At 37.5% G+C, this 72,089-nt stretch overlaps 1 protein-coding gene across 1 annotated transcript; it reads left to right on the forward strand.

Annotated features, from left to right (window-relative positions):
* Nucleotides 1–16,894: 16,894 nt before the first annotated feature.
* On the forward strand, nucleotides 16,895–49,053 carry LOC143673260 (uncharacterized). The gene is given in 10 exon segments (XM_077147562.1): nucleotides 16,895–17,417; nucleotides 19,163–19,248; nucleotides 30,169–30,295; nucleotides 36,323–36,418; nucleotides 36,919–37,001; nucleotides 37,442–38,445; nucleotides 38,447–38,739; nucleotides 38,742–38,971; nucleotides 38,973–39,103; nucleotides 39,105–49,053. Coding segments are annotated over 9 exon segments (2,439 nt in total). The 5' UTR covers nucleotides 16,895–17,417; nucleotides 19,163–19,236; the 3' UTR covers nucleotides 39,568–49,053.
* Nucleotides 49,054–72,089: the final 23,036 nt, after the last annotated feature.

The following is a 72,089-nucleotide window of genomic DNA, read 5'->3' on the forward strand; positions in this document are numbered from 1 at the left end:
TCTGAAAGGTGAGTAAAATTAAACCAATACTATAGGATAATTTTTGCCTCATTTTGTGGAAAATAGCTGTTAAACAATATGCATACTTACCTTATGAAGTGAGAACAAATACAATGAAAATATCATTTGAAGAAAGACATAGAGGGCAATTAAGAGAGAAGGAGAAAATAAATTATTTATATACAAAAATAGAAGAAATACTAATATGCAGACAACTTGCCAAAATAGTGCTGTCTGCAGTAAAGATAGTATTCTATCCCTGCATATATCTCTGCACAGTCCATTACAGAAACCACTGCCCACATGTACATAATGAGATCTTAAAATTTGACTGGCACTATTGAGGAGCTTAAATTTTAGTTTTAATTGATTGTGTTAACATCAATGTAAATTTAACAGCAATTTGAGGCTATTACTTATGATATTGCACAGCTCAGATCTAGAATCTTGGAAGAGACTGTTAAAACTGGTGATACTGAGGAGCTGAACTTTTAGTTTTGTTTGATTTTTTTAAAGTTAATGTCAATTTAACACTAATTCAAATCCAGGGCTTACAGTATTACAGAGTATAGGCATAGAATCTTGGAGGGGGCAGTTCAAATTACTGAAAAATTCAAAACCCAAATGGTAAAAGGACTCATTAAAATAGGAAATGTAGATAATGAGGTAAAAGTGGCTTTGATACAACACATGTCTGAATATAAGCAGGACTTCTGAAAGTATAAGTGAATGTGGTATGCTCACGGCTTACTGCTTGGAGAACTCAGATGGTCTTCCAAATTTTAAGACACAGGTCAACCAATTTCTCAAAAAGATTTCAGAGGAAAGCACTTTGCTCTTCTCTGTAGTTTCCACACTTTCCAGCTTATTTTCATCATACATAAACCTGTATTTTGCATTCTATTTAAAAACAGTTACTAAATCTGAGAATGGCTATATTCCAGGGGTCACACCCTGATTACAAGCATAATAAACCCAGCTAGGTTTCATTCTGTGGATGCACAGTCTTCATCTTGATAGGCTTTTCCAGAAAATTACAAAATAAGAACCCCTATATGATGTTGGATAATATAGATGTAAGGCCATTTTGAAGGGCAGGAAAGAGATTCATACATTCCTTAATTCCTTCATAAGTGCTTCTGAATTGATTATCATGTAAGGAATCATTTTAGTCTTGGAGATAGAGAAAGGAGACAAAGACGCTAACTAGGTACCCTGTAGACAACACAGCCAGAATTCCCTCAAATAAATTTGGAAATATTAATAATTGGAAGATTGTGTTAGTTTGCAAGCTGCTGGAATGCAATATACCAAAAGTGGAACAGCTTTTCAAAAGGGAAATTTAATAAGTTACAAGCTTACAGTTCTAAGTCTATGAAAATGCCCAAATTAAGGTGCTAACAAGAGGGTAGCTTCACTTAAGAAGGGTCAAATTGTCCTGAACACCTGCTGGCTAGGACATCATGTGACTGGCATCTGCTGGTCCCTTGCTCCTGGGCTCTGTTGTTTTCAGTCAATACATGCATGGGTCCCTCACTGCTGCTCTGGGGCTGGTTTTAATCTCTTGGCTTCTCTGGGCCATATCAGTAATAAGGTTGCTTTGCAGATTCAATTTTCCCTCTGCCCAGGATTTCTTTCTCTCCTCTCCTTTCCACCACATTTATCCCAACAGCACTTCCAAATAAATATCCTACATATTAGGTTCTGGGAATTTAACCTGTGAGAACAGTCAAAATTGTCTGGAGAAAAAAGATTTCATAAGCAGTAATTACTCAAATTCTGCTGAGGATGAAATAAGATGAGGGCTGAAAAATCTCATGAGACTGCTATATTGATGAAAATATTACTATCATCAAAACTGATGTCCATGAATTAATGGGAATAAAGACTCAGATTGGAAAGGGTGAGAAGGGTCGGGTGAGGAGAGAATCTGATGTATGGACTCTGCTCTCACTTGCACTGAAAAGTACATGAGAGGTCAGCAGCTGTAAATAAAAGTTCAAAAGTGTATTCATGTCTCATCAAGTTTTGGAATGGAAGATTTTAGAACGTGTTGAAATTCAAAGAGCCTTGATATGATTTTAGATGGAGTAGATTCTAAGATAAAATATATTTATAAATAATGATATAAAATTCATGATACTTTTGCAAGGAATGGGAATCAAACACAAAGTTAGAAGTAAAGAAGTCAATCGGGATAAAGGATGATGCCTCAGCTTTTATGGAGAGATGCCAGCAGAAGAATATTTTCAAATTTAATGGCTCAAAATACTTACCTCATAAGTACCTATATTGTTTCTCAAATAGATTTCAAATGACTGCTGAATTTGAGTGGAAAGGGAAGAATGTGGAGATTCATAGACATGTCAAGGGTGTAAAAGAGTATTTATAAAGCCTGGGGAATGGAATTGACGTGGAAGACCTAATGGGATTGCCTGAAATTTTTGAGAAATGCCCCAGATAGCATGGTGTCACAGCCTCATATACAGGGGAATAATTACAATGCAACTTAGTAAAAGAGTTTCCTCCTGGGAACCAGAAACTTTAATGTATAAGGGCCTATATCTGCAGTAAAAATTGTTTCTGAGGGCCATTACAACTTGGAAACCTTCAGCATGCCACTTAGGGTCTTCAATAATTGGCTGTTGTTACAGGGGGTGGTAAACACTTAATGCTAAGATACACCAGAACTAGGCATGCTACTAACAGCAAAGGAATTTTAAGACTGAGTGTATCTGAAGGCCAGGACTGAATATAATGATCCCTGTGGGCAAATGCAACTCATGCTTGTACAGCCACAGGATAAATTCAAGCATCACTAAATATGACCTATTTGTGCCAAGGAAAACTAATTTGTTCATCTGAAAAACGAAGGTGGCATTTTAACCAACTTCTTATTCTGAATGGTAAAATAAATAGTTGATGCAGAGTGCTTTCAGGTAAGCTCAATAAAGATATTCAATTAATATGTTTATTTATAATAGCAATGAATTATTATTTAAGTTTTAGACAAATAATTTTTTCTGAGTTCAGGGAGTGATGTCAGGCCCTCTTTAGGAGAAGTATGAAGTTTGAGTCTAATATATTGTATCAAATTAGAAAACACTGAATTCAGTTTGAACAGAATTATGTGGAAATGTGTGAATCCTGATTAAAATATATGAATCATAGGCAACAGAACAATCCTTAAAGAGGAAAAGAAAATTCATAATTTTTCAAAACTTTGAAATAGTATCAAAGGTCTTCAAGTAAATGATATATTCCTTGAAAGAATAATTCTAACAAGATTAAAAACCTCATGGAATTCAGAAAATGTCAATATTATTCTGATAAATTCTACAATGTTGAAAAATCTGAACAGTTTATTAAAATAGCTAAAAAGGGATAATCACAATAGAAGTCTATAGTTTAAACTAAGTAATCAAACAATATTCTTAATTATTTTAGATATGAAACCTGGAAATAATTTTAATAAAATAGAAAATCTTTGAACTCATTTAATGGGTCCCCAAAGAGCATGAGACAAAAATATGCTTTGTATAATTGCTTATTTATGAAAATTCACTGTCATTGTTATGGCTTAAATTATGTCCTAAAAAATTTTTAACCTGAAAATAGTCTTAAACCCTAAAAAATTCAAATAGTTGTGATCAAACAATTCTTTTTTTTGTCCCATCCTTGGCTATACCAGTTCAGTTTGTGACAGTGAACATTGATGGCTTTTGTTTAATCACCAATGAAACTACTTCAGGAAGCTCCTAGCCACTGCCCAACTAATTGCTGGCATTTCTTGACTGGGAACTGACTTCTTCAGAGTTCTTCAAATACTTACAAGTGGTTTCCCTCAACATGATTTCCAAAACATGGGCATTAATAAAGAACAAATGCCTAAAACAAAATATCTGGCATTCTTTCAATAGAGTTTCTGAGACTTTTCACATGCCACACTGATATACAATGCTGAGATAAACAAAATTGATACCTGCTCATCTGGAGTACATTTGGGTCAAGAGAGTCAAGAAAAATGTATTACTAGTGGTGTGTACTTTGGTGGAAACACAGAGGTTTTGGCAGGATCTTGATAGGTAACAAGGCTGGGCTTCAGTATTCAAACTCCTAAAATCTAAGTGAGTATCTAAAAAGAGGCCATGCAAGATATTCTTGTCATAAGAAGTCCTAGGAATAGGTGACTGTGTGAACAAGTCACTAATGCAGTAGAGCCTATGGCCACCCCACAGAACAAGTGAGGTTATTCATGTGCTGCTGAGATCAGGTACACACAAACTGCCTGGGAATAAACATGGCTCCAATATCACCACATGACCCCTAAGGCCACCATTTCAGGTAAAGTAAAGAATCAAAATCTCTCTATGGGTAAACTGGCATAGTAGTAAAGCACTTATGGCCTAAATTCAGTAACTGCATGAGGTCATGGGTGGTTTTGAGACTGAAAATGTTTCATGACAATACCAATCTTACTGCTACTTTCCTGCCACATCACTACCCATCTGTGTCTCTGTTAAACAGTCTCAATGCTATGGATCCCTGCAGGAGTGAGACTACAAAAAACATAAACTCATGATCCTAATTTAAGCAACTGCATCATATGCTTATAAAGATTCTCATCCAATTCTTCAAGAACAACCAGAGACTGAAAACACTCTGCCCTCCTGAAGAGGCACTGAATCCTGGTCTGAACCCTGCTGTGAAGAAAATATACTAGGCAGACCCATGAGAAAAGGTTACAAAATCTTGACTAGTATCATAATGAAGATGTAGGAGAAGATTGTGAAAATGGATACAGTTTCAGTATTGCCCTATTCCAAAAATATTGGCATGTTCAAGGTTTACATGAAAAGAAATGCAGATAACAAATATAAACAGATAATAAATGTAAACACAGAAATTAGCATCCACACCTCATGAGAGAAAGCTTATAAAACTCTAAGTGGAAAATGAGTCTGTTAGTTTTCTGTCTTTCTAACATAGTCAAATTACCCAAATTTGATCAAAAGTGAGGATCAAATAAGAAAAGGCAGACATCCAGGGTCATAACCAAGTTTCTATCTATTTACAAATAACTGATGAGAAAGTTATTGTAAAAAAGTTACTATGAAGGAAAAAGTGTAAAAATGGTGAGACCACGGACTGCTCAATTTGGGCAACCAATTCAAAGAAGAACTAAAGGATATGCAAAAGCATGAGAAATTGTGCACTAGAATGTAGGTCCCAGCAGGTCCACAAAGCTCAGCAGTGAAGTAACAATAGAGAGGGCTACCAAAAGGAGGATTGTCAGGTGAAAAAATTTAGATGTAATAGATTATAGCTTGAAATTAAAGGATTGGGATTAATTTTACAATTATTTTGCATATGGGATGATAATTGATTAGATGCAATGAAAGTGAAGAAAATGACATATTAAAACAACAGCTGATTCCAGAATAATTTTTTAATGGAAAAAACCCTACAAAACAACAATAAAGTTTTAAACCTCTTCAAAAATAATATAAACACTAATTACATTTAACAAGATTCATGATATAATTATTTTGGGATATGGTTCAGGCTAGGAGGTGAGCAGGTAGAGTGTGTAAATGAAAATACTCATCATTTGATATATGGAGGTATCTAAAGATGAGTATAAATTTGGAAAGATAAAATTAAAAACAAAAAGATGGATAAAAACTGAAAAATACAAAGAAGTCTTAAAATAACTGAAAATACATACTTCTCAGAAATAAGGTTGAGGATGTGAAGAATTAAGGTCAGGGGAATTCTTGTGTATTGCAATATTGGTGATTGCATTATTCAGTATCTCAAGCTAAGACAATTCATTTTGGTCCAACATCCAAAAGAAGGGAAACAGTTTGGGACAGCAAAAGTTCACTACCAAATGTTTACTTTTCTTGGCAACCATCTGTACTTTCTCTTCTAAGCAGAGATGCTTTGGGACATAAACAGAAGGAGACAGTGACAGTATCCTCACTTTTCTGCATAGGTGTGGGAAGCTGAAGACAACTGAGAACCAGTGCTGCTCATGCTTCAACAATCACATAAATCTCTGCAATCTTGTAAAATTCAATTTCTGATTTAGTAGGTCCATGGAGGACCCTTTGAAATTGCTTTTCTAGCATGCTCTTAAGATGTGTGAAACAAAGGGCATATGTACCTCACACTGAAAGTTGCAAGGTCCTGTTTTGGTCTCCACTTCTTTATGGAAGTGGTTTTCAAACTTTAATGCATATTCAAATAATCTTGGGATCTTTTAAATTCTAAACATTAATTTCAAAACCAAGGACAATTAAATCAGAATTTCTGGCAATGGATTCTCGATATCATAATAAAAGGAAGACAAATAATGTCAACGTGCAGAGGCCTTAAAATCCATTGTCTTAGAAGCAATAATTTTTTTTTACATGAGCAGGCACTGGGAATTGATGTAACTTTGTGTTTGATTCTCATCCCTTGCTAAAGTATCATGAATTTTATATCATTATTTATAAATAATATATTTTATCTTAGAATCTACTTCATTTAAAATCTGATCCAGGCTCTTTGAATTTCAAGAGGTTCTAAAGTCTTCCATTCTGAAACTTGATGAGCAGTTAAAACATTTTTGAACTTTTATTTGCAGCTGCTGACCTCTAATGTACTTTTTTTTTATTAACGGAAAGAAAAAAAAAGAAATTAACACAACATTTAGAAATCATACCGTTCTACATATGCACTCAGTAATTCTTAACATCATCACATAGATGCATGATAATTGTTTCTTAGTACATTTGCGTTGGTTTAGAGGAACTAGCAACAGAACAGAAAAAGATATAAAATGTTAATATAAAGAAAAGAAATAAAAGTAGTAATAATAGTAAAAAACAACAACAACAAACAAACCAACAAGCAAACAAAAACAAAAAAAACCCCTATAGCTCAGATGCAGCTTCATTCAGTGTTTTAACATGATTACTTTACAATTAGGTATTATTGTGCTGTCCATTTTTGAGTTTTTGTATCTAGTCCTGTTGCACAGTCTGTATCCCTTCAGCTTCAATTACCCATTGTCTTACCCTGTTTCTAACTCCTGCTGAACTCTGTTACCAAAGACATATTTCAAGTTTATTCTCGAATGTCCGTTCACATCAGTGGGACCATACAGTATTTGTCCTTTAATTTTTGACTGGATTCACTCAGCATAATATTCTCTAGGTCCATCCATGTTATTACATGGTTCATAAGTTTATCTTGTCTTAAAGCTGCATAATATTCCATTGTATGTATATACCACAGTTTGTTTAGCCACTCTTCTGTTGATGGAGATTTTGGCTGTTTCCATCTCTTTGCAATTGTAAATAACGCTGCTATAAACATTGGTGTGCAAATGTCCGTTTGTGTCTTTGCCCTTAAGTCCTTTGAGTAGATACCCAGCAATGGTATTGCTGGGTCGTATGGCAATTCTATATTCAGCTTTTTGAGGAACCGCCAAACTGCCTTCCACAGTGGTTGCACCCTTTGACATTCCCACCAACAGTGGATAAGTGTGCCTCTTTCTCCGCATCCTCTCCAGCACTTGTCATTTTCTGTTTTGTTGATAATGGCCATTCTGGTGGGTGTGAGATGATATCTCATTGTGGTTTTGATTTGCATTTCTCTAATGGCCAGGGACATTGAGCATCTCTTCATGTGCCTCTTGGCCATCCGTATTTCTTCTTCTGGTAGGTGTCTGTTCAAGTCTTTTTCCCATTTTGTAATTGGGTTGGCTGTCTTTTTGTTGTTGAGTTGAACAATCTCTTTATAAATTCTGGATACTAGACCTTTATCTGATATGTCGTTTCCAAATATTGTCTCCCATTGTGTAGGCTGTCTTTCTACTTTCTTGATGAAGTTCTTTGATGCACAAAAGTGTTTAATTTTGAGCAGCTCCCATTTATTTATTTCTTTCTTCAGTGCTCTTGCTTTAGGTTTAAGGTCCATAAAACCGCCTCCAGTTGTAAGATTCGTAAGATATCTCCCTACATTTTCCTCTAACTGTCTTATGGTCTTAGACCTAATGTTTAGATCTTTGATCCATTTTGAGTTAATTTTTGTATAAGGTGTGAGATACGGGTCTTCTTTCATTCTTTTACTTATGGATATCCAGTTCTCTAGGCACCATTTATTGAAGAGACTGTTCTGTTCCAGGTGAGTTGGCTTGACTGCCTTATCAAAGATCAAATGTCCATAGATGAGAGGGTCTATATCTGAGCACTCTATTCGATTCCATTGGTCGATATATCTATCTTTATGCCAATACCATGCTGTTTTGACCACTGTGTCTTCATAATATGCCTTAAAGTCCGGCATCGCTAGACCTCCAGCTTCGTTTTTTTTCCTCAAGATGTTTTTAGCAATTCGGGGCAACCTGTTCTTCCAGATAAATTTGCTTATTGGTTTTTCTAATTCTGAAAAATAAGTTGTTGGGATTTTGATTGGTATTGCATTGAATCTGTAGATGAGTTTAGGTAGGATTGACATCTTAATTATATTTAGTCTTCCAATCCATGAACACGGTATGCCCTTCCATCTGTTTAGGTCTTCTGTGATTTCTTTTAGCAGTTTTTTGTAGTTTTCTTTATATAGATTTTTTGTCTCTTTGGTTAAATTTATTCCTAGGTATTTTATTCTTTTAGTTGTGATTGTAAATGGGATTCGTTTCTTGATTTCCACCTCAGCTTGTTCATTACTAGTGTATAGAAAAGCTACAGATTTTTGAATGTTGATCTTGTAGCCTGCTACTTTGCTGTACTCATTCATTAGCTCTAGTAATTTTGTTGTGGATTTTTCTGGGTTTTCTACGTATAGTATCATATTGTCTGCAAACAGTGATAGTTTTACTTCTTCCTTTCCAATTTTGATGCCTTGTATTTCTTTTTCTTGCCTAATTGCTCTGGCTAGAACTTCCAACACAATGTTGAATAATAGTGGTGATAGTGGACATCCTTGTCTTGTTCCTGATCTTAGGGGGAAAGTTTTCAATTTTTCCCCATTGAGGATGATATTAGCTGTGGGTTTTTCATATATTCCCTCTATCATTTTAAGGAAGTTCCCTTGTATTCCTATCTTTTGAAGTGTTTTCAGCAGGAAAGGATGTTGAATCTTGTCAAATGCCTTCTCTGCTCAATTGAGATGATCATGTGATTTTTCTGCTTTGATTTGTTGATATGGTGTATTACATTAATTGATTTTCTTATGTTGAACCATCCTTGCATACCTGGGATGAATCCTACTTGGTCATGATGTATAATTCTTTTAATGTGTTGTTGGATACGATTTGCTAGAATTTTATTGAGGATTTTTGCATCTGTATTCATTAGAGAGATTGGTCTGTAGTTTCCTTTTTTTGTAATATCTTTGCCTGGTTTTGGTATGAGGGTGATGTTGGCTTCATAGAATGAATTAGGTAGTTTTCCCTCCACTTCGATTATGTTGAAGAGTTTGAGGAGAGTAGGTACTAATTCTTTCTGGAATGTTTGATAGAATTCACATGTGAAGCTGTCTGGTCCTGGACTTTTCTTTTTAGGGAGCTTTTGAATAACTATTTCAATCTCTTTACTTGTGATTGGTTTGTTGAGGTCATCTATTTCTTCTTGAGTCAAAGTTGGTTGTTCATATCTTTCCAGGAACCTGTTCATTTCATCTAAATTGTTGTATTTATTAGCATAAAGTTGTTCATAGTATCCTGTTATTACCTCCTTTATTTCTGTGAGGTCAGTAGTTATGTCTCCTCTTCCATTTCTAATCTTATTTATTTGCATCCTCTCTCTTCTTCTTTTTGTCAATCTTGCTAAGGGCCCATCAATCTTGTTGATTTTCTCATAGAACCAACCTCTGGTCTTATTGATTTTCTCTATTGTTTTCATGTTTTCAATTTCATTTATTTCTGCTCTAATCTTTGTTATTTCTTTCCTTTTGCTTGCTTTGGGGTTCATTTGCTGTTCTTTCTCCAGTTCTTCCAAGTGGACAGTTAATTCCTGCATTTTTGCCTTTTCTTCTTTTCTGATAAAGGCATTTAGGGCAATAAATTTCCCTCTTAGCACTGCCTTTGCTGCGTCCCATAAGTTTTGATATGTTGTGTCTCTATTTTCATTTGCCTCTAGGTATTTACTAATTTCTCTTGCAATTTCTTCTTTGACCTACTTGTTGTTTGAGAGTGTGTTGTTGAGCCTCCATGTATTTATGAATTTTCTGGCACTGTGCCTATTATTGATTTCCAACTTCATTCCTTTATGATCTGAGAAAGTGTTGTGTATGATTTCAATCTTTTTAAATTTGTTAAGACTTGCTTTGTGACCCAGCATATGGTCTATCTTTGAGAATGATCCATGAGCACTTGAAAAAAAGGTGTATCCTGCTGTTGTGGGATGTAATGTCCTATAAATGTCTGTTAAGTCAAGCTCATTTATAGTAATATTCAGGTTCTCTATTTCTTTATTGATCCTCTGTCTAGATGTTCTGTCCATTGACGAGAGTGGTGAATTGATGTCTCCAACTATTATGGTATATGTGTCTATTTCCCTTTTCAGTGTTTTCAGTGTATTCCTCACGTATTTTGGGGCATTCTGGTTCAGTGCGTAAATATTTATGATTGTTATGTCTTCTTGCTTAATTGTTCCTTTTAATAGTATATAGTGTCCTTCTTTGTCTCTTTTAACTGTTTTACATTTGAAGTCTAATTTGTTGGATATTAGTATAGCCACTCCTGCTCTTTTTTGGTTGTTATTTGCATGAAATATCTTTTCCCAACCTTTCACTTTCAACTTATATTTATCTTTGGGTCTAAGATGTGTTTCCTGTAGACAGCATATAGAAGGATCCTGTTTTTTAATCCATTCTGCCAGTCTATGTCTTTTGATTGGGGAATTCAGTCCATTAACATTTAGAGTTATTACTGTTTGGATAATATTTTCCTCTACCATTTTGCCTTTTGTATTATATATATCATATCTGATTTTCCTTCTTTCTACACTCTTCTCCATGCCTCTCTCTTCTGTCTTTTTGTATCTGACTCTAGTGCTTCCTTTAGTATTTCTTGCAGAGCTGGTCTCTTGGTCACAAATTCTCTCAGTGACTTTTTGCCTATAAATGTTTTAATTTCTCCCTCATTTTTGAAGGACAATTTTGCTGGATATAGGAGTCTTGGCTGGCAGTTTTTCTCTTTTAGTAACTTAAATATATCATCCCACTGTCTTCTAGCTTCCATGGTTTCTGCTGAGAAATCTACACATAGTCTTATTGGGTTTCCCTTGTATGTGACAGATTGTTTTTCTCTCGCTGCTTTCAAGATCCTCTCTTTCTCTTTGACCTCTGACATTCTAACTAGTAAGTGTCTTGGGGAACGCCTATTTGTGTCTAATCTCTTTGGGGTGCGCTGCACTTCTTGGATCTGTAATTTTAGGTCTTTCAGAAGAGTTGGGAAATTTTCAGTGATAATTTCTTCCATTAGTTTTTCTCCTCCTTTTCCCTTCTCTTCTCCTTCTGGGACACCCACAACACATATATTTGTACAGTTCACATTGTCCTTTAGTTCCCTGATACCCTGTTCAAATTTTTCCATTCTTTTCCCGATAGTTTCTGTTGTTTTTGGAATTCAGATGTTCCATCCTCCAAATCACTAATTCTATCTTCTGTCTCTTTGAATCTATCATTGTAGGTATCCATTGTTTTTTCTATCTTTTCTACTTTGTCCTTCACTTCCATAAGTTCTGTGATTTGTTTTTTCAGTTTTTCTATTTCTTCTTTATGTTCAGCCCATGTCTTCTTCATGTCCTCCCTCAATTTATCGATTACGTTTTTGAAGAGGTTTTCCATTTCTGTTCGTATATTCAGCATTAGTTGTTTCAGCTCCTGTATCTCATTTGAACTATTGGTTTCTTCGTTTGACTGGGCCATATGTTCAATTTTCTGAGCGTGATCTGTTATCTTCTGCTGGCGTCTGGGCATTTAGTCAGATTTCCCTGGGTGTTCGACCCCACAGGTTGAAAGATTTTTCTGTGCAATCTCTGGGTTCTGTTTTTCTTATCCTGCCCAGTAGGTGGCGCTCATGGCACATGTTTGTCCACGGGTTCCACCAGTGAAAGTTGCTGTGGGTCCTTTAACTCTGGAAAACTCTCGCCGTAGGGGAGGTTCAGCAGCCGAAGCATCTTGGAAGAATGCCAGCCGGCCTGGGGTTCCGAATGCAGGGAGGGTCGCCGGCCGCTGCAGCATGGGAGAGCGTCCGGCCGAATTAGCTAGTTGGCCCGGGGTGCCAAGCGTGGCGGGAGGGCGCCAGCTGTCACAGCCCGGGAGAGTGCACTGTTCCCAGCCGGACGGGGGAGTCACGTGTTTGGAAGGGATCCCCCGGTCACTGTTCTCCGCAGTCTGGGGATTTCCGACCCAACTATTTCAGTTGGTCTGGGGCGCCTCGCGTGGTGGGGGCACCAGCCGCCGTGGCCTAAGGGGACTGCCTGTCCATTTCTACCAGCTGGCCTGGGAAGGTGGAAGGGAGGGACTCCGGTCGCTTGCCGTCCCACCCAGGAAAGCCCGTGCCCCTTGGTGATCTCACTGGAGCTGGTTCTCCCAGATAGTCAGCCGTTCCAGGATGGGGTACGCCATCCCTTTGATCTCCCTCGTGGCCCCGGGAGCTGCTCTGTATTATCTCCACTCCCCCAGTAGCTGCTCTGGAGGAGGGAAGGTGAGGGCGGCAAGGCTGTGGAGGCTGGCGGCGGAGGAGCCGGCGAAGGAGGGGGAAGAGGGCACCGTAGTGATTGGAGAGCTGCCGGAGCAGGAGGGGAAAGAGGGGGGAGAAGGAGGGCGGGTGGGTTGGCTGCTGCGGGGCGTGGGCACCGTGCGGCGGGCTGGCGGAGAAAGAGGGGGAGAAGTCTAATGTACTTTTAAGTGCAAGTTGAGAGCAGAGTCCATACATCAGATTCTCTCCTCATCCCACCCTTCTCACCCTCTCCAATCTGAGTCTTTATTCCCATTAATTCATGGACGTCAGTTTTGATGATAGTAATATTTTCATCAATATAGCAGTCTCATGAGATTTTTCAGCCCTCATCTTTATTTCATCCTCAGCAGAATTTGAGTAATTACTGCTTATGAAATCTTTTTTCTCCAGACAATTTTGACTATTCTCACAGGTTAGATCCCCAGAACTAATATGTAGGATATTTGTTTGGAAGTGCTGTTGTGATAAATGTGGTGGAAAGGAGAGGAGAGAAAGAAATCCTGGGCAGAGGGAAAATTGAATCTGCAAAGCAACCTTATTACTGATATGGCCCAGTATATAAGCCATAAACTAGAATGTCAATAACTACATACCCCCAGGCCTCTCTTCCTGAAGGAATCTGCAAGAGGAAGTATATTTACACATAATGCTACCATGTCTTCAGGTGTTCTTGGGGCCAATCAGTATCCTTCTACCTTGTACATTCTAGATTTCCCTCACCACTACATGGTACCTCTTTCAGTCTTAGGTCTTACCCTTGATGGGTCAGATCTCTTTGTCACAATGCCTTGCTCAGGCAGGGTTTGTTAAATTTTCCATTTATTAGCAAGTTTGACAGGTGAATATAGAAAGGTACCTAAGTAAATCATGTAGGTGCCAAACATATTCTTCTTTTTTCATGTAACATAACAGCATACCTTCAAATTAATCACACTTGCCAAAATAGGGATCCCGATTCTTGCCTATTAGGCCCTGATCATAAATAGCAAGAAGTGCCTAGGTGGAACCAAAGCAAAGAGATCAGTGGCAGCATTCTTGACCTTATGTCTTTCAAATAAATATTGGAATCAATTTATCAATGTTGTCAGTATATGTGGTGTGAATTTTGTGCAGAACTTAATCATATTAATTTGGCACACAACATATTAATATATTGAACCATATGCTTCATGTTTGTAGAACTATATAAATTTTATCACTCCTTTTTCAAATTGGCAAACAACAATGAATTGCCTCTTTGCCAGTTTTAAACTGTTGAGTGCCTCAGGAAAGAAAACTAGCAGACATCACCAAATGCCTTCCCAGCTGACAGAGAAACCCTAAACATCATCAGCCCTTTCTTGAGTCAAGGTATCTTTCTCTAGATGCCATAGTTTGGTCATTTTATGGCCTTGAACAGTAGTCTTCTAAATTAATAAATTATCTTTATGAAATCTAAACCATTTCTGGTATATTGCATTTCTAACACAATTAACAAACTAAAACAGTTATTGGTACAAGGGATGTAGACAGCAGTGGTTTGCAAATGCCAAATATTTTTGAAATGGCTTTTTAAATGGATAAGAGGGGATTCTGGAAGACTTTTAAGGACCTTTATAGAGAAGGCTCTATAAAGAGACTGTTGGCAAAAATGTGGACTCTAAAGATACTTCTGATTAAGGCCTTAGACAGAAATGGTATATGTATTATTCCAAACTGGAAGAAAGGTGATCCTTGCTTTAAAGTGGCAGATAATTTCACCAACTTGAGTTCTAGTTGTGAATGGAAGGCAAAATTTAAAAGCCACAAGCTAGGATACTTAGCTGAAGAGTTCAACAAATGTGGAAAGTATGGCCTGGTTTCTTCTTGCAGGTTATAGTGAAATGTGACAGGAAAGAGATAAGCCAAGATCTGAACTCTTGTGTACAAAGAAACTAGAACTTGATGGTCTGGAAAATTCTGTGCTTCCAGAAAGGGAGATCAAAGATAATAGTGCCTTATGTGAGGATTTAACCAAACATGGAACTTGTAAGCTACTACAGAAAAAGCAAGGATTGGAGATGGGATTATCCAGGGGGGATTTGTGGAAAGTCCTATCAACTGATAGGTATGATCCCACTATTCTGCCTAGAAAATCAACAAGAGTTGACTATTGATCAACAAGAGTTGTCTTTCCCTAGCCAGTCTGCACTTAAAGGAACAGAAAAGGGACAGATTGAAGGAAAAATAACTTCAAAGGCAGAACCATGGAAGCTAAGGTCTAAAACCAAGAAAACTCAGGCCAGGAAAACAGGCCTCCATGCATTTGGAGAGTGTAAGTTTGCCCTGAAATCAGAGGGCAGGTCTTCTGCCTCAATGTTCAGGAAGAGTTTTGGTGACTGGGCCTCAGAAAGGGTGGAGGTCATTCCTTGTGGTTTGGGGAGGGCCTTGCTGCTCCTCTATTTTTCTGAAGGGTTTTAGAGTGTGCTCCAGAGATGGCAGAGAACCCAGGTGCTCTCCCAATGCTTGTTGAGAGTGGAAACAAGAAAATGGCACTCTCTCAAGTGTCCCCCAAGGTTCTACCCTTCACCTCAGTGTTTGAAGAGGGCAGTGTTTCTACTCTCTTGGAAAGGGTGAGACTGCTGCTTTCTAAAGCCCTGAGGATAAATGGCTCTCAGACTTTGAAATCTAATGTAGTTTGCCCTGTAGGTTTTTGAAACTGCTTGGTCAGTGTACTTTATTTCCCTTGAATTCTTCCCAATGGAAATAATGTTGACCATATGACTGTGCCTCTTGTAAATGTTGACAACAGAAAACTTGTTCTGAGTTTTACAGGTCCAGAGCCAAGGGAGAATTTTGCCTTGGGACAGACTTCCTATAACTGAATATGATGAGATTTTTTTTAACTGGTTCTGACTTTGTATTCCATTTGTGTCGTTAGGAAAATGCTTTAAAGCTTTGTGATATTGTAATGGAATGAATATGTTTTATATATGGAAAGAATATTTGTTTTCCTTGGAGTCTAGAGGGTAGGATTTGCTGCTTTGAACTGTTGTGTACCCCCCAAAAAACCATGTTCTTTAATCCCAATTCAATATTTTTGGGTGAAATCACTTTTTATGCAATTTTATTGAGATGTATTCACAGCATGCAATCTATCCAGAGTATACAATTGAAGGCTCACTGTATCATCATATAAAACATCACTACATTAAATTTTTTAATCATCACATAGTTGTGTATTCATTACCATGGTTAGTTTTAGAATATCTGCATCACTTCAGAAAAAGAAATGAAAGAAAAAAATCATAAATTCCATACCCTTACCGCCCTCCTCATTTACCACTACTATTTCAGTCTATCCAAAATTTTTACCCCTCATCCCACCCATTATGTAATTATTTATGTCCTTAATTTTTACTCATCTGTTGGGTAGATTATTTTTTATTAGTGAATCCATGGTGATTTAAGCCACCCAGTTGTGGATGGCAACTTTAATTAGGTTGTTTCCATGGAGATGTGGCTCCATACATTCAAGCTGGGTCGCCTACTGGAGTCTTTTAAGAGAGAACCAATTTAGAAAATGCTTCAGAGCCAACACAGAGAGAAACACTTGTGCAGAAAGAAAATACCACCTGGGAAGCTCTCTGAAATCCAGAATCCATTTGAAAGGAGTACCAAGGAGAGAAAGCTAGCAGACATAACCATGTGCCTTCCCAGAAGAAAGGGAAACCTCAAACCTCCAGCATGGCAGGCAAAAATTCTGCCACTGAACCACAATTGCACTACTGTAGATTGGCTTTTAAAAAAATTTACAATGCCAAATTTTGGCTAAAGTGGAGAGCAACTGAAACTCTCATACATCACTGGTAAAAATGCAAAATTGTACAGAAACTTGGGATAAATCTGATAGCTGAAAAATTAAACATACATGTATCATATATATCATATGACCCAAATTTCCACACCTAGCCATTTATCTTAAAGAAATGAAAACCTAGGTTAACAAACAAATCTGTACAAATGTTTATAGCAACCTTATGCATAATTGCCCCAAATTGGGAAATAATTTAAAAATAACTGGTGAATGGTTAAACTGTGGTACACTCATACAATGAAACACCACATAGTAACATTATACATACAGCAAAGATGGATCTCAAATATATAATGCCAAGTGAAAGATAAGTCACATTCAAAATGCCTCATTCTGTATGATTCCATAATATGACATTTGCCTGCACATGCAAAAAAAGCAAATGAATTGATTTTTATTTGAGTATATATTTTTTTAGCAAAAATATTTATCTTAAATAGACTACACTAAAGTTCACATCCTTAGAAGTGGTGGTTGATTACAAGCCCTTCTATAGATGAAGAGTAGTAGAGCCCTTCTACCTGTAAATTCCCCAGACTACTTACACAGCATATAAAAATCACTAAAGAGTGAGTTCTCTGGGGAAAGATTTATAGGTTGGTTTTTGTATTTTAGGAGGAATTAAAGGATATCTGCATAATTTATGTAATTTGATGGTAATGGTGTCAAAGAAGGCATATGTTGATTATATGTATCTTTCATCTGAATTAATGAGAGTATGTTTTGGATTATAGATGATCACACTTTCAACTGCATTAAAGGAGAGTCCTCCATGAAAATTTTACCTTTTCCCAACTGATAAAGAACATCTGAGTGTAGAATTTGATGAAAGTATCATCAGTAAGTTTTGATTTGCTTGCATTTTTGGCCTGTTTGGGCTCTGTTTTATAAGGAAGAGAATTTTAAACAAGAAGGAGAGTCCTTATTTACTTTCTAATTATTGAATTTGACTGCAGGCATTTAAGCCCAGGCTATTTGAGGTCAGGTTAGGTTATAGTGGACAAACACTTTCTCTAGATTCAAAATTCATTAGTACTTTTCTCAGGGAAACTTGCCTAAAATCATTCAAGGAATAAATTCATGAATTTAGACTGGTAGGAAGCACACTCAAATGAACTAATACCTGAATAATGACAAATTTTATGAATGATGTGAAGGAAAGAAACTCAGTGTTTAAACCTGGCCCAACATCTTAGTCATCTCTCTGTGGAGCAGGGACAAGGCAGGGCATGATAAATATTGTTCTCAGTAAATATATGTTGATGTGAGTAAGTGTAGGTTATATTGGACAGTAAACATTCAGGTGAGCCAGAAATTTTTGGGTTGTGGATTCGATTTTATGAAAGTTCTCACATTGGAGGGGAACCTGGGTATGGGGCATAACTGTGAGAACAAACTATATGAAAAGGAGATTTTCACAATAAGGTGCATCATCTGATTATTGAAATGAGAGGTAGCATTCATGCAATGATGTAAGCCTTAAGGAATTCGAACTGGGAAGCAAGAAGGAAAAAGTTAAACTCTGGCTGTGTCTTTTTCTAGCCATGTACTTTTCTAAGATTACAAACCTTAGAAAATTTTCTGGTTTTCTAAGGTTTCTGAACCTCTTTTCATTTAATTCATTAAATAGGTAAATCTGCCTTAATTAATATGTTAATTTAAAGATTAAATAAATGTAATTCTCCAAACACATTTAATACAATGATGTTTATGTGAATTCATTAATAAATGTGTAAGTTAATCTGTTTTCAGAAAATATCATTTGTCCATGAAATAAGTATATAATTACTAACACTGTTAATAAAAATTTAAGACAGAGAAGATCTTCCACACCTATAAATTATGAAATGGTAGATGTTACAACTGAAAACTATTAATATAATATAAGATGTCAACTGCCATTTTACTAATTTCAAAGTGAGGTATGGGTTTTATTCCAAATCCTTAATTCTATTTAATTTGAGCCTCCTAAACCTATCGGGATTGTGAGATGTTATAACACATGTGCATATGTGCCTTTTTGATGGAAGGGATTTTCAGGAATATATTTGTAATACAACAGCCATCCATTGAATCCTCAAAATGGAATAAGTCTTTGATAATAAAATGCATAGTTTCTTGGTTATCTCAATCCAGCAGGATGAGATCATAAGTAAGTATTGAGAGAGTGATAGTATTAGACATTTTATGTGGAGGAGCCAGGAAAATTTCAGGCTAATATCCTCAGAAGGACAGCTACAAGGTAAAGTAGGACAGGGGTGAGAGTTGAGAGGATGGAGGTGGATATTTCAGAAGCCAGACATATTGATAGCTGAGAAAATCCACAGTGATTTCTCTGGATGTGGAGACCAATGTTTTGAGTCAGGAAGGGAAAGGAAAATCTCTGAAAACCATGGGCTGATGAGGATATAGAACTCAATGATTTTCATCTTATCTGTACAAAGAAGTTATTCTCTTAGAGCATATTTCATGTTTCTGCTTATTGGATTGGGATTATTCCCAGGTGGAGGATTAGGAGTCATGAGAGTTGTGTCTGGAAGTCAATGATAAGTCCAAAAACTAATAGCTTCTTTCTACATTCTCAGTTTTGCTTACCTAGTGCTCATCTTGTTGTGAGTATAAACCCAGAGGAACACAATTCTCAGCTGAGCTGTTGACCATGCAGCCACTGGTGAGTAAGGAATACTTCTTTTTACTGAAATTAACTGTGTATTTTCAGCAGATGGGCATAGATATTTGTGCTAGTTTGAAAGGATTTATGTGCCCTAGAAAAGTCATGCTTGAATCCTAATCAGTATTGTAGGAGCAATGTTTTCTTCTAATCCCTATTCAGCACTATAGGTTGGAAACTTGATTAGGTTATCTTCATGCAGATGTGGTCAATCAGTTGTCTGCATTACACTTGGTTAGATGGAGACATGTTTCAACCCATTCTGTATAGATTTTGATTAGTTTAGTGGAATCTTTTAAATGAAGAAGGATTTTGTGGAATGCTTCAGAATGACATAGCCACATGAAGCAGAAAGTCCACCAATCAGTGACCTTTGGAGATGAAGAAGAAAAATGCCTCCCAAGGAGCTTCATGAAGCAAGAGGCCTGGAGAGAAAGCTAGCAGACACCACATTTGCCATGTGCCCCACCAACTGAGAGAGAAATGCTGAATGTCATCACCTTCTTGAACCAAGGTATCTTTATCTGGATGCCTTAGATTGGACATTTCTATAGACTTGCTTTAATTTAGACAATTTCACAGCCTTACAACTGTAAACTAACAATTTATTAAATTCTCCTTTTTAAAAGCTGTTCCATCTGTGGAATATTGTATTCTGGCAGCTAACAAACTAGAATAATATTCTAATCTCATTTATAAGCTATTCAAGGATCTGAGCTAAATTTATATTTGCTCTGGTCTCTGGAATGGTGATTGTTCAAGTTTGCTGCTTAGATTTCCAACCTATAGTACTGAATAAGGATTAGAAGAAGCTGTTGTTCTCACAACACTGACTAGGATTAAAACATGGTTTTTGCTTTTCTAGAGCACATAAATCCTTTCAAACTGGCACATTCTACCCTCTGGACCCTAAAAATGACATGTTTTCCCCATATACAAAATGCATCCATTCCATTACAATGTCAGAAAACCTTAAACCATTTCAGCAACATTGCCAATACAATACAAGGTTAAAACCAGTAAAAGTCTCATAAAAGTCAGCTACAGGCTAGGACAGTTGTAAGGCAAAATTTTCTTCTGGGTCTGCACCTGTGAAACTTAAACAAGTATGAAACTCAAACAAGTTATCTGCTGCCAACAGAGGAGAAACAGTCATAGGATATATGTACCCATTTCCATAGGGAGGAAGGAACACATGGGTCACAGGACCCAAGCAGTCTCAAAAACCTGTAGAGCAAATTCCATTAAATTTCAAATCTGAAAGTCATTTATCTTTGAGGCTTTAGAAAGCAGCTGTCCCACCCTTTCTACAGGCCTGTGCTTGCCTCTCTGAATTCAAACTTGGGAGACAGTGGAGAGACCACCTTTTACTCAACTCCACCCCCTCTAAGGATCAGGGCCACACCCAGCCTCACTGCAAGCTTTAGGGTATACACTCAACCTCTCCATGTGGTGGCAGCCCTACTCTCCCCAATCTCCAAAGAGTGTGCCTCACTCTCTCCCAGGCCTGAGGCATCACCACTCTTCCACTGCAATGAGGTGGAAGAACCATTCTCTTCCTTTGGGGTAAACTCACCCTCTCCACATGCTTGGATGGGTCTACTCTCCTAGCGTGAGGCCTCTAGACTTCAGACCTCAGCCTCCATGATTCTACTTTTGAAGTTATTTTTCCTCCAATGTGTCCCTTCTCTGTCCCTCTCTGTTCTGACTGCCAGTGGTTCTCTTTACATAGCTCCTGCAACACTTTCATTGGCTTTCTATAAAATAGTCTCAGATCATGTCCATCAGACATAAGAAGTTTCCACAGATCTATCTTGGATAACTTCATGTCCAATCCTGGCTTTCTCTGAAATAGCTGGTGGTTTCCACATTTGGTTAAATCTTCATGTTGGGCACTATTCTCTTGGGCCCCCCTTTCCAGAAGCTCAGAATTTTCCAGAAAATCAACACCTGATTTCTGTGTACCCAAGCATTCAGTTTTCAGCTTATCCCTTTCCTGTTGCATTTTGCTCTAAGCTGTGAGGAGAAACTAGGTTGTACTTTCCACATTTAATTTGGAAATCTCTTCTACTAAATTACCAAGTTCATGGGTTTTAAAATCTGCATCCATCCAAATCCACATGTCAATTGTGCCATATTATCTGCCATTTTAAAACAAGGATTACCTTCTTTGCTGTTTGCAATAACACATATCTCATTTCTGCCTAAGGCCTTATCAGAAGTATCTTTAGAGTCCACATTTTTTTTTGAATTTTTTTTTATTAATTAAAAAAAGAATTAACAAAACAATTAGAAATCATTCCAATCTACATGTACAATCAGTAATTCTTAATAACATCACATAGTTGCATATTCATCATTTCTTAGTACATTTGCATCAATTTAGAAAAAGAAATAAAAAGACAACAGAATAAGAATTAAAACAATAATAGAAAGAAAAAAAAACAAAAAAACAAAAACAAAAAACCTATACCTCACATGCAGCTTCATTCAGTGTTTTAACATAATTACATTACAATTGGGTAGTATTGTGCTGTCCATTTCTGAGTTTTTATATCCAGTCCCGTTGTACAGTCTGTATCCCTTCATCTCCAATTATCCCTTCTCTTTTTTTTTTTTTAATTAACGGAAAAAAAGAAATTAACCCAACATTTAGAGATCATACCATTCTACACATGCAATCATTGATTCTTAACATCATCACATAGATGCATGATCATCATTTCTTAGTACATTTGCATTGGTTTAGAAGAACTAGCAACATAACCGAAAAAGATATAGAATGTTAATATAGAGAAAAAAATAAAAGTAATAATAGTAAAATCAAAACAAAACAAAACAAAACAAAACAAAAACCTATAGCTCAGATGCAGCTTCATTCAGTGTTTTAACATGATTACTTTACAATTAGGTATTATTGTGCTGTCCATTTTTGAGTTTTTGTATCTAGTCCTGTTGCACAGTCTGTATCCCTTCAGCTTCAATTACCCATTGTCTTACCCTGTTTCTAACTCCTGCTGAACTCTGTTACCAATGACATATTTCAAGTTTATTCTCGAATGTCCGTTCACATCAGTGGGACCATACAGTATTTGTCCTTTAGTTTTTGGCTGGATTCACTCAGCATAATATTCTCTAGGTCCATCCATGTTATTACATGGTTCATAAGTTTATCTTGTCTTAAAGCTGCATAATATTCCATCGTATGTATATACCACAGTTTGTTTAGCCACTCTTCTGTTGATGGAGATTTTGGCTGTTTCCATCTCTTTGCAATTGTAAATAATGCTGCTATAAACATTGGTGTGCAAATGTCCGTTTGTGTCTTTGCCCTTAAGTCCTTTGAGTAGATACCTAGCAATGGTATTGCTGGGTCGTATGGCAATTCTATATTCAGCTTTTTGAGGAACCGCCAAACTGCCTTCCACAGTGGTTGCACCCTTTGACATTCCCACCAACAGTGGATAAGTGTGCCTCTTTCTCCGCATCCTCTCCAGCACTTGTCATTTTCTGTTTTGTTGATAATGGCCATTCTGGTGGGTGTGAGATGATATCTCATTGTGGTTTTGATTTGCATTTCTCTAATGGCCAGGGACATTGAGCATCTCTTCATGTGCCTCTTGGCCATCCGTATTTCCTCTTCTGAGAGGTGTCTGTTCAAGTCTTTTTCCCATTTTGTAATTGGGTTGGCTGTCTTTTTGTTGTTGAGATGAACAATCTCTTTATAAATTCTGGATACTAGACCTTTATCTGATATATCATTTCCAAATATTGTCTCCCATTGTGAAGGCTGTCTTTCTACTTTCTTGATGAAGTTCTTTGATGCACAAAAGTGTTTAATTTTGAGGAGTTCCCATTTATTTATTTCCTTCTTCAGTGCTCTTGCTTTAGGTTTAAGGTCCATAAAACCGCCTCCAGTTGTAAGATCCATAAGATATCTCCCAACATTTTCCTCTAACTGTTTTATGGTCTTAGACCTAATGTTTAGATCTTTGATCCATTTTGAGTTAACTTTTGTATAGGGTGTGAGAGATGGGTCTTCTTTCATTCTTTTGCATATGGATATCCAGTTCTCTAGGCACCATTTATTGAAGAGACTGCTCTGTCCCAGGTGAGTTGGCTTGACTGCCTTATCAAAGATCAAATGTCCATAGATGAGAGGGTCTATATCTGAGCACTCTATTCGATTCCATTGGTCGATATATCTATCTTTATGCCAATACCATGCTGTTTTGACCACTGTGGCTTCATAATATGCCTTAAAGTCTGGCAGCGCGAGACCTCCAGCTTCGTTTTTTTTCCTCAAGATGTTTTTAGCAATTCGGGGCACCCTGCCCTTCCAGATAAATTTGCTTATTGGTTTTTCTATTTCTGAAAAATAAGTTGTTGGGATTTTGATTGGTATTGCATTGAATCTGTAAATCAATTTAGGTAGGATTGACATCTTAACTATATTTAGTCTTCCAATCCATGAACACGGTATGCCCCTCCATCTATTTAGGTCTTCTGTGATTTCTTTTAGCAGTTTTTTGTAGTTTTCTTTATATAGGTTTTTTGTCTCTTTAGTTAAATTTATTCCTAGGTATTTTATTCTTTTAGTTGCAATTGTAAATGGGATTCGTTTCTTGATCTCCCCCTCAGCTTGTTCATTACTAGTGTATAGAAATGCTACAGATTTTTGAATGTTGATCTTGTAACCTGCTACTTTGCTGTACTCATTTATTAGCTCTAGTAGTTTTGTTGTGGATTTTTCCGGGTTTTCGACATATAGTATCATATCGTCTGCAAACAGTGATAGTTTTACTTCTTCCTTTCCAATTTTGATGCCTTGTATTTCTTTTTCTTGTCTAATTGCTCTGGCTAGAACCTCCAACACAATGTTGAATAATAGTGGTGATAGTGGACATCCTTGTCTTGTTCCTGATCTTAGGGGGAAAGTTTTCAATTTTTCCCCATTGAGGATGATATTAGCTGTGGGTTTTTCATATATTCCCTCTATCATTTTAAGGAAGTTCCCTTGTATTCCTATCTTTTGAAGTGTTTTCAACAGGAAAGGATGTTGAATCTTGTCGAATGCCTTCTCTGCATCAATTGAGATGATCATGTGATTTTTCTGCTTTGATTTGTTGATATGGTGTATTACATTAATTGATTTTCTTATGTTGAACCATCCTTGCATACCTGGGATGAATCCTACTTGGTCATGATGTATAATTCTTTTAATGTGTTGTTGGATACGATTTGCTAGAATTTTATTGAGGATTTTTGCATCTGTATTCATTAGAGAGATTGATCTGTAGTTTTCTTTTTTTGTAATATCTTTGCCTGGTTTTGGTATGAGGGTGATGTTGGCTTCATAGAATGAATTAGGAAGTTTTCCCTCCGCTTCGATTTTTTTGAAGAGTTTGAAGAGAATTGGTACTAATTCTTTCTGGAACGTTTGGTAGAATTCACATGTGAAGCCATCTGGTCCTGGACTTTTCTTTTTAGGAAGCTTTTGAATGACTAATTCAATTTCTTTACTTGTGATTGGTTTGTTGAGGTCATCTATGTCTATTTGAGTCAAAGTTGGTTGTTCATGTCTTTCCAGGAACCCGTCCATTTCCTCTAAATTGTTGTATTTATTAGCGTAAAGTTGTTCATAGTATCCTGTTATTACCTCCTTTATTTCTGTGAGGTCAGTAGTTATGTCTCCTCTTCCATTTCTGATCTTATTTATTTGCATCCTCTCTCTTCTTCTTTTTGTCAATCTTGATAAGGGCCCATCAATCTTATTGATTTTCTCATAGAACCAACTTCTGGCCTTATTGATTTTCTCTATTGTTTTCATGTTTTCAATTTCATTTATTTGTGCTCTAATCTTTGTTATTTCTTTCCTTTTGCTTGCTTTGGGGTTAGCTTGCTGTTCTTTCTCCAGTTCTTCCAAATGGATAGTTAATTCCTGAATTTTTGCCTTTTCTTCTTTTCTGATATAGGCATTTAGAGCAATAAATTTCCCTCTTAGCACTGCCTTTGCTGCGTCCCATAAGTTTTGATATGTTGTGTTTTCATTTTCATTCGCCTTGAGGTATTTGCTAATTTCTCTTGCAATTTCTTCTTTGACCCATTCGTTGTTTAGGAGTGTGTTGTTGAGCCTCCACGTATTTGTGAATTTTCTGGCACTCTGCCTATTATTGATTTCCAACATCATTCCTTTATGGTCCGAGAAAGTGTTGTGTAAGATTTCAATCTTTTTAAATTTGTTAAGACTTGCTTTGTGACCCAGCATATGGTCTATCTTTGAGAATGATCCATGAGCACTTGAGAAAAAGGTGTATCCTGCTGTTGTGGGATGTAATGTCCTATAAATGTCTATTAAGTCTAGTTCATTTATAGTAATATTCAGATTCTCTATTTCTTTGTTGATCCTCTGTCTAGATGTTCTGTCCCTTGATGAGAGTGGTGAGTTGAAGTCTCCAACTATTATGGTATATGAGTCTATTTCCCTTTTCAGTGTTTGCAGTATATTCCTCACGTATTTTGGGGCATTCTGATTCGGTGCGTAAATATTTATGATTGTTATGTCTTCTTGTTTAATTGTTCCTTTTATTAGTATATAGTGTCCTTCTTTGTCTCTTTTAACTGTTTTACATTTGAAGTCTAATTTGTTGGATATTAGTATAGCCACTCCTGCTCTTTTCTGGTTGTTATTTGCATGAAATATCTTTTCCCAACCTTTCACTTTCAACCTATGTTTATCTTTGGGTCTAAGATGTGTTTCCTGTAGACAGCATATAGAAGGATCCTGTTTTTTAATCCATTCTGCCAATCTATGTCTTTTGATTGGGGAATTCAGTCCATTGACATTTAGTGTTATTACTGTTTGGATAATATTTTCCTCAACCATTTTGCCTTTTGTATTATATATATCATATCTGATTTTCCTTCTTTCTACACTCTTTTCCATATCTCTCTCTTCTGTCTTTTTGTATCTGACTCTAGTGCTCCCTTTAGTATTTCTTGCAGAGCTGGTCTCTTGGTCACAAATTCTTTCAGTGACTTTTTGTCTGAGAATGTTTTAATTTCTCCCTCATTTTTGAAGGATAATTTTGCTGGATATAGGAGTCTTGGTTGGCAGTTTTTCTCTTTTAGTATTTTAAATATATCATCCCACTGTCTTCTAGCTTCCATGGTTTCTGCTGAGAAATCTACACAAAGTCTTATTGGGTTTCCCTTGTATGTAATGGATTGTTTTTCTCTTGCTGCTTTCAAGTTCTTCTCTTTCTCTTTGACCTCTGACATTCTAACTAGTAAGTGTCTTGGAGAACGCCTATTTGGGTCTAATCTCTTTGGGGTGCGCTGCACTTCTTGGATCTGTAATTTTAGGTCTTTCATAAGAGTTGGGAAATTTTCAGTGATAATTTCTTCCATTAGTTTTTCTCCTCCTTTTCCCTTCTCTTCTCCTTCTGGGACACCCACAACACGTATATTTGTGCGGTTCATATTGTCCTTGAGTTCCCTGATACCCTGTTCAAATTTTTCCATTCTTTTCCCTATAGTTTCTGTTTCTTTTTGGAATTCAGATGTTCCATCCTCCAAATCACTAATTCTATCTTCTGTCTCTTTAAATCTATCATTGTAGCTATCCATTATTTTTTCTATGTTTGCTACTTTATCCTTCACTTCCATAAGTTCTGCGATTTGTTTTTTCAGTTTTTCTATTTCTTCTTTATGTTCAGCCCATGTCCTCTTCATGTCCTCCCTCAATTTATCGATTTCATTTTTGAAGAGGTTTTCCATTTCTGTTCGTATATTCAGCATTAGTTGTCTCAGCTCTTGTGTCTCATTTGAGCTATTGGTTTGTTCCTTTGACTGAGCCATATTCTCCATCTTTTGAGCGTGGACAGTTATCTTCTGCTGCTGGCGTCTGGGCATTTATTCAGATTTCTCTTGGTGTTGGACCCAGCAAGGTTGTAATATTTTTCTGTGAAATCTCTGGGTTCTGTTTTTCTTATCCTGCCCAGTAGGTGGCGCTCGTGGCACACGTTTGTCTGCGGGTCCCACCAGTAAAAGGTGCTGTGGGACCTTAAACTTTGGAAAACTCTCGCCGTCCTGGGGGTTCGCTAGCCGAAGCGGCTTGAGCCGGCCCGGGGTCCGAACACAGGGAGGGTTGCTGGTCGCCGCAGCCAGGGAAAGATCCCGTCCGAATTTCCTAGTCGGCCCTGGGCAACAAGCGTGGCGGGAGGGCGCCAGCGGCAGCAGCCCGCCTGAGAGAGTGCACGTTCCCCGGGAGTCACGGGGTCACCGTTCTCCGTGGCCTGGGGGTTTCCAATCCAATTCTCTCAGTTGGTCCGGGGGCTGCGCGTGGTGTGGGCACCAGTCGCCTTGGTTTCAGGGGACCACCTCTCCAATTCTCCCAGCCGGCCCGGGAAGGGGGAAGGGAGTAACTCCGGCCACTTGCCACCCCGCCCGGTAAGGCCCGCGCGCCTCGGCGATCTCACCCGAGCTGCTTCTCTCAGCCAGCCAGCCATTCCAGGATGGGGTACGCTGTCTTTTTTATCTCTGTTGTGGCTTTGGGCGCTTTCTGTATCGTTTCTACTCCCCTAGTAGGTGTCCTGGAGAAGAAACTAAGATCCGCGCGTCTTACTAGAGTCCACATTTTTACCAACAGTCTCTTCAAAGCATTCTAAGCCTTCTCTATCAAGCTGCTCACAACTCTTCCAGAATCTTCCCCGTATCCATTTTAAAAGCAACCCCAACATGTTTGGTATTTGTAAATTGTAGCACCCCACTTCTCTGATACCAAAATCTGTTCTACTTTGCTAGCTGACATGATGGAAAATACCAGAATCAAAAGAATGGCTTTTAAAGGGGGGATTTAACCAGTTGCTAGTTTACAGTTTTAAGGCTGTGAAATTGTCCAGTTAAAATATATCTGTGGAATTGTCCATTCTCAGACATCCAGGAAAAGATACCTTGGTTTAAGAAAGCTGAGGACTTTCAGCATTTCTCTCTCAGCTGGAAGGGCATATGGCAAACATGGTACCATCTGCTGGCTCTCTTTCCAGGCCTCTTGATTCATGAAGCTCCCTGGGAGGCATTTTCATTTTTATCTCCAAAGGTTGTTGGCTGGTAGACTCTGTGGTTCTCTCATCCTTCTGTTATGGTTCTGAACCTCTCTTCTTGTTCTCAAAAGGGGCTCTGTCTGAAATGTCTCCTCTTATATAGGATTCCAGCAAACTAATCAAAACCCAGGTAGAATGAGTGGAGACACATCTCCATCTAATCAAGTTTAGTACTCACAATTGATTGAGGCATGTCTCTGTAATGATAATCTAATCATGCCTCCAACCTACAATGATGAATAGGGATTGGAAGAAACCATTGCTCTCACAAGATTGATTAGTATTAAAACATGAGTTTTCTAGGGTGCATCAATCCTCTCAAACTGGCACAGTGATCACTCATCAATAAGTAATCTTTCCAGCACAAGTTTATTGCAGACTCCATTAAGACTCTGTATTCATGGAGAACTGAGAGAGGTTTGTTCTCATTCAGCCCATGTCCTCTTTAGAGAAATAATGTACTCATTGATCCTGTTAATGCCTGCAAATGGCTTAGATGTATAGTGAGTTTAGTTGATAAAATTGAGTAATAGCAGATATTTATCATTGGTAGGGAGGCTGGGGCTCAGTAAGTGAGTTCATCAGTACAGGGCTACAGTTGCTAAGGTATTGGGTTTTGCATTGTTGAGAGAAACAAATGTGAGTATTAGTTAACAGAAGGAAAAGAGGAATCATTTATGTTTCTCAAATCATAATTTCTTAAAGTTTTAATGCTGCATATTTGTACATTTTTAAACTTTTAAAATGGATACCTAAAAATTTTCCCTTTCTTTTGTTCTCATTGCTCTTTTCCCCTTATTTTAAGCAATTTATTCAAATTTTGTAAATAGGAGTAATGAAAAGAAGTGTTGTTTCTTTAATGTTAGCTTGCATTCAGGAGTATAGTAAGTAGAGTAAAATTCATAGCCCTGAGAAATTTTGTGATGAATTGGAGAGACCAGAATGGCTTGAGGACCTTCTTTTATTCTTGAACATAAAGAGGAAGTGAAGATAATAAAGAGAGAATAAACATGGGTTTTGAAGATCCCAAGGAAAATTGAGTTTGAATGATCTCATATCCCTGGAATGGGCAGCTAGGATCATCCTTCAGTATAGGAGTTTCAGGATTCTGTGAAGTGAGTCACTGATCCATACTTGTATTTTATGATAAATGCCTGAAGTTATGGAAAATTTAATGAGGCAGCATACACTGTACCTATTTATCCATGATACCTATTTAGTTCTGTAAAATGTTATATTTAGCTGAAAAGTTTGCTGCCATTCTATTGAATAATAATAACTGTATATTAAGTTTGGATGAAAAGTACTTTACACATAAGCTCATTAGATCTTTCAAAATTTCAAAACTATTTGTGAAATGATGTCATAGATGAGAGAAAACAGGTCATCTGGGGCAATAATCTAGCTATAGTTATAAAAGTGGCAACACATGGGTATTCATTGTCCTGTGATGAGTCTGTATGCTTACTTGAAATAGGTAGAAAATGGCTTTTTATGTTATAAATGCTGAAGTGCAAGTTATACCTCACCATCTGCAAGGCATAATGACTAGTTTATTGGAAAATGTCAAGATTCTATTAGACCATGTGTTTTTTGAGATTTAAAAAAAAATTGAGTCAAATAATCAGTGTGTATCTGTATGTGTCATACCTTTGAAAGACAGATTGTTCAGTATTGAGAATCATCTGACTTGAAACAAATGCAGTTTGAGCTTTCTGCAACAGTTATCAATTCCTCAGTACTATGCTTCCAATCATTGTGATCTGAATATTGGCAGATGGCCCTTTCTGAACACTTGTATCTCTGATGTTTTTAGGAGTTAGTGAAATTGAAAGATGTGGTTATAGAATTTACTCAGGCAGAGTGGGTCATGCTGGATTCATCCCAGAGAAGGCTGGTCAGAGATGTGATGCTGGAGAATATCAGTCATCTGCTCTCAGTGGGTGAGTATCAAACTTACCTAGCTAATCCTCTTAAGAAGTGTCTAGAAAACAGCTTGTTTATATTGTTTTAGATTTTACTTTATATTAATATTCTGTGTTATTTCATAGCATGAAAAACTATCTAAGATTTTTGTCTCTTTACTTATTACTTACATCTAGCTTTTCCCCTGACTAAAACATAATCTTTGTGAACACAAATTCCATGTATTTCTTTTATAATCAACACAATGTTGAGAGTACAATGAGTATTTTCTATACAGATAAACAAGGAGATTAAATATGCCCTAAATCATTATTGTGCTCTACAGATTTTGTGTGGACTCAGATGGTAGTAATAACACAGCAGGCATATCATTTTCCACATTGACTTAGAATGTTTCAAGGGAATTTATTGTATTACTCAGGGTTCTCCAGAGAAACAGAGCCAACAGAAGATATCTATAAATATGAGATTTTATAAAAGTGTCTCACACCAACTATGTGGATGTATGAGTCAAATTTTATAAGGTAGGCACTAGCTGGCAACTCCAATGAAGATCATCAATGAACTCTCCAGGAGGGGCTGGATGGCTTAAGAAGACATGGATTTATCTCTTCTCCCTTAAAAGTCTTCAGCAAATTGAATTAAATCCAACTGATTCAATTCTCTCTTTGTGGAAGACATTCTCTTATTTGATAATAGATGTAATTAGCCATACATACAATAAACTAAGTAATGATTTAGTGAACCAGCCTTCAATTTATTAATCAGCCATGAAATTTCTTTGAAGTAATGGTTATGCCAGTGGTTACTTGACCAGAAAACTGGGCACCCTCACATGGCCAAGTTGACATATGAACTTAACCATCACAATGTTTTTGAATTCTTTGTGAAAATCATAATGAACTATTATGGAAATCTAGAATTTTTCTTGTCTGAAAATATAGAGTGTTCTGCCATCTGTTCTTGAGCTTGGCTCAGCAACCAGAAGTTCTCACTGTATTTGGACACAAGATCAAGATTTAACACTTTGATGGTGAAAACTGTTCGATATTTTATATTGCAGGTACTTTTCCCCTGACTGACCTTCAACAGTTATATTCTTTTCCAGTCATGATTCTGGTTTGAAGCTGTATGTACTGCAAAAAAAGGATATTCTTAAACCTAATCCATTCCTTCACATGTGAGTAATTGTTTGTATTAACGTTTGGGGAAGTTACTTCAGTTAAGTTCTGTCTTATCTCAAGCAGGATTAGTTTTCATCTATTACTGGAGTCTTTATAAGAGAATAAAATTCAGAGAGAGAAAGAAAAAGCCATAGGTATAAAATTTAAAAGTTGATGAAACCTTGAAGAAAAGAAAGAAATCAGGAAACAGCATCATGTGTCTTGCCATATGGAAAGCTAAGGAACAATGGTTTCCAGTTGTGAGTCTCAGAAAGCCACAGTCTTGGGAAGAAAATGTTGCCTTGATGATGTATGGATTTGGACATTTCCCAAGGCTCAAAACAATAAACTAATAAATTTCCATTTTTAAACCAACCCATTTTATGCTATTGCTTAAGTAGCCTAGGAAGCTAAAGACAGAGTTTGGCCCAGGCATTTGATGTGCTTTTGTTGCATATACCACAAATGGCAATACAGCTTCAGAATTGGGTAATTGGTTGAGGCTGGAAGGATTATGAGGTCATTTATAGGAATGGGTTAGATATCTTTGAAGAGAGCATTCAAAGGCATATGAATGTGAAAGGTATTTCCAGTAATGCCCTAGAAGGAAATGATGATGTATTATGGAGACAGGAGGAAAATGATTCCTGTCACTATTGGGTTTTGATATTGTGTAGAAGACAGATCTTCATTTATGAACTTGGATATTTAAGTGAGGCAATTTCCAAGATAAGCATGGGAAGTTCAGAATTCTAATCACCACTTATGTTAAAATGTGAGAGAAATGTGATAAGCTAAGAACTGAAATCATGGGCTTAAAAAAACCAGATATTGGTAATTTAGAGAACCTGAAGCTTCTGGAAAGTGACCCCCAGAGAATAGCCCTTCATGTGAGGGTTTAATTAAACATGAGAAAAATCAGCAATTCTGTTTGACATAAGATTGGAGATGCAGTTATCCATGAAAGATTTGTGGAATGTTGTTCTGTCTGATGGTTTGGACCTCCATGTACAATATTCACAACTGACAAGTTGTTTGCAAAATCTGCCTGAGCAATCACTGGCAGCCTTAATGAAAAGGGACAGATTGTAGGAAAAATCGCTTCAAGGGTAGAGCCATTGAAGCTGAGGTCTGGACCAAAAACATCTCAGGCAAGAAGGTGGGCCTGGCAATATATGTAGAAAGTGTGTGCCTTTTTCACAGCTTGGAGTGTGTTGGCCTCACCCCATGTTGAGTATCACTCCACTCTTTCAGATGTGGAATCAGAACCCATTAGGATTGTAGAAATTCTCTCCGCCACCACACTGTTCTGAGAGGTTTGTGACTACTCCCCAAAGCTTTCAGAGTCAGACCACAACCCCAAAGTCCTGAGAGGTTGGAGATTTCACTCCTGTGTTTATAGAGAGCATGGCTGTTGCACAAGCACTTGGGAGGGCTGAAATTGCCACTTCATCAGTCTTGGAGGACAAAATTTCATTATATATGTGATTATCAGAACTTGAAATGTAACAGAGTATGTCATGCAGAGTTTGGAACCATAAACTGTGCTTTCCTTTCACCTACCAATCAAATGGAAGTGTTTATTTTATGCTTGCCCCTCCATTGTACATTATTCTCTAGATTTCACAGGTACACAAGCAGAGGGCACTTGTGCTACAGGACAGACCACACCCATAGCCAATTTTGATTAGACTTTGTACGAAGCATTGCTTCTGTAATGACTCAAATTTGGGGAGGATATTTTAATGGAATGGAAGTATTTTGCCTATAGAAAGAACAGGCCTTTCTGGGTTGCCAATTGTGGAGAGTGGTTGTTTGAAATTGTATGTATGCAGAAAACATTTTGTTAACTAAAATCCATACCTGTGTTTTTTTTAATAGCTGTGCTTTTATACCAATTTATGACCTTTTGGTGAGTTCCTTCAGTTAAAGAGTGTACCACCCAAAAGAGGATGTGTTTTAATCCGATTACTGACATAATTTATGATAATTTTATTAAGAGAATAAAATTCATACAGAAAGAGAAAGCTATCTGAAATAAGCTGAAATTATGAAACCCAGAACAGAAGAAGGAGACCAGGTGATCCTGTTTGTGTCTTGACATATGACAGGCTAAGGAAACAGGATCAACAGATGCCAGCTCCAGAATGCCATAGTGTTGAGAATGCCAATGAGAAAGCATTGTCTCAACTGTACTTTGATTTGGACATTTTCCTGGCTTCAAAACCATGAGCAAATAAATTTCCAGTTTTAAGCCAACCACTTTCATGGTGTTTGTTAAAGCAGCATAAGAAGCTAGAACATCACTGTGCCCATTTGAAAATATTATGTACTCCAGAAAAGCCATATTTTAATCCTGACCCAATCTTGTGGAAGCATCTGTTTCTTTGAATCTGACAATAGTGTAGGTTTGAAATTTTTATTAGATCATCTCCTTGGAGATGTGACTCAACCCATTCCAGATGGGACTTGATTAGTTTACTGGAATCCTTTAAAAGAGAGAATCAGAGAATCAGAAATGACAGAAACATCAGAGCCAAGAGAAACGTCACAGTAGAGCTGAGAGCTGCAGGCATATGGAGAGTAGGGACAAGATGTTAAGAAAGGCAGAACCTGGAGAGAACCAAGGGAAGCCAAAAGATGAAAGGCAGACCTGGAGAAGTAAAGTGAAGAACACTCACTGGATCAGGGGCTGAAAGCAATGGAACCTGGAGCAAAAGACCAGCAGATGCCAGCCACATGATTACCCAGCTGATAAAGGTGTTCCAGACACCTCTGACTTGAAGAAATGATGGGTATGTCATTCCAAAGTGGAAGGAAATCATTCTTTGTAGATGGGAGGCAGAATTTGAAAGTGATGAAATTGGATATTTAGCAGAAGAAATTTCCAAATTAAATATGGAAAATGCAGCATACATGGCTCTTCCGTGAAGGTTATAGTAAAATGTGAGGGAAAAGAGATAAGTTGAGAATGGACTCTTGGGTACAAAGGAAATGAAATTGATGTCCTGGAAAAGTTTTGGTTTCCACAAAATGAGACCACTATTAATTGGGCCATACATGAGAATTTATCCAAGCATGGAAGTAACTCAGACATTACAGGAGAAGCAAGGATTGGAGAGAGTACCCAAAAAGGACTTGTGATATGTCCTTTTGTCTGATCACTTGATCCCAGTATATTTCAGAGAAAATGAAAAAAGTACTGTGGAATCTGTATAATTGGAACCATTGTCTATCTGGTATAAAGGGGATAATGTAGAGGGAAAATGTCTTCAGAGGCAGAACCATGGAATCTAAAGTCTGGAGACAGATAAACTTTATGGATAGGCCCAGGGAAGTGGGCCCATCCATACATGTGGAGAGCATGCATTTGGCCTGGAAGCAGAGGGCAGAACTTCTGCTTCATTGTTCAGGAAGAGTTGTGCCATTTCAGGCCTTAGAAAGGGTGGAGTCCATTAACTAGGGATTGGCAGGAGCCCAGCTGACACACCATTGTTCTGGAGGGGTTGACCATGTGCCACCAAGATGGCAGAGATCCTGGGTTCTGTTCCAAGTATGGAGAAGGTGGAGCTGAGAAAAAGATGTTGCTCCTAAAGAACTTCAGCTTTGCAACAAACCCAGCATTTGGAGAGAGAACAGGGCCACTTCATAGGCTATTGGAAAGGGTGGGAATGTTGCTTTCTAAACCCCAAAGGATATATGCCTCTCAGAATTTTAAATCTAATGGAGAATGCATGTGGGTTTCCAGAACTGTATGAATACAGTGACCCCATTTTATTTTTATATATCTATATACATATATATATTTATATATATAGCAGTGGAAACATGTATCCTATGACTGTCCTGCTTTTGTATATTGGCAGCAGATAACTTGCTCTAAATTTCACAGGTCCAGAGCCAGAGAGGAATTTTTACCTTAGAGCAGACCCTGTCGATAATTGACTTCATTGAGAATTTTTACTGGCTTTACCATCTTACTGTATTTGAATTGTTACTGAAATGGTTTAAGGATTTTTTGATATTGTGATGGAGTGGAGGTGTTTTATATATTGAAGACACATGTCTTTTGGGGGGCCAGAGGTTGTAATGTGCCAGTTTGACAATGTTATGTACCCTAGAAAGCTATGTTTTAACCCTGATCTAATCTTGTGGGAGCAGCTATTTTAATCCTGATTCAATAAGTCTAGGTTGGAAATTTTTATTAGATCATCCACACAGAGCTGGGGCATGCACAATTGTGGGTTTGAATTTGATTAGATGGAGATATGACTCAACCCATTCCAGGTAGGTCTTGATTAGTTTACTGTAACCTTTTAAAAGAGGGAATATTATGGAGAGAATCAGAAATGACAGAAACATCAAAGCCAACAGAAATTTCACAGCAGGTCTAACCCAGAGGCAGACACATGGAGAATAGGGACACAGATATTTGGAGATGCTTGGAGCCCAGTAGATGTTGCCATAAGATGGTAAGCAAGACAGAACCTGGGTAGGGCAAAGGGAAGCCAAGAGATGAAAGCCAGCCCTGAAGAAGCAAAGTGAATAGTATCCACAAGAACAGAGGCTGAAAACAAATGAGCCCAGGAGTAAGTGACCAGCAGATGCCAGTCATGTGCCTACCCAGCTGACAGGTGTTTCTGACCCATTGGCCTTTCTTGAGCAGAGGTAATCTTTTGTTAATACCTTAAGTTGGACACTTTCATGTCCTTAGAGCTGTAAACTTGTAAATTATTAAATTCACCTTTATAAAAATATTCCAGTTCTAGTATATTGCATTCCAACAGCTTGCAAACTACACAATCACCTTCAATAGACTTCATGATAATATATTGTTAACGCACAGAACTCAAAGTTTCTTGTATTTTTCCCCATAAACAGGATATCAAGTTTGTAAACCAGATGTAGCTTTAAAGTTGGTTCAAGGGGAAGAACTGTGTGAAGAAGGAATTGGATTTTTTCAAAACCAAAATTCAGGTGAGCACTTCCTTGGAACATGTATTTAGGACAAGAAGGAACCTTGTCAATGAGTGACTCAAATATCACCTGTAGATTTCTGCAAGTTATATTTTCTGAAATGTACATGTACACATTTGAGAAATTTCCTCAGTTCAAAGTATCAAATACTTAACACTCTGTATTCAAATGTCATTGGCTTTGGCAAAATAGATGTCTATGGACAATTGGATTTAAGCTTTCACTTACGGCCCTTTTCTCATCCTTGGCTTCAAAGCTTTTCCCTCTCTTTACCTCCCCAACATATTTTTGAAATAATTTTTCTTATAATTAAATCTTGAAAATATTTTCTAATTGATAGTGTCATATGAGGGTTTCTACTACCTCAAGTAATCCTTAATTTGATATTCTTTTTCAGATAACTGTCATTTTAGAAACAATTATATTGCTATGTGTGCTACTTCAATATATTCATCTTCCTAATCCTGGTCTAGAAATTATTGGTTTTTCAGTTCTTTCAGGCAGGGAAGATAGTGTTAAAGAACAAGAAATGCTATCTGTGCATCATATCTGCAAAAAAGACATATCTACCATCATATCATTGGTAAGCATTATGGCTGTAACCCTGGTATTCCAAATAGATACCTGGAAGTGGAATAAATTAAAAATTCAGTACAATCACTTAACTGTAAGTTGGTTTGAGTGTGAATCCAGGAAATGTCTGTGATAATTTGAATATAGAAAACATTTAATTTGAGCACAATAATATAACCTTCCTTATATATAAAAAGATAATTCTATAAATACAGCTCATCTGCTGAATCTCTGAAACATTATAAAGTCTTCAAGACTGACTAGAAAGTTCTGCAGTTGATAAGCTACAAAAGAGTAGATCTCTGTACATGCAGAAGAATAAAATGATTCATAAATAACATAGGAAATATTTTAATTGGAGATTGTCACTGATTGGTTACTTTAGAATTCAGATGTACATGGGTTGATATCTATGGACAAACCTCTTACATTTTCTCCTCTGTTTCCTAGAAGCAGAATTCTCATACTCGAAAGAATGGTATTATATGTAGTAAATTACCAGAAGATTGTACTCATAGTTCCAGAATGTTTCAACATGTATTACCCCACAAAGGAATGAAATCCTACTTCAGCAATCTATTTGGAAAAGCCCTCAATGATCTATCATCTTTTAATCAACAACAGAATTTTCACCCTGGAAGTAAGTCATATGCATGTCATCTAATTGAGAAATCCTGTGTTCAAAACTCTGGCCATACACATTACAATGGAACTCGTGTTGGAGTGGAACCCTGTGAATATCATCTATGTGGAAAAACCTTTACTAAATATTCTGAGTTGAGACAACATGAGAGAACTCACACTGGAGAAAAACCATATGAATCCCATCTGTGTGGGAAAACCTTCACTCATTATTCTATCCTTAAACAACACGAGAAGACTAATACTGGAGAAAAACCCTATAAATGTCACCTATGTGGGAAAGCCTTTGCTCATTCCTCTAGCCTTAAAAAACATGATAGAACTCACACTGGAGAGAAACCTTATGAATGCTGTATATGTGGGAAAGCCTTTGCTCATTCTTCTAGTCTTAAAAAACATAATAGAACTCACACTGGAGAGAAACCATATGAATGCTGTATATGTGGGAAAGCCTTTGCTCATTCTTATAGCCTTAAAGAACATGATCGAACCCACACTGGAGAGAAACCATATGAATGTCATCTATGTGGGAAAGCCTTCACCCATAATTCTAGCCTTAAAAAACATAATAGAACACACACTGGAGAGAAACCATATGAACGCCATCTATGTGGGAAAGCCTTCACCTATTATTCTATCCTTAAACAACATGAGAAAAATCATACTGGAGAAAAACCCTATAAATGTCACCTATGTGGGAAAGCCTTTGCTCATTCTTTTAGCCTTAAAGAACATGATCAAACCCACACTGGAGAGAAACCATATGAATGTCATCTATGTGGGAAAGCCTTCACCCATAATTCTAGCCTTAAAAAACAATAGAACACACACTGGAGAGAAACCATATGAATGCCATCTATGTGGGAAAGCCTTCACCTATTATTCTATCCTTAAACAACATGAGAAAAATCATACTGAAGAAAAACCCTATAAATGTCACCTATGTGGGAAAGCCTTCACTCATACTTATATCTTTAAAAAACATAATAGAACTCACTCTGGAGAGAAACCATATGAATGCTGTATATGTGGGAAAGCCTTCACTAGTTCTTTTGGCCTTAAACAACATGATAGAACTCACACTGGAGAGAAACCTTATGAATGCCATCATGTGGGAAAGCCTTCACCCGTAATTCTATCCTTAAACAACATGAGAAGACTCATACTGGAGAAAAACCCTATAAATGTCACCTATGTGGGAAAGCCTTTGCTCATTCCTCTAGCCTTAAAAAACATGATAGAACTCACACTGGAGAGAAACCTTATGAATGCCATCTGTGTGGGAAAGCCTTCACCAGTTATTCTAACCTTAAACAACATGAGAAGACTCATACTGGAAAAAAAACCCTATAAATGTCACCTATGTGGGAAAGCCTTCAATCAATCTTCTAGCCTTAAACAATATGATAGAACTCACACTGGAGAGAAACCCTATGAATGCCATCAATGTGGGAAAACATTCAGTTTATCTTCTTAGAGTACATGAGAGAATTCACACTAGAGAGAAACTATATCAGTGTCATTTATGTGGTAAAATCTTCACCCATTATTCTGTCCTTAGAAAACACAAGAGAATTCACACTGGAGAGAAACACTATGAATGTCATTTATGTCATAAAGTCTGCACCCATTGTTCTTACTTTAGAAAACATGAGAGAACTCACACTGGAGAAAAACCATATGAATGCCATCTATGTGGGAAAGCCTTTAATCTTGGGTCTGATCTTAGAGTACATGAGAGAATTCACACTGGAGAGAAACCATATGAATGCCATCTGTGTGGGAAAGCCTTCAGCAAATATTTTAACCTTATATGACATGAGAACACTCATACTGGAGAGAAATCCTATGAATGTCATTTATGTCACAAAGTCTTTGCCCATTATTCTCACCTTGGAATACATAAGAGAAGTCATGCTGTAATGAAACCTTAGGAATGTCATCTATGTGGGAAAGACTTTACTCAGTATTTTAACTAGAGACACGTACCTTTCTCCTTAGCATTCAGCCTTGCCTGAAGGACAATCAGTTTTCAGAGTTCCCAGGTGAAGGAGCACATGTGCAAAAATTGAATCAAATATAATACTGTTTCCGTAGTATCACAACATTGTTTATAACACTGAATACAAAGTGGCCATTGATTTAATATTCACTCACTACCTCCTTAACTAAATTCAGACTAGATATCACAACTTTGACTGATGTGGATTTATCACATTTAGTCTCTATAATGGGATTTAAACTTGTTCTCCCTTAATGGCATTGCATTGACAAGGTGATTAAGCAGATTTTGAAATAATTATTGAATTGTAGATTTTATATATATAATTGGAATAACAATGTAAAGAATGCCTGGTCAGTTCAAAATCCCAATGGTTATACCTTCATCACATTTACCTCTTAACACAAAATACACTAGTGCATGTTTCCTCAAAATAGGAACACTCTCCTATTAGCCACACAAACCCAAATCATAAAATGAAAAGATCCAAGCCACAGCTCATTTTTGAATTTTACCAATTGTCCCTAGAGTGGTAAAAGGTTTCCTTGTCCATTTCAGCTCATGCTTTTCAAATTGGAATTGTTCCTGAGGCATTCTCTCATGTGCTTGACACATTGGCAAGCACATATGATGCTAACTCGAGTTTTCCCACAGCTTCCTCCTGAAGAGCCACAGGCCTAAATTCCAATGGCAAACCCCAGACTGATGCTGTCTTCTCCTCAGTTCATCCCATCCAAAAGGACCTGAAGTCCACCTACACCAACCCTAGTGATGTCAACTTGATAACTGGATGAACTTTTCCATACACATGGAAAAATTGTTTTCTCATATAATGAAAATGAAATTTATGGGGCTATATCCTGAAAGCATCTATGCCATCATCCACACCCAATAACATGACACTAAAATTCCTGATAATCCATATAACTCTACTATTTTCTCACAAAAGATACATTGTCTTTAGGAAACATGAAGATTTATAAAGTCCAATTAGAAGGTATATGAAATAAATAGTCTAGGATAAGTCATCAAATATAAAACCTTTCACTAGTTCCTAATTTTGCCATTTCTCCTTAATCATTCACAAATCTCCCCCCTCCATTGAGACAGTATAGAGCATAATGAAAGAGAATGTTCATATATGCTGACTGTCACATTGCATATTTTGTATTAACTTCTTTGTTTATGCAATTTTTGTAATTAACATAGAATTTTTTTTTTATATTTTAAGGATGCTGAGAAGCCCTAAATATTTTTCAAATGATCTTGAATGGATATTCTAGATCTTACTTTTCCATTTGCTGCATTCTCCTCCCATACCAATCCTAAGACATTCCTTGATTGAATTTACATCATATGAAAAGTCATAAAATTATGTCTTTTTGCAGGAAGAAGGAAAATTTGAGGCATGTAAAAAGATAAAGCTGCAAACACAGCAATAAAGAGATTGGTAGACAGTGCTCATAATGGAGTGCCAAGAATCAGATTTTTGGCAGGGATAATTTTTCTACAACTGTGTTATACCATTTCCTAGACTACACTGTTCAAATATCAATAGCTCCTTCAGGCAAATCTTTACTTAGTCATGTATCCAGGAGTCAGGTCTCACTTTGCATGTTGTCATGGGATTCACCAGATCAACCTTGCTGACATGGGGAAGTTCATATAAGTACAGGTATATCAACCAGTTTTCAGACAGAGACAAGTCTACAGAATCCTATAAGCTGAAATTAAATGGAATAATGGTGGTCCTATAAGCTTGCAATAAAAATCTCTAAAGTGGAGGATGATGGAATAATAAGTGCAGAGTTTCCATTAGTAAAAACACCTAGAAGACACCTAAAAATTGTCCTAAGCTGCCATTCTGGGCTCAAAAGATCCGTGGAGTATAATGCTGGAGGAAGAGAAAGAGAAATTGTGATGGAGAAATTATAGTGAGAAACTCACTCGACTGTGCCTATTTGCACTTACTCCCCACCCTTGAGTCTAGTAGTTTCTGGTCAGCCCACTTCCTCTATGTCAGAATGCTGTGGAATGGAATTTGTGAAGCCCCTTGCCACATTGGGAACAGGGTGACATGGCACAGTTCTGATACATTTGTTGCTCAACAAAATTGGACATCTTGATCCCACAGCCTTGCCCCATTCCACACAGGAACCCATGGTGCCTGGAAGACCATTGTTTACTCAAATAGAGAAGCTACCATGAATGACTCAATAGGCCATGTCTCATGGTGCCCATCCCCAAGCCCCAAGACAAAAAGCTTCTGATAAGCCTAATTCCTGTCAAGTGGGCTACAGCAGACTGAAAGAATTGGGGAACTTCTCCCTCTGCCAAGAATACAGGTGGATGCAGCAGAGCCTGGCCCAGGAGTTTATCTGCAAAATTGGATTTCTAGGTCTCTCTCTTTTTGGTCCTACCCAGGCAGATTCCTGAAATGCCATTATTTCTAACTGCCATAGAAATAGAGCAGACTGAGTGCTAAAATATCTTGCCTTTGTTGTTTCCAAATTGTGCCATCTGTGAAGGCTTGGAATGTGCCATCTTGGGAAGTTGTTTTCCTGGTCCTCTCTCCAAGTCCCTTTGGAATTCTTCTGCACCCCCTGCATGTGACCGTGGCCCTGTTTTGACTGGAAAATACAAACACAGTGCCATACAAGAGCTGTAACAGAAACCTATCAACAACAAAATCTTAGATGAGAGGGAAACCAGTCTTCAGAATCTCAATAACTTAATGGCCCAAATAACAAGCACAAAAGTACAAGCCATATTAATAAACAAGAATATGGCCAGGCAAAGGAAGAAATTAGAAAGAGATGTAAAAACTGGAACAACCACTCACAGATATTCAAGCAAATCTAAACCAATTCAGAGATGAAGGAAAATGTATATTAAAGAATATAAAGAAGACACTGGGTGAACATATAAGAAGAAGTTGAAAGCCTGGAATAAAACTAACAGAAAGGCACAATAGATGAGATTAAACATGTTAGAGGCAAACAGCAGCAGTTTTGAAAGAATTAGTAAGAAGAAAGAACTAGTAAGAATTAGTTGTATAAGGCAGGACATCTGAAATAAAAATGAGAAAAGTGTACATAGAGGTAAGAATGGAAAAATTTGATGAGCATCCCTTGGAATTGAATGATAACATGGAACTCAAAACATACATGAAATGGGTTTCCCAGAAGGGAAAAGAGGCAGAAATTATATTCAAGTAAATAATGGCAAAAAATATTCCCAAGTCTTATCAAAGACATAAAGATACAAATGCATTGGAATCCAAACAGAATGAACCCTACTAAACCCACTCTGAGACACATACTAATCAGAATGTCAACTTCCAAAGATATAGAATTTTATAAGCATTAAGAGAAAAGCAATTCATTACATACAACAGAATTGGAATTAAATTAAATGCCAACAACTCTGCAAATTAACCCACTACTGTCCCCCATCCGTGAGACATGACTTCCAATGGTATAAGCCTCTGTAGCACTGTGGGACATGATAGCCAGGGATGATCATTGCCCTGTCCACATGAGTTGAGAGTTACTAAAAGTGGAGAAAGAAATGAATTAAAATAAAGTTTCAGTGGCTAAATCTTTCAAGTTTGGTTGAGAAGTCATTCTAGAGGTTATCTTATGCAAATTGTAGCCAGATATTTCATGCTACCAGAATATGTCATAGCACAAACAACACTATTATTGAAAAGTCTAGGGAATGACCTTATGCTCTATCTAAGTCTATGTAAAGGTTTCCTTAGTAAGTTCATTTTCTCAGAAAATTACATCCTCCAGATTGATCATAGGCAAGATAAGTCCTTAAACCCATAAGTACCAGTCACACCAGGAAAATAACCAGATTAATTCACCTATCCCAGAAATCCAGTATCCCTTTCTAGAATGAAAAAACTAAAATGGCCCTTTCTCAGGTAGCTCTGAAGGATGAAAATAAATGAGAAAAAGAGGTATAACTGAGAAGTTAGAATTCTGTAAATGACTCTAATTACTGACTAATTATTTAGACATTTCTTTATAGAGTATAATGTTTTAGAATAACCAGAAGAAAGTACCTGAAGTTGTGGAACTGAAATCCAGTAGCTCTGATCTCTGATAATAATTGATAAGTATATTGCAAAGAAATAGTTGTCTGTGTGTATGAATCTACTTCAGGATGTTTTCTGTTGTTCCACTGACTCTCTTACTATAATCTATCAATACAACACTGTCTTAGTTAGCCTACCTCAATTGTATGTCTTTAAATTGTATAGATTGCAATACTAGTGGTGAGTAAGAGGAAGAGATAATATGTATGAGATGTTTGGGATTTTCTTTTTCCTTTTAATTTCATTTTCTGGAGTAATGCAAATGTATTAAATATGATCCTGCTTGTGAATACACATCTGTGTGATGATACTGTGAACCATCTATTTTATACTTTGAATGGCCTTTATGGTTTGTGCTGCTCTCTCAGTAAAAATATAGGAAAAAAATTAAGTGCCAATTTCTTTTCAGAAACCATGGAGGTAAGATGGTACTGGAATGATACAATTAAACTACTGAAAGAGAAAATATGCCACCCAAGAATTCTTCAACTGGCAAAACTCTTCAAAAATGAGGGAGAGTTTTTAAATATTCATTACAAAACAGAAGCAGGGAGAATTCATTAACAAGATTCCTGACCTGCAAGAAATATTAAAGGGCATTTATGCCAGTTGAATAGAAAAGACAGGGGAGAGAGAATTGTACGAGAGTGAGACATGAAGATTATCAGTAAGGGTCCCTTACAGGACCAAAAAAGAGGCAATAAGACATATAAAAGCCAAAGGATAATATAGTTGAAGTACTATCTAAAGAGTAAGAACATTGTGTGTTAATGTATTAAACTCTCCAATTAAGATGCACAGATTGGTGAAATGGATAAATGAATGATATGTCCATATTCTATCTGTAATAGACTCACCTCAGACCAAAGGTTACAAGTAGATGAAAGACTGGAAAAGTTATTCCATTCAGGCAGTAAACAAGAAAGAGCTAATGTATCTATACAATATTAGACAAGATGAACTTTCAGTACAAAAATTTATGAGACAAAGAAGAACATTATATATTAATGAAAGGGGCAATTCGCCAAAAAAAGAACAATCATGAATGTTATGTGCCTGTATTAGGTTTCAGTACAGAAACAGAATCAACAGGGAACACTCCCAAATATAAAATATATAAAAGTGTCTCACATGACCAAGGAAACACAGAGTCCAAAATCCACAGGGCAGGCTGTGAAGCCAACAATTCCAATGGAAGATCTGGATGAACTCCACAGGAGAGGCTCACCAGCTAAAGCAGGAAGAGAGGCTATCTCTTCTGAATCCTCCTTAAAAGGCTCCCAGTGATTAAATTAAGCATCACTCACTGCAGAAGACACTCTCCTTTGGATGATTACAAATCAGCTGTGTATGAAGCTGACATGATCATTATTTAATTCTATGAAATGTCCTCATCTCAACAGACCAGCACTTGCCCAACCAGACAAACAGGTACCACCACTTGGCTAAGTTGACATATGAACCTGACCATGATAGTCCACCCCTTGTCAACTTGGCTAGGTGAAGTCACTTAGTTCTATTGCTGTGGACATAAGCCAATGACATGTGAACCTCATCTGTTGTTGATTACATCCACAGTCTGCTAAGAGGTGTGCCTGCTGCAGTGAATGATATTTGATTTAATTGGCTGGTACTTAAATGAGAGATTCAGCATAGCACAACACAAGCAGCTCAGTATACCTCATCTCAACCCTCACAGCTCAGCCCAGACCTTTAAGATGTAGAAAGAAATCACCCCAGGGAAAGATGTTGGAACACAGAGGCTTGGAGAAAAGGCCAGCAGAGATCACCCTGTGCCTTTCCACATAAGAAAGAACCTCAGTTGAAAGTTAGCTGCTTTTCCTCTGAGGAACAAATGAAATAAATTCCCTTTTATTGAAAGTTAATCCATCTTTGGTGTGTTGCATTCTGGCGGCTAACAAACTAGAACAGAATTTGATACTGGAGAGTGGGGTGCTGCTGCAGTTTTGCAAGTACCAGATATGTTGGAATGGTTTTTTGGATGGCTAAGGGGAAGATTTTGGAGGAACTGTAAAAGAACAATGGAGAAGTCCTGAAGTGCTTGAAAAAACTTTGGTGTAAACAGAACCACTGCCAATCTGGACAAAGGGGGCCACAAAAGGGACAAATTGGAATTTGCAGAGTGAGAACCATGTAAGCTCGGGTATGAAGCCAAGAAACATTGGCCAGGGGAGTGGACCCACCGATATACATGGAGAGGGTGAGTTTATCCTGAAGGACAAAGATGAGTCTCACACCTTGTTGCAGTGGAAGAGTCGTGCAACCTCAGGCCTTGGAGAAGGTATAGCATACTCCTTGGGGGACTGGGGAAAGCCTGGCTGCCACCACATGGAGGGATTGAGCATGTGCCCCAGAAATGGTGGAGAATCCAGGAGTGGCCCTGATGCCTGGAAATTGGAGCCGAGAAAAAGGTGGTCTCCTCCGTGTTCCCGGAGTTTGAGTCAGAAAGGGGCAGGCCACTGCATAGGCCCTTGGAAAGGGTGGGGCTGCCATTTTCTAAAGCTGAATGATAAATGACTTTCAGACTTTGAAATCCGGTGGTGTTTGCCTTGCAGGTTTTCCTTCCAATTTCTCCCTAAGGATCCTGTGACTGTCCCTCCTTTGCATTTTGGCACCAGATAGTCTGTTTTGAGATTAATAAGTCCACAGCCAGAAGATAATTTGTGCCACTTTGATATAATTTACAGTGATGCATATAGTTGCCAAGTTGACAAGGGGTGGACATGTTGTAGTTAGATTCAGTTGTCAGCTTGGCTAGGTGAAGGTGCTTAGTTCTATTGCTGTGGACATGAGCCAATAGCATGTGAACCTCATCCAGTCCTTAGCTTCTAACATCTTAAGACTTTCTCTCCACTTTGAGTTTTCATGTCCCTTGGCTCTCCCAATAGTGAAAGCTTCATTTTTTCCCCATGTGTCAAAAGGAAACATCTTTATCTATCCAGCACAATGAGGCTACAATGTACACATTTATCTGGGTAACTTCAGAAGGCTTCTTATTTTTCCCTATGATAATACTACCAATAGTGATATCTAAAGATATTTATTGAACCCTAGAAAATGCTAAGGACTTCATGCATATTATTTGGGATTATTAATCCAATCTGTTAGATGAAAAGAAAAACGTACTTCATATGTAATATTTTATTGAAGGTCATGAAATTGGGAAGATTCAGGGCCAAAATTTGAAACCAGGAATCTTAAATCGAGATCAAGTTCATTTTCTATTACTCCAAAGCTACTGTTATGGGTGTTTACAAGGCTATCTGCATGGATAATTGCCCATTTCTATTTGTTGATCATTAAGCATGTGTAGAAGAAAGAGGTATTTACAAAATTTTTTGTTTCTGAGTCACAATGTGCTTAACAACGATGGTGGGTTATCTGCTCAATGCACTCAAATGATCAGTGCTTGAAACACTACCATTTCAGAAAAATAAAGGATTTACCACTAACCACAAAGGAGAAGATCAGATGGCCTATTGGCCTAAAATCACTTTCCAAAACTATAGTAACTCTCTCAGATTTATAGTATTCAGAAAACGCGCAGATTTTAGGACAAGAAGCACAATGGACTGAGATGTGAAGGTTGGACATGATTTAATTATTAAGCCAGAACAAACTGATGACATGCTTAGTCACAGAACACATGTAAGAAAATGACTGTCTTAATATGATGAAAGGTGTTTGAAAATGTTATGTATATTGGAAACAGATAACTTGTTTTAAGTTTCCATAGCCAGAGGAAAATTATTTACCAGCCCAGTCTATGTTATAACCTATTTCTATTAGTCTTTGTGCTTAATACCATTACTGAAATTATTTAAGGCTTTTGTGATATTGTGGTGGAATGAATGATTTTGTATATGGAAATAAAATGTCTTTTTGGGGTCCAGATGGTTCAGTGTGCTGGTTTGAAGTTATACCCCAGAGAATGCAATATTCTTTTTATCCATTCTCATAGGTACAGACATACTGTGTGTGGGACCTTTATGTCAGGTTATTTCAAATAAGATGTGACCCAACACTTTCAAGGTGGGTGTTACAGTTTGCTAAAGCTGCTAGAGTGCAATATATCAGAAATGAGTTGTCTTTTACAAAGGGATTTATTGTCACAAGTTACAATCCTAAGGCCATGAAAACACCCAAAATAAGGAGCCAAAAAGATGATACCTACTCAGAATAAAGGCAGCTGGCTCTGGGGTTCCTCTGCAACATGAGAAAGTGCATGGCCATGCCTTCAGTCCTCTCCTGGCTTCTGGTATCAAATAGCTCTTTCAGCTCCTGAGGGTCTGTCTTGCTTCTGCCTGGGGTATTTTCTGTCCTATCTTTTTCTCAGTGTGTGAGATGTCTTAAAGAATTCCAGTAAAGTAAAACTGAATGGGCAGTAAATAAGCAGGGTCACATCCCCATAGAAACAACCTAAACAAATGGTTCTACTCACCATAAGTCTTATTCACAAAATTGGATTGAAAGATCATGGTTTTTCTTGGGTGACTAGCAGTTTCAAACCACCACGGTGGAACTTAATCCTTTTATCTGTGTCTTTGTGAGTAGATAAAAGACAGAAAAAAAGCTCAGATAGCTCAGAGAGCAACATCTGGAGAACTTTTTAAAGACCTGGCAGACAAATCCCCAGGAGAAATTTCTAGATAAAAATCCTAGGTATGCTAATAAATAACCCACAGAAGTTGAGAGAGGAGGTTACTTTAATGATGAGCTGAAAGCAATGAAACCCAGAAGTGAAGGATCAGCAGACACTGGTCCTGTGCCTTCCTACCTGACAGAGGAAGCACAGATGCCAGTGGCCTTTCTTCAGAGAACGTATTTTACTGTAGATGCCTTAATTTGGATTGTTCAGTCTTAGGAATGCAAATTTGCAAACTAACATATCCCCATTCTGAAAGCTAACCCATTTCTGATATGTTGCATTTAAACAGCTTTATCAAACTGAAAAGCAGTCACTTGTGGTTTAAAGTTTAAACCGCATATGTCAGGTGGGGCAATTGTGCTTAGATCCAGCTCTGTCTAACAAAATAGTTTTAGAATTGCAATGGATTGGTTCTGGGGCTGGCTCACTAATAAACTTCAGGCACAGTGTTTAAGGCCCCAATGTTGTAAAAGAGGATAAAGGGGTACAAGTAAGTGTCAGTCACAAAGTTTTACAACCACAAGACAAAGGCAAAATAGTTATATAGACATTATACAAGATCAAGTTAGCTGGATCTTTATTCAGTAATTTCAGGTACTTGCCTCTGGCTATTCCAATATACTAGAAAGCAAAATGTATCTATATAAGGATTAAGAAATCATAATTGTTAAATTTTAACTTCTCATATACAGCCTCTATCTCTCCTTTGATCATTATCACAATTTTGAAGGTTATCTTGTAGATCAAATTTCTACCTTCTTAAAACTGAAAAGATGAATTGATATTATGGGGTAGAAGAATTAAACTGGATGCTTTTATTAGAGAGTATGGTATCTCAGTTTCAGGGCTTATCTGGTATATGAGCAATCAGGGGGTTATGTTTCAAAAAATAAACTTAATGAATACAACATTTAGAAAGTCTTAAATAGAGCCTTTTGCATTCTTTAGGGTTTTCAGTAACCCTGGTGGTTGGGGCTTGGCATTCTGTGACAATTTGCAATATCTGGCTGAATTACTTGGCTACTTGCTTAAAAGTAATCCTGAGAATTATCTCTCAACTATATTTGAAGTCTCTTAGCCATTGAAACTTTATTTCCTTTCCCCCTTTTGTTCAAGAAAGTATTATCAATTCCATTATGCCAGGGCTCATTCCTGGGAGTACACATTGCTGGGAGACTTACACCACTGCAAGTAATGTCCCATGTTGGGGAGAAAGGTAGTGAGTTTACTTGCTAGATACCACATCTGAGCTACAAAAGAGGTTCTGTGGGGGTGACCCTTAGGCACTAAGTAAATATAAGCTTAGCTTCACAAATACATAAATAACTTTCATAAATGCAGGCCTCAAGATTGAGGGCTTGGTTTATTAAATTGGAACCTCTATTGCTTAAGGGAATAGGTGGAATTCCCCAGGTGGGAATGTTTAATAATTCCATGCTTTTTATCCAGTCCCTCAAGATCTTGCCAACTCTTTCTTCGTTTTCTACCCAAAATGTCTCAGTTGTCACAATAATGTATGCAGTACATCAAGAGTGCATGCCTTATTCTAGATCCTATGTCAAAGAAAGCTGAATTATGTTGTATAGATAAACTGACAAAACAGGTTAAATTAGATTATGTGCTTGTGTAAGTTAAAATTTTGGTCAAAATATATACTGCTTCTTTGGTCTCACACAAAACTTAAAGTTTTAATATATTCTCAATATAATCCTTTACCTTTCATTCTGGTGTACTTTAGTCCTAATCTGATAAGCTTCATTCACATCACTAATTAAAGTCCCATCTCCTTTCCATCTTCTTTCACAGTTGCTGTATGTTGGAGTGTTGAATTTCAGGGCTAGAGTATTGTAACTCTGTGTCTCAGGTGCCACACAGCTACACAAAGTTCCAGTGAACTACCAGGTTATAGACAAATAGCACACCATCTCAGGATTTAGAAATAACAAAGCTCAGGAATAAATGTGTTTGCAGTATGCAATTACATTTTAGGCCATAATTTTATCATTAGTATTTTTAAATGAATCTCTTTCAGAAATTTAAAAAAATTGAGAGTTGTCTTATATTGGGATCATCAAAAACAAAATATCACAGAAGTTTTGTCTTGTCTCATATTAACCCATTTATCAGGGTCTTGTTAAGTAGAATGAAGAACATGATGTATACACTTACTTTGCTTCTCTTTTAAAGTCATTTTATGATGAACATGAAGTTTTGACTTGCAGCTGACCATGTATAATTTTAAAGAAGCATTAGAAAAAATGTAGTGTAGCTAAAAAATAAATTTTCTTTTTTCTGTTAATGATATGTAAATTTTTTTCTAAGAATAAATAAAACCATGACTAACAACATTGTACTGTTTAACATCATGCAGATCAGTATCAGGATATAGCATGGACAGAGAGAACATTGTTCAGTCTTTAGGAATTTTATACAATCTCTAAATATATAAATGGCATTTCATGCATATAAATTTAGTAACAAAACTATATTAGCCAGGGTTCCCTAGGGTAACAGAACCAACAGGAGATACCTGTAAATATACCATTTTATAGAAGTGCCTCAGGTAACTATAGGGATGCCAAAGTCCAAACTCCCTAGGTAGGCAGTGAACTGGCAACTCCAATGAAAGTCATCCATGAACTCCGCAGAAGGGGCTGACCAAGTGAAGGGGAGATGAACATTCTCTTCTCTATGTATGCTGAAGTCACCACTTCTCCATAAAATGTCCTCAAATGATTGGATTAATTCTAGCTGATTGGCCATTCTGATAGTGGAAAATACTATTTCAGTCAATCATAGATACCATCAGCAATAGATGTAAACAAGTGATTGATGATTCAATAAGCCAGCCTTCTGGCTTATTAACCAGCCATAAAATGTCTCTGCATTAAGGGAAAGTTCAGTACTTGTTTGAACAGACAACTTTGCTCCAACACCTAATCAAATTGACACATGAACTAGGTATAACCTGCGGTTTGGCCCAACCGCTAAACTATCGGGGGCCCTCTACTCCTCAGCTTCTCACTGCTTGCTAGACGACACTGCCACACGCAGAAAAGGGGCTCGAGCCGGGGGTCTGGGTCCAAGGGGCGCGCGCAGGAGACCTCGCTGTGGGTCTAAAGGACTGGAGGCCGAGTCAATTAAGGCATGAAGCGAGGTAGCTTTATTGTTGGTAGACGCTTATGCCAGGGCCGCCAGTAGCTAAAGACCACGAGGCTTGACGAGCGCTGGATTATATACAGTTTGAGGAGAGGCAGAGTTAGGGCGTGGCCTCCAGGGGAGGGTAGCCAATCACACAGGGAGGACGGATGAGTGACTGTGACCATAGAGATGCTGTTCCTGAGTGTACTTGTAGCAGTGGATGTTGGGCAGGTGGAGGACTAAGGAGAAGGCCAATAGGGTTAAAGAGACAAGACTGCATCCTCACTAGTCGCCGGTGAGGCTTGTAATTCAGAGGCTTAGAAGAACCGGACGTGCCAAAATGGCGAGGGAGGGAGAGAAAGAGACTAAGCCACCAGGCCAAGAATAAAATTATGCCACAATAACCGTCCAACATTGGTTAACTTGGCAGCCATACACACCACACACCACTTTAAACCATACTTAAGTTCTGAATAGGACACAATAATAGACATATTCTTCACCTAACAGTTCCAACTCTCATGTACAACCAGAAAGAAAATATATCTTTCCAGAAAACGGCACACGTTCTTGGCTAACATTCACTCCTAGAACATCGATGCTACAACAAGAACAATGCAACTTATGTCATATGATAAGGGGATAAAGTAGAGAAGGAAACAAATATATTTGACTTATTTACAAATGCAAGCATACAACAAAGCAAGGAAGGAATATTCATACCATTACAGTCCTCATTTCTGCAACTAGTCACACCAATAGATGAGGTTCATATTTATAACTAACTTCTTCTACTACAAACTCCATTCTCCCTTTACCCTCAGCAATCACTTCAGCTGACCATGGTTCTTTACTTCGTGTGGTGACCCAAACTTTCATTCCTGAAGTTTCTGGGCTGTTGGAATTCCTGGATTGGGTTCTTGCATTTTTCCACTGACTTTAATCACAGGGCATGGTAATAATGAAAGAGGTAACCTAACTGATTGCCTGATCCAAGGAAAACGTGTATTTACCTCCCTTGTGTAGTTGAGCCCTATTTCCTGGGGTAAGATCAATCACCTGAAACAATACAGTAATACCCTCCTTTTTCTGTGGATTCAGAGGGATGAGAAGCCCAAAGGGAGTCCAGATGAGAGTCTTAAAATCAAGTTCAGTGGAATCATTGTTGTGTCTCCTGGTAGTAACTTTCCTCTTTTTGGAACTAGACTTGGAGAGCTGCAAAGCTTGATGTTGGGGGGAAAGGAATAAATATTTATCTAGTGGCCCACTATGGGTGACAGTGAGTGGTGCCACTCCTGTTTCCACCCACTGATTCCTGGGCCTGTGAATCCTTGCTATGGAGGAAAAACAAAATGTAGTGAATGCTGATTCAGAGCATACCCAGCCTTGTAGAGAACACTGCCCCAGATTTGCAAGGTTTTTGCACATAGTTAGTGCTATAATTGAATCTTTGAAGATCATCCCCCCATTCTATTGACCCAGCTGCCTCTAGATGATGGAGAACATTGTATGACCAGAGATTTCCATTAGCATGTGTCCATTCTTGCACTTCATTTGCTGTGAGGTGGGTACCATGATCACAAGTAATGCTATATGGAATAACATGAAAATAAATAAAGCATTCCATAAGTTGACAGATGGTGGTTTTGGCAAAAACATTGTATGCAAGGAAGGCAGTCCCATATCCAGTGTATGTGTCTATTCCAGTTAGAACAAATTGCTGTCCCTTTCATGATCGAAGTGGTCCAATATAATCAACCTGCCACCAGGTAGCAGACTGATCACTTCAGGGAAATGATGTTATATCAGGAACTAAGTGTGGATCTCTGTTGCAAGCAGACTGGGAACTCAGCAGTGGTGGTAGCCAGGTTCTTCTTGGTAAGGGAAGGTCTATGTAGCTGAGCCCCCACATAGCCTCCATCACAACACCATGATCACTTTGCTCATGAGTCCTTTGAGCAATGACAGGAGTGATGGGGAAAAATGGATGACTTGTATCCACATAATGGGTTACTTTAACCAGTTGATTACTAAAACTTCCCTTTGCCCTTCTGGTGAACATTCACAAGGGACACCAATATCTTCATATTTCTTTTCCACCCAGAAAGTTCTATCCTCATATCACTCCCTCACATGTCTTTGTCATCAATTCCCCAATGATCCTCCTTCCAAGTCCCTGACAATCCAGCCAAACCAATAGAAAGAGCCCGTGGGTCAGTACACAAGCACATCTTCCAAGTTATCCTTTCACAAAAACTGAAAATGAGGTGCACTGCTTGATGTACCAAACACCGAGAAGATTTCCACTCAACCCTGTCCTTCAGGGACATCCCAGAAAGGTACTGCAGTGCTACAGATGTCCAATTTTCAGCACTACACGCATATAACGCATCTGTAAACCAGGTCCAAGTTTTATTTTCTTTTTTTTTTTTAAGTTTTTTAAGTCAAGCAATTGTAAGGAAGTCCCCAAGAGGCCATAACTCTGAGATGGGAAAGAGAATTAATGTGGCAGGCGTAGGGGCAATGGCATTTTGACAGTGTCCTCCTGTAACTAACTTGTGCTTGTAGGACCTCCTCAAGCCTTATTTCACATATACTATTCCCATGTTATGATGGAGTGCTGCTCTTTATGTTATGGCTTGGTAGGTCAGACAACACCCAGATCATGATAGGCACCTCAGGTCTCATTGTTACTTGATGACCATGTTAAGCACACAGTCCTTACTAAGGCCCAGTAACAGGCTGTAACTGTTTCTCAAAAGAAGAGTAGTTGTCTACAGGAAGTGGACCATGTGGCCTATATAGGACATTCTTCCTATTGGAGATTAAAAATCACTTTGCCTTAATAATATCCCAAGATTATGAACAACAACAAACCATATAGGCTATCAAGCCCTAGGTAATATATGCAAATGTGTACTTTGAACAAGCATAACCCAGGAATATTTCTTTGTAATTGTAATGCACATTTTATTTAATTATAAATTTTGACAAGTAGATTTCATTGTTAGTCCTATCCCAAGGCTATTTATATTTCAATAATGATTTGTTCACTATGCTTACCAGCGCAAAGTTAATATTAGAAAAAAAATTGTGTATTGGGGAATTATTTCAGAGCAAGTATGGCTTTTTCTGCAGCATTTCCTTATTATCTACAATTTCTAATCTCCATGCCCAGTAGAGATTACTCTAAACCAATGCCACTCTCCTCCATCTTTCTGCAGCAGATCTTCCCTCATAACTACCTTTGTTGGTTAGGCCCTGAGAACAGGAAATGGTGAGACAGAAAGACTCAATCCTGGTCTGTTTAACATGTGTTATTGTTTAGTTTATATACATATATATATACACACGCACATATGTATACACAAACTATATATATATGCACCCACAAATATACATATATATTTCTGTGTGCATGAACAGGCACCAGGAATCAAACCTGGGTCTCTGACATGGCAAGCAAGAATTCTGCCGCTGAGATATAATTACACTGCCCTAGTTTATGTTTTTTAAGATGCAATTTTTGTGGTATACATTTTATATTCACATACCATGTGTGCTGGTTTGAAGCTATTATGTAACCCAGAATAAAACATGTTTTAATCCTGATTCAATACTTTAGAGCAGAAAGTTTTTATTAGATTATATCCACGGAGATGTGACATGTCCAATTTTGCATGTCACCTTTGGATTAGATGCAGATGTGAGTCTGCTCATTCATGGTGGGTCTTGAACATTTGCTGGAGTACTTTAAAAAGAGGGATATCATAGATACCACAGAGCAGATGAGATGCTTGGAGAAAAGTTGCTTCAGAGCTAACAGAGCCAACATGAAACCCAGACGTTTGGAGGGAGATGCAGGGCCAAGCTGATGTCATGATGTGCCTTCCCATAAGAAGCTAAGCAAACCAAAACACAGAACTGTGTTCTGAAGGAACTCAGTGAAGGACCACTGATGTCAAGTGAGGAACCCACAGAGGAAACAGGCCGAAAACAATGGAACACATGAGAAATAGATCAGCAGTTACCAGCAATGTGCCTTCCCAGCTGAGGTGTTCTGGATGGCATTAGCCTATCTTGCATGAAGTAACCTCTTATTCGATTTCCTTTGTAAAAGCCATTCCATTTCTGGTATATTGCATTCCAGCAGCTTAACAAACTGAAACACCACACAATCCTACAAAGTGTATAACCAGCGATTCACAGTATTAATGTAGATCTGTGCATTCGTCAAAATTGATTTTTGAGCATTTTCATTGCTCCATAAGAAAATAAAAGTAAAAAATAACATTCAAAACAAACAATACCTGATATCCCCTATTGTTTATTTAGTGTTTATTGCTCATTTTTATCTGTCCATATGCTAGATAAAGGGATTATCAGTCACAGGGTTTTCACAAACACATGATCACGTATTAAAATTCTATAGTTATGCAATCATCTTCAGAAATCAAAGCTACTTTATTACAGCTCAACACTTTCAGGGATTTCCCTCTAGCAACTCAAATCCATGAAAAACTGCAAAGGGATAACTATACACTGCATAAGAATAGCTTCTGGAACAATGTCTCCGTCTTATTTGAAATCTCCAAGCCACTGAGACTTTATTTGGCTTCATTTCTCCTCCCCCTTTTGGTCAAGAAAGATTTCACACTCTCATGAAGCTGAGGTCAAACTGATCTCTTGGACTCTTGCTCACATTGCTAGGGAGATTTACACCATTGGGAGATTTACACCTCATTTAAGGGTGAAGGCAGCGAGTTAACCTGTGGTTCTGGCTTTGAAAGAGAGGCCACAAATGAGGATCTCTGGGGTGAACCTTTAGCATAACTATAAGTAGGTTTTTCTTCTCCTTTGCAAAAATAAGTTTCATAGGGCCAAGCTCCAAGATCAAGGGAATGTCCAATCAAATTGGCAGTCCCCAGAGATTGTGAGAATATTGGGTCTTCCTCAGGTGGGAGAACTTTAATATTTCCATGTTTTTCCTCCGGCACTCAAAGGGAATTTGCAAATATATATTTAAAATTTCTTATTGTGAAATATAGCATGTACAAAAAGCAATAAATTTCGAAGTACATTGAAACAAGTAGGTATAGAAGATATTTCATAGTTTGGTATGGGTCACAGTTCCACAATTTTAGGCTTTACCTACTAGTTGCTCCAAGATATTGGAGAGTAAAAGAAATACCAGTATAATGATTCCACAGTCGTACTCATTTATTTAATCCTATTTTATCTGTTATAACTCCTCCTTCTCATTTCATCCTCCTCCCTAATTTAGGGGTATTTAGGAAATGCCCATTCTAATGTTTTCATGTTGCGAAGGGCTGTTGACAACATGGTATAGTTGAATGCAACTTGTTGCCCTTCGCAGAAAGACTGGCCACTCTGGAATCAAAGAAGTATCTGGCCTAGGAACTCCTTTGGAGTTTGTAGGACTCTGGAAAGTAATCATAGTGTATGAAGAATTTATAGAATCTCAGATAGAGCCTCAGATGTTCTTTAGCATTGACAGAAATAGTTTTGGTTGGGATGTGACAAACCATGGTAAGTAGCAATATCTAGCTGGGGCTTGCATAAGATTAGCCTCCAGAATAATCTCTCAATTCTGTTGAACACCCTTAGCCACTGATATAGTATTTTGTTGTAATTATTTCCCCCCTTTTTATGAAGAAGATATTGTTGATCCAATAGTTCCAGGGCCAGGCTTATCCTGGGATTCATATTCTTTGTTGTCAAGCAGAATTTCACCCCTGGATGTTTTGTTCCATGTGGGTGGAGGGTAAAAATTTTACTTGCAGAGCTCAGCCTAGAGAGAGGGAGGCCACAGTTTAGCAACAAAAGAGGCCATCTGGAAGAAACTCTTCAGCACAACTATAGTTAGGTTTAAGTTCTCTGCTATGTAAATAGGTTTCAGAAGAACAAGGCTCAAGACCAAGCACATCACCTTTTGACTTGGTGGTCCCTATTATTTGAGACAGAATCAGGTATTTCCCTGATAATAAAACTTTAATAGTTCCATTTTTTTCTCCCATCCCTCAAGGGACTTTCCCAATGCTTTTAAATGATCTGTTCAATATAGTGTTGGATACATACAGATATTATGTTAAGCTGTACAGAATTACCAACCCTTATTCCCATTCTGGTCTCCATGTCTTTGGGCTCTTTAAATGATCTATCCAGATATATTGAGTTGGATTATGTGCTACAGAAAATTTAGATTTTGCACAAGAGAAACATCTCTATCTTTGATCTCATACAGTAAGTGAAGTTCTAAAATATGACAGTGTCCTACTTAACCCTGTATTCTGACTTACCTCAGTCCCTATCAAATTGACTTTGTTCTTATCTCTAGCTGAATGCTGATCTCTTTTTTTTATTCTTTAATAACTGTTGTATGTGGCAATGCTGACTTTCAAAGATGCATAACTCCTACTCTGAGTCCCAGGTGTCACACACTCCTAGTAGAAAATAAAAGGAACGTTATTCAAAACTTAGAAATAGGAGGTAACTTCATAAAATTTACACCCAAACCACAAGCAACCCAAAGCTCCAGGCAAATACCAGGTCATGCATATAGAGCACAATATCTCAAAATGTAAAAATAACAATTTTAGCTCTGGACTAGATGTAACTGATATAAAGCCCACAATCTATGCCCCAAATTCTCATAAGTATTTCCTAATAGAGACCATACAATATTTGTCCTTTTGTTTCTGGCTTATTTTGTTTCACATTGCCCCCCAGTTCTTTCACATGGTTGCATACTTCACAACTTTGTTCCTTTCTGTAAGTTGAGCATATGTATACCCCATAGTTCCCCATTCTACTTCTCAGTCAATGTAACTTCCATCTATTGGACATCATGTGTTATGTACATTGCCAACAATCCATGTCTGACATTATCTTCACTTAGTTGTACAATCATCAGCACTCTCAAGTTTTGAACAATTTTGAATGATACAAAGAGAAAAACACGCATTCACCTAATATAAAATAAAAAACCTCCCCTATATTTTGTCCTTCACCCCTAATTATTTACCCCTTGTATTGCTGTTGTACTGTTGATATCTTCCTGTGAAATATAGAACATAGCATGCAATAGTAGTATTCCAACTACATCTATCTATATATTTTTACTCTTTGTACCATATTCAATCCCTTCAAGCAGTTCACTCAAGAATTTATTTATATTTGTAGTGTTAATTAATGAGCTACGTGGCATTATAAAATCCCTTTCAATCATATTCACATTCAATATGGCAACTATGCTAACAGACCCCCTAATAAACTGTTTTCACTTCTATGTATTTCCTTATATTTAAGTTCAAAATCTATAGCTAATCATTCATCTATCCCTGGTTTCTATGTAGATCTATAATCCTCTGAGTTTACATTTACCATGGTCATAATAAAAAAATCATACAGTATGTAGCCTTTGGTGTTTGACTTATTTCACTCAGCTCTATGTCCTGAAGGTTCATCCATGTTGTCATATGATTCAGGACCTCATTTCATCTTACTTGGATTGTTTCCATCTTTTTGCTATTGTGAATTATGCTTCCATGAACAAAAGTATTCAAATATTTGCCTTTCTCATTGTTTTCATCTCTTCTGAGTGTATACCAAGTAGTGATATTGCAAAGTCATAGGGCAACTTGATATTTAGTTTTCTAAGGGTCCACCAAACTGTCTTCCATATTGCCTGTATAATTATACATTCTCATCAGCAGTGCATCAGTATTCCAATTTCTCCACATCTTCTCAAACATTTGTACTTGCTTGTTTCTTTACTACCAGCTATCCCTATAGGGATGAGGTGAAATCATATTGTAGTTTTGATCTGCATTTACCTTATAGCTAAAGAAAATGAGAATCTCTCCGTGTGCATTATAGCATGTGCATTTTTTTTGGAAAACATGTCAGCTCATATCCTTAGCTTATTTTATAATTGGTGTTCTAGTTTGCTAGCTGCCAGAATGCAATATACCAGAAACAGAATGGCTGTTAGAAAGGGGAATTTAATAAGCTGCTAGTTTACACTTTTAAGGCCAAGAAAATGTCCCAATTAAAACAAGTCTATGGAAATGTCCAATCTAAGGCATCCAGGGAAAGATACCTTGGTTCAAGAAGGCTTATGAAGTTCAGGGTTTCTCTCTCAAGTGAGAAGACACATGGTGAACACAGTCATGGCTCCTCTCTCATCTGGAAGGGTACTTGATGAGCATAGCACCATCTGCAACCTTCTTCTCCTGGCTTCCTGTTTCATGAAGCTCCCTGGGAAACATTTAGGAAACAGGAAACCAGGAGAAGAAGGTAGCAGATGGTGCTGTGCTCATCAAGTGCCCTTCCAGATGAGAGAGGAACCCTGACCTCTCTCACCATGTTCACCATGCGCCTTTCCAAATGAGAAAGAAACTCTGACTGTGTTCACCATGTGTGTTCTCACTTGAGAGAGAAACCCTGAACTTCATAAGCCTTCTTAAACCAAGGTATCTTTCCCTGGATGCCTTAGATTGGACATTTCTATAGACTTGTTTTAATTGAGACATTTTCTCAGCCTTGAAAGTGTAAACTAGCAACTTATTAAATTCCCCCTTTTAAAAGCCACTCTGTTTCTGGTATATTGCATTCTGGCAGCTAGCAAACTAGAACACCAATTATAAAATAAGCTAAGGATATGAGCTGACATGTTTTCCAAAAAGAAAATACACATGCTATAATGCACATGGAGAGTTTCTCATTTTCATTAGCTATAAGGGAAATGCAGATTAAAACTACAATATGATTCCACCTCATTCCTGTAGGGATAGCTGGTAATAAAGAAACAAAGAAGTACAAATGTTGGAGAAGATGTGGAGAAATTGGAACACTTATGCACTGCTGATGGGAATGTATAATTATGCAGGCAATATGGAAGACAGTTTGATGGACCCTTAGAAAACTAAATATCAAGTTGCCCTATGACTTTGCAATACCACTACTTGGTATACACCCAGAAGAGATGAAAACAATGAGAAAGACAAATATTTGAATACTTTCATTCATAGAAGCATAATTCACAATAGCAAAAAGATGGAAACAATCCAAATAAGATGAAATGAGAACCTGAATCATATGACAACATGGATGAACTTTCAGGACATAAAGCTGAGTGAAATAAGTCAAACACCAAAGGCTAGATACTGTACTATTTTTTATTATGACCATGGTAAATGTAAACTCAGAGGATTATAGAGCTGCATAGAAACTAGGGATGGGTGAATAGTTAGCTAGTGAGGTTTAGTTTAAATGTAAGGAAATAGATAGAAGTGAAAGCAGTTCATTAGGGGGCCTGTTAACATAGCTGCCATATTGAATGTGAATATGATTGAAAGGGATTTTATAATGCCACGTAGCTCATTAATTAACACTACAAATATAAATAAATTCTTGAGTGAACTGCTTGAAGGGATTGAATATGGTACAAAGAGTAAAAATATATAGATAGATGTAGTTGGAATACTACTATTGCATGCTATGTTCTATATTTCACAGGAAGATATCAACAGTACAACAGCAACACCAGGGGTAAATAATTAGGGGCAAAGGACAAAATATAGGGAGGGTTTTTTATTTTATATTAGGTGAATGCGTGTTTTTCTCTTTGTATCATTCAAAACTGTTCAAAACTTGAGAGTGCTGATGATTGTACAACTAAGTGAGGATAACGTCAGACATGGATTGTTGGCAATGTACATAACACATGATGTCCAATAGATGGAAGTTACATTGACTGAGAAGTAGAATGGGGAGCTATGGTGTATACATATGATCAAATTACAGAAAGGAGCAAAGTTGTGAAGTATGCAACCATGTGAATGAACTAGGGGGCTATGTGAAACAAAATAAGCCAGAAACAAAAGGAAGAAAATTGTATGGTCTCTATTAGGAAATACTTATGGGAAATTGGGACCTAGATTGTGGGCTTTTATATCAGTTACATCTAGTCCAGAGCAAAAGTTGTTATTTTTACATTTTGAGATATTGTGCTCTATATGCATGACCTGATATTTGCCTGGAGCTTTGGGTTGTTTGTGGTTTTGGTGTAAATTTTATGAAGTTGCCTCCTATTTCTAAGTTTTGAATAACTTTCCTTTCATTTTATACTAGGAGTGTGTGACACCTGGGACTCAGAGTAGGAGTTATGCATCTTTGAAAGTCAGCATTGCCACATACAACAGTTATTAGAGAATAAAAAAAGAGATCAGCATTCCACTAGAGATAAGAATAAAGTCAATTTGATAGGGACTGAGGTAAGTCAGAATACAGGGTTAAGTAGGACACTGTCATATTTTAGAACTTCACTTACTGTATGAGATTAAAGTTAGAGAAGTTTCTCTTGTGCAAAATCTAAATTTTCTGTAGCACATAATCGAACTCAATCTATCCGGATAGATCATTTAAAGAACCCAAAGACATGGAGACCAGAATGGGAATAAGGGTTGGTAATTCTGTATAGCTTAACATAATATCTGTATGTATCCAAGACTATATTGAACAGATCATTTAAAAGCATTGGGAAAGTCCCTTGAGGGATGGGAGAAAATAATATGGAACTGTTAAAGTTTTATTATGAGGGAAACACCTGATTCTGTCTCAAATAATAGGGACCACCAAGTCAAAAGGTGATGTGCTTGGTCTTGAGCCTTGTTCTTCTGAAACCTATTTACATAGCAGAGAACTTAAGCCTGACTATAGTTGTGCTGAAGAGTTTCTTCCAGATGGCCTCTTCTGTTGTTAAACTGTGGCCATTCTCTCCCTAGGCTGCGCTCTGCAATTAAAAATTTTACCCTTCCCCCACATTGGGCAAAACATCCAGGGGTGAAATTCTGCCTGACAAAAAACCTGAATCCCAGGATAAGCCTGGCCCTGGAACTATTGGATCAACAATATCTTCTTGATAAAAAGGGGGGAAATAATTACAACAAAATACTATATCAGTGGCTAAGGGTGTTCAAAAGAATCGAGAGATTATTCTGGAGGCGAATCTTACGCAAGCCTCAGCTAGTTAATGCTATTTAGCATGGTTTGTCACATCTCAGCCAAAACTATTTCTGTCAATGCTAAAGAACATCTGAGGCTCTATCTGAGATTCTATAAATTCTTCATACAATGTGATTACTTTCCAGAGTCTTACCAACTCCAAAGGAGTTGCTACGCCAGATACTTCTTTGATTCCAGAGTGGCCAATCTTTCTGAGAAGGTTAACAATTTGCATTAAAAAATACCATGTTGACTTTCGGAGAAGATGGCGGCTTACTAAGACGTGTGGATCTTAGTTCCTCCTCCAGAAGAGCTACTAGGGGAGTAGAAACGATAAAGAACAGCTCCCAGAGCCAAGACAGAGATGAAAAAGACAGGGTACCCCATCCAGGAATGGCTGACTGGCTGACAGAACCTGCTCCAGTGAGTTCGCCGAGGGGCGCGGGTTTCCCCAGGCCGGGGAGGCAAGTGGCCAGAGTTCCTCCCTTCCTCCTTCCCGGGCCAGCTAGGACAATTGGACAGGTGGTCCCCTCAAGCCGTGGCGGCTGGCATCCGCCCCATGCATGGTCCCCCGGACCAACTGGGAGAATTGGATCGGAGATCCCCAGGCCGTGGAGAACAGTGACTGGGGTCCCTTCCAAACACGTGACTTCCCGGTCCGGCTGGGAACGGTGCACTCACCCGGGCTGTGGCGGCTGGCACCCTTCTGCCACGCTTGGTATCCTGGGCCGACTAGGAGATTCAGACGGGCGTTCTCCCGGGCTGCGGTGGCTGGTAACCCTCTCCGCGTTTAGATCACCGGGCCAGCTGGCACACTTCCAAGTCGCTTCGGCTGGTGAACCTCCCCCAGGGTGAGAGTTTTCCAAAGTTAAAGGACCCACAGCACCTTTTACTGGTGGGACCCACAGACAAACGTGTACCACGAGCGCCACCTACTGGGCATGATAAGAAAAACAGAACCCAGAGATTTCACAGAAAAATCTTTCAACCTGTTGGGTCCAAAACCCAGGGAAATCTGACTACATGCCCAGACGCCACAGAAGATAACAGATCACGCTAAAAAAATTGAAAATATGGCCCACTCAAAAGAACAAACCAATAGTTCAAATGAGATACAGGAGCTGAGACAACTAATGCTGAATATATGAACAGAAATGTAAAACCTCTTCAAAAACAAAATCAATAAATTGAGGGAGGACATGAAGAAGACATGGGCTGAACAAAAAGAAGAAATAGAAAAACTGAAAAAACAAATCACAGAACTTATTGAAGTGAAGGATAAAGTAGAAAAGATGGAAAAAACAACGGATACATACAATGATAGATTTAAAGAGACAGAAGATAGAATTAGTGATTTGGAGGATGGAACATCTGAATTCCAAAAAGAAACAGAAACTATAGGAAAAGAATGAAAAAATTTGAACAGGGGATCAGGGAACTGAAGGACAATTTGAACTGCACAAATATACGTGTTGTGGGTGTCCCAGAAGGAGAAGAGAAGGGAAAAGGAGGAGAAAAACTAATGGAAGAAATTATCACTGAAAATTTCCCAACTCTTATGAAAGACCTAAAATTACAGATCCAAGAAGTGCAGCGCACCGCAAAGAGAATAGACCCAAATATGCTTTCTCCAAGACACTTACTAGTTAGAATGTCAGAGGTCAAAGAGAAAGAGAGGATCTTGGAAGCAGCAAGAGAAAAACGATCTGTCACATACAAGGGAAACCCAATAAGATTATGTGTAGATTTCTCAGCAGAAACCATGGAAGCTAGAAGACAGTGGGATGATATATTTAAACTACTAAAAGAGAAAAACTGCCAACCAAGACTCCTATATCCAGCAAAATTGTCCTTTAAAAATGAGGGAGAAATTAAAACATTCTCAGACAAAAAGTCACTGAGAGAATTTGTGACCAAGAGACCAGCTCTGCAAGAAATACTAAAGAGAGCACTAGAGTCAGAGATGAAAAGACAGAAGAGAGAGGTATGGAGAAGAGTGTAGAAAGAAGGAAAGTCAGATATGATATATATAATACAAAAGGCAAAATGGTAGAGGAAAATATTACCCAAACAGTAATAACACTAAATGTTAATGGTCTGAATTCCCCAATCAAAAGACATAGATTGGCAGAATGGATTAAAAAACAGGATCCTTCTATATGCTGTCTACAGGAAACACATCTTAGACCCAAAGATAAACATAGATTGAAAGCAAAAGGTTGGTAAAAGATATTTCATGCAAATACAAACCAGAAAAGAACAGGAGTAGCTATACTAATATCCAACAAATTAGACTTCAAATGTAAAACAGTTAAAACAGACAAAGAAGGATACTATCTACTAATAAGAGGAACAATTAAACAAGAAGACATAACAATCATAAATATTTATGTACTGAACCAGAATGCCCAAAATTACATGAGGAATACACTGCAAACACTGAAAAGGGAAATAGACACATATACCATAATAGTTGGAGACTTCAATTCACCACTCTCATCAATGGACAGAACATCTAGACAGAGGATCAATAAAGAAATAGAGAGTCTGAATATTACTATAAATGAGCTAGACTTAACAGACATTTATAGGACATTAAATCCCACAACAGCAGGATACACCTTTTTCTCAAGTGCTCATGGATCATTCTCAAAGATAGACCATATGCTGGGTCACAAAGCAAGTCTTAGCAAATTTAAAAAGATTGAAATCATACACAACACTTTCTCAGATCATAAAGGAATGAAGTTGGAAATCAATAATAGGCAGAGTGCCAGAAAATTCACAAATATTTGGAGGCTCAACAACACACTCTTAAACAACGAGTGGGTCAAAGAAGAAATTGCAAGAGAAATTAGTAAATACTTCGAGGCGAATGAAAATGAAAACACAACATATAAAAACTTATGGGATTCAGCAAAGGCAGTGCTAGGAGGGAAATTTATTGCCCTAAATGCCTATATCAGAAAAGAAGAAAAGGCAAAAATTCAGGAATTAACTGTCCACTTGGAAGAACTGGAGAAAGAACAGCAAATGAATCCCAAAGCAAGCAAAAGGAAAGAAATAACAAAGATTAGAGCAGAAATAAATGAAATTGAAAACACGAAAACAATAGAGAAAATCAATAAGACCAGAAGTTGGTTCTATGAGAAAATCAATAAGATTGATGGGCCCTTAGCAAGATTGACAAAAAGAAGAAGAGAGAGGATGCAAATAAATAAGATCAGAAATGGAAGAGGAGACATAACTACTGACCTCACAGAAATAAAGGAGGTAATAACAGGATACTATGAACAACTTTACGCTAATAAATACAACAATTTAGATGAAATGGACGGGTTCCTGGAAAGACATGAACAACCAACTTTGACTCGAGAAGAAATAGATGACCTCAACAAACCAATCACAAGTAAAGAAATTGAATCAGTTATTCAAAAGCTTCCTAAAAAGAAAATTCCAGGACCAGATGGCTTCACATGTGAATTCTATCAAACATTCCAGAAAGAATTAGTACCAACTCTCCTCAAACTCTTCAAAAAAATCGAAGTGGAGGGAAAACTACCTAATTCATTCTATGAAGCCAACATCACCCTCATACCAAAACCAGGCAAAGATATTACAAAAAAAGAAAACTACAGGCCAATCTCTCTAATGAACGTAGATGCAAAAATCCTCAATAAAATTCTAGCAAATCGTATCCAACAACACATTAAAAGAATTATACATCATGACCAAGTAGGATTCATCCCAGGTATGCAAGGATGGTTCAACATAAGAAAATCAATTAATGTAATACACCATATCAACAAATCAAAGCAGAAAAATCACATGATCATCTCAATTGAGCAGAGAAGGCATTTGACAAGATTCAACATACTTTCCTGTTGAAAACACTTCAAAAGATAGGAATACAAGGGAACTTCCTTAAAATGATAGAGGGAATATATGAAAAACCCACAGCTAATATAATCCTCAATGGGGAAAAATTGAAACTTTCCCCCTAAGATCAGGAACAAGACAAGGATGTCCATTATCACGACTATTATTCAACATCGTGTTGGAGGTTCTAGACAGAGCAATTAGACAATAAAAAGAAATACAGGCATCAAAATTGGAAAGGAAGAAGTAAAACTATCACTGTTTGCAGACGATATGATACTATACGTCGAAAACCTGGAAAATCCACAACAAAACTACTAGAGCTAATAAATGAGTACAGCAAAGTAGCAGGTTACAAGATCAACATTCAAAAATCTGTAGCATTTCTATACACTAGTAATGAACAAGCTGAGGGGGAAATCAAGACACGAATCCCATTTACAATTGCAACTAAAAGAATAAAATACCTAGGAATAAATTTAACTAAAGAGACAAAAAAACCTATATAAAGAAAACTACAAAAAACTGCTAAACGAAATCACAGAAGACCTAAATAGATGGAAGGGCATACCATATTCATGGATTGGACAATTGCAACTAAAAGAATAAAATACCTAGGAATAAATTTAACTAAAGAGATAACAAACCTATAAAAAGAAAACTACAAAAAACTGTTAAAAGAAATCACAGAAGACCTAAATAGATGGAGGGGCATACCGTGTTCATAGATTGGAAGACTAAATATAGTTAAGATGTCAATCCTACCTAAATTGATTTACAGATTCAATGCAATACCAATCAAAATCCCAACAACTTATTTTTCAGAAATAGAAAAACCAATAAGCAAATTTATCTGGAAGGGCACGGTGCCCCGAATTGCTAAAAACATCTTGAGGAAAAAAAACGAAACTGGAGGTCTCACGCTGCCTGACTTTAAGGCATATTATGAAGCCACAGTGGTCAAAACAGCATGGTATTGGCATAAAGACAGATATATCGACCAATGGAATCGAATAGAGTGCTCAGATATAGACCCTCTCATCTATGGACATTTGATCTTTGATAAGGCAGTCAAGCCAACTCACCTGGGACAGAACAGTCTCTTCAATAAATGGTGCCTAGAGAACTGGATATCCATATGCAAAAGAATGAAAGAAGACCAGTATCTCACACCCTATACAAAAGTTAACTCAAAATGGATCAAAGATCTAAACATTAGGTCTAAGACCTTAAAACAGTTAGAGGAAAATGTAGGGAGATATTTTATGAAACTTACAATTGGAGGCGGTTTTATGGACCTTAAACCTAAAGCAAGAGCACTGAAGAAGAAAATAAATAAATGGGAGCTCCTCAAAATTAAACACTTTTGTGCATCAGAAAACTTCATCAAGAAAGTCGAAAGACAGCCTACACATTGGGAGACAATATTTGGAAATGACATATCAGATAAAGGTCTAGTATCCAGAATTTATGAAGAGATTGTTCAACTCAACAAGAAAAAGACAGCCAACCCAATTACAAAATGAGAAAAAGACTTGAACAGACACCTATCAGAAGAGGAAATACAAATGGCCAAAAGGCACATGAAGAGATGCTCAATGTCCCTGGTCATTAGAGAAATGCAAATCAAAACCACAATGAGATATCATCTCACACCCACCAGAATGGCCATTATCAACAAAACAGAAAATGACAAGTGCTGGGGAGGATGCGGAGAAAGAGGCAAACTTATCCACTGTTGGTGGGAATGTCAAATGGTGCAACCACTGTGGAAGGCAGTTTGGCGGTTCCTCAAAAATCTGAATATAGAATTGCCATATGACCCAATTGCCATACGATTGCTGGGTATCTACTCAAAGGACTTAAGGGCAAAGACACAAACGGACATTTGCACACCAATGTTTATAGCAGCGTTATTTACAATTGCAAAGAGATGGAAACAGCCAAAATGTCCATCAACAGACGAGTGGCTAAACAAACTGTGGTATATACATACGATGGAATATTATGCAGCTTTAAGACAGAATAAACTTATGAAGCATGTAATAACATGGATAGACCTAGAGAACATTATGCTGAGTGAGTCTAGCCAAAAGCTAAAGGACAAATACTGTATGTTCCCAATGATGTGAACCGACATTTGAGAATAAACTTGGAATATGTCATTGGTAACAGAGTCCAGCAGGAGTTAGAAACAGGGTTAGATAATGGGCGATTGGTGCTGAAGGGATACAGACTGTGCAACAGGACTAGATACAAAAACTCAAAAATGGACAGCACAATAATACCTAATTGTAAAGTAATCTTGTTAAAACACTGAATGAAGCTGCATCTGAGCTATAGGTTTTTTTTTGTCTGTCTGTTTGTCTTTTTTTTGTACTATTATTATAATTTTTATTTTTTTCTCTATATTAACATTCTATATCTTTTTCTGTTGTTTTGCTAGTTCTTCTTCTAAATCGATGCAAATGTACTAAGAAATGATGATCATGCATCTATGTGATGATATTAAGAATTACTGATTGCATATGTAGAATGGAATGATTTCTAAATGTTGGATTAATTTCTTTTTTTTCTTTAATTAATAAAAAAATACCATGTTGTCAAAAGCCCTTCCCAAAATGAAAACATTAGAATGGGCATTTCCTAAATACCCCTAAATTAGGGAGGAGGATGAAATGAAAAGGAGAAGTTATAACAGAGAAAACAGGATTCAATAAATGAATATGACTGTGGAATCATTATACTGGTATTTCTTTTACTCTCCAGTAACTAGGAGCAACTATTAGGTAAAACCTAAAATTGTGGAACTGTGACCCATATCAAACTATGAAATATCTTCTATACCTACTTGTTTCAATGCACTTTGAAATTTATTGCTTTTTGTGTTTGCTATATTTCACAATAAAAAATTTTGAATATATATTTGCGAATTCCCTTTGAGTGAATGAGGAAAAACATGGAAATATTAAAGTTCTCCCACCTGAGGAAGACCCAATATTCTCACAATCTCTGGGGACTGCCAATTTGATTGGACATTCCCTTGATCTTGGAGCTTGGCCCTATGAAACTTATTTTTGCAAATGAGAAGAAAAACCTACTTATCATTATGCTAAAGGTTCACCCCAGAGATCCTCATTTGTGGCATCTCTCTCAAAACCAAAACCACAGGTTAACTCATTGTCTTCACCCTTAAATGAGGTGTAAATCTCCCAATGGTGTAAATCTCCCTAGCAATGTGAGCAAGAGTCCAAGAGATCAGCTTGACCTCAGCTTCATGAGAGTGTGAAATCTTTCTTGACCAAAAGAGGGAGTAGAAATGAAACCAAATAAAGTCTCAGTGCCTTGGAGATTTCAAATAAGACAGACATTGTTCCAGAAGCTATTCTTATGCAGTGTATAGTTATCCCTTTGCAGTTTTTCATGGATTTGAGTTGCTAGAGGGAAAATCCTGAAAGTGTTGAGCTGTAATAAAATAGCTCTGATTTCTGAAGATGATTGCATAACTATAGAATTTTAATATGTGATCATGTGATTGTGAAAACCCTGTGACTGACAATCCCTTTATCGAGTGTATAGACAGATAATAAAAAATGAGCAATAAACACTAAATAAACAATAGGGGATATCAGGTATTGTTTGTTTTGAATGTTATTTTTTACTTTTATTTTCTTATGGAGTAATGAAAATGCTCAAAAATCAATTTTGAGGAATACACAGGTCTACATTAATACTGTGAATCGCTGGTTATACACTTTGTATGATTGTATGGTGTTCTAGTTTGTTAAGCTTCTGGACTGCAATATACCAGAAATGGAATGGCTTTTACAAAGGAAATTGAATAAGAGGTTGCTTCATTCAAGATAGGCTAATGCCATCCAGAACACCTCAGCTGGGAAGGCACATTGCTGGTAACTGCTGATCTATTACTCATGTGTTCCATTGCTTCCAGCCTCTGTTTCCTGTGTGGGTTCTTCACTTGGCATCAGTGGTCCTTCACTTAGTTCCTTCAGAACACAGTTCTGTGTTTTGGCTTGCTTAGCTTCTTATGGGAAGGCACATCATGACATCCACTTGGCCCTGCATCTCCCTCCAAACATCTGGGTCTCATGTTGGCTCTGTTAGCTCTAAAGCAACTTTTCTCCAAGCATCTCATCTGCTCTGTGGTATCTATGGTACCACAGTATCTTTTCAAGTACTCCAGGTAATGTTCAAGACCCACCACGAATGGGCAGACTCACATCTGCATCTAATCAAAAGGTGACATGCAAAATTGAATGTCACATCTCTGTGGATATAATCTAATAAAAACATTCTGCTCTAAAGTATTGAATCAGGATTAATAGAAATGTCTGCCCTCATAAGATTGGATCAGGATTAAAACATGTTTCATTCTGGGTTACATAATAGCTTCAAATCAGCACACATGGTATGTGAATATAAAATGTATACCACAAAAATTGCATCTTAAAAAACATAAACTAGGGCAGTGTAGTGGTAGCTCAGTGGCAGAATTCTTGCTTGCCATGTCAGAGACTCAGGTTTGATTCCTGTTGCGTGCTCCTGCACACACAAATATATATATATATATATTTGCGTGTGCATATATATATAGTTTGTGTATATATATATATAAACTAAACAATAACACATGTTAAACAGACCAGGATTGATTCTTTTTGTCTCACCATTTCCTGTTCTCAGGGCCTAACCAACAAAGGTAGCTATGAGGGAAGATTTGCTGCAGAAAGATGGAGGAGCGTGGCCTTGGTTTAGAATACTCTCTACTGGGCACGGAGATTAGAAACTGTAGGTAATAAGGAAATGCTGCAGAAAAGGCCATGCTTGCTCTGAAATAATTCCCCAATTCACAATTTTTTCTAATATTAACTTTGCACTGGTAAGCATAGTGAACAAATCATTATTGAAATATAAATAGCCTTGGGATAGGACTAACAATGAAATCTATTGGACAAAATTTATAATTAAATAAAACATGCATTAGAATTACAAAAAAGTATTCCTGGGTCATGCTTGTTCAAAGTACACAATTGTATATATTGCCTAGGGCTTGATAGCCTATATAATTTGTTGTTGTTCATAATCTTGCGATATTATTAAGGCAAAGTGATTTTTTTTATCTCTGATATGAAGAATGTCATATATAGGTCACATGGTCTATTTCTATAGATAACTACTCTCCTTTTGAAAAAGAGTTACAGCCTGTTACTGGCCCTTAGTAAGGATTGTATGTTTAACATGGTCAAAAGTAACAATGAGACCTGAGATGCCTATCATGATCTGGGTGTTATCTGACCTACCAAGCCATAACATAACGAGCAGCACTCCATCATAACATGGGAGTAGTATATGTGAAATAAGGCTTGAGGAGATCCTAAAAGCACAAGTTGGTTACATGTGGACATCGTCAAAATACCATTGCTCCTACTCCTGCCATATTAATTCTCTTTCCCATCTCAGAATTATGGCCTATGGGGACTTCCTTACAATTGGTTGACTTAAAAAACTTAAAAAAAAAAAAAGAACTTGGACCTGGTTTACAGATGCATTGTATGCCTGTACTGCTGAAAATTGGACATCTGTAGCACTGCATTACCTTTCTGGGATGTCC

This window comes from Tamandua tetradactyla, unplaced genomic scaffold (assembly GCF_023851605.1).
Source record: "Tamandua tetradactyla isolate mTamTet1 unplaced genomic scaffold, mTamTet1.pri scaffold_65a, whole genome shotgun sequence".
Classification (NCBI taxonomy): domain Eukaryota; kingdom Metazoa; phylum Chordata; class Mammalia; order Pilosa; family Myrmecophagidae; genus Tamandua; species Tamandua tetradactyla.